General features: G+C 40.6%; 2 protein-coding genes across 5 annotated transcripts in view; one reads left to right on the forward strand and one right to left on the reverse strand.

Moving 5' to 3' along the window:
* The first annotated feature begins 28,222 nt into the window (after window positions 1-28,222).
* eif2s2 (eukaryotic translation initiation factor 2, subunit 2 beta) lies at window positions 28,223-59,315 on the forward strand. Its single transcript, XM_020521777.2, has 9 exons — window positions 28,223-28,407; window positions 35,577-35,760; window positions 38,034-38,128; window positions 40,127-40,253; window positions 43,768-43,868; window positions 47,192-47,340; window positions 52,866-52,922; window positions 57,160-57,245; window positions 58,368-59,315. The coding sequence occupies exons 1-9, from the start codon at window positions 28,393-28,395 to the stop codon at window positions 58,541-58,543; spliced, it is 990 nt and encodes a 329-aa protein (XP_020377366.1). The 5' UTR covers window positions 28,223-28,392; the 3' UTR covers window positions 58,544-59,315.
* A 5,253-nt stretch (window positions 59,316-64,568) lies between these two features.
* The window catches only part of raly (RALY heterogeneous nuclear ribonucleoprotein), a 116,286-nt gene continuing 113,903 nt past the window's right edge, over window positions 64,569-66,951 (reverse strand). For all 4 annotated transcript variants that reach the window (XM_048608237.1, XM_048608238.1, XM_048608239.1 and 1 more), the window contains one exon: window positions 64,569-66,065. In XM_048608237.1, coding sequence (XP_048464194.1) covers window positions 65,992-66,065 — 74 coding nt within the window. In that variant the 3' untranslated portion in view covers window positions 64,569-65,991. The remainder of the gene's footprint in view (window positions 66,066-66,951) is intronic.

The raw sequence follows: 66,951 nt of genomic DNA on the forward strand, positions 1-66,951 counted from the left end.
ATTGCTCATAGTAGATGAGATGAGATAGACCAGTTTGTAGGTGGAATTTTACCAAAAATTGGCTACGTATCAACTGTGGAGAAAGATGCACACTGGTCTATCTCATCTCATCTAGTATGACCAATACACCTTTTCTAAGTGCAATTGGTTTTTTCCCTCTGGATTAGAAGGTGTAGCATTCATATGGGTGGAGATAAGAAAGAATAAGGAGGAGGACGCACAGCTGGTGGTATTCTACAGACCCCTTAATATTAGCTAGACTGTAGACAAAGAATAAATTAGGAAATAAAGAGAGCATATCGAAAGCCAGTACATCAACCATGAGTAACTTTAATTTTAAAGTAGGTTAGGAAAATTAAATTGGCAAAGGTAACAACGAGGAACAATTCATACTGTACTTGGCACAATTTTCTAGCATAATATGTTGTAGATCCAACCAGTTTGGATTTGGGAATGTATAATGAGGCATGTTTAATAAATGAACTCAGAGTAAAAGATCACCTTGGAAACAGAATTCATACCGTGGTAGAATTAAGCATTCAGCTTTAGAGTGAGAAAATTGGATCATAAACAACTGTGTTAAATTTAAATAAGGTTAATTAATAAGGAATAAGGGCAGAGTTGGCTGGAGTGGACTGGAAAAGGGGTTTAGCAGAAAAGATGGTTGAAGGACAATGGCAGACATTTAAGAAAAGAGTTCATAACCCACAATAAAGATACATCCCATTGAGGAGGAAGAATTCTAGGAGGGGAATAAACAAGGGAAGTTAAGGATAGTATGGAATTGAAAGAAAAATATACAATGTGGAAAAGATTGGTCATAGACCAGAGGATTAGAAAAATGTTAAAAATGAACAAAAGCCAACCAAAAAAGGCACATAACTCACTCAGAGCTAGTAAGAACTGCCGATGCTGGAGTCAGAGATAACACTGTGTGGAGCTGAAGGAACGCAGCAGGCCAGGCAGCATCAGAGGAGCAGGAAAGTTGACATTTCAGTCATGTTCGTCAGGTGTTCCTCTGGCTCCATACTGTGTTATCTCAATAAAGGGACGTAATAACTTTGAAGTAAAGCAGTAAGTATTATAAAATCAAACAGCAAGAGCTTCTTTAAGTGTATCAGAAGGAAAGGACAGGCCAAAGTGAACAAAGGCCCTGTAGTGATTGTAATGAGGTCAGCCAGGTGGAAATTGCTCCCTGATTGTGGCTGTTAATCTGGTCCAATCAGGGAGAACTGGCTGATAGATATAAACAGGAGAGCCAGCAATTACTGCTCACTCTGAGACCTGGCTCTGAGGAAGCTGCACTAATGTTAGGGACTCCTCACATGTAAATAAGGGTGACTTGGTGATGGGATCTGACCTCTGGAGTTATTTCAGGCCCCTTTAGAGAATGAGGCTGCCAAAATAATAATGGGGAAGCAGGAAATGGTGTAAAGTCCTATCTCATTTGTTGCACTCAAATCTACAGCACTCTTACACATCTCTACCTCCCAGGGATAGTAGGAACTGCAGATGCTGGAGAATCCGAGACAACAAGGTGCAGAGCTGGATGAACACAGCAGGCCAAGCAGCATCATAGGAGCAGAAAGGCTGATGTTTTGGGCCTAGACCCTTCATAACCCTTCATCTGATGAAGGGTCTAGGCCCGAAACGTCAGCCTCTCTACCTCCCAGGGACCCATTTACACTCCAAGATTCCACAGTCTACACATGCTGCCGGAGTTGCTCACTTCACAGCCTGCTTGTAAAATGACCATGCTGTTCCCCTCTACACAATGCTGCCTTCCTTGGATAATGTGGAGAATGGGGGGATGAGCACAAAAATAGGAGTAGGAATAGGCCATTCAGCCCTCTAGCTTGGCTTGCCATAGTTTGAGACTGATCTGTCACAAGGTTTAGGGTAGGGGCAATAAGTTCTCATTATTGCTTCCAAATGATTGGCACAAATACTGTAGGAGATCCTAGGGCTTGAATCTGGGCAATGATATACGAGGTCCATGTAAAGGCAGAGGCCTTCATGTCTCAATATTCTGAGGATGTTGTCCATATGTTACTTGAGTAGCTGTGACTACTGAATGATCACATTGCTGAGGAGCTGCTTTTTCTCTGATATTGCCCCATTAGAACTGTCGCAGGCACAGAAGCTATGGTCGTCCCTGTGGCTGCTGCACTCAGGGCTGTTCATGAATGGATGAACACATGCATCAGGAAGCCCAGGACCTCCAGCAGATTTGGAGCTGCTCCCGACTGTAGAGTTCCCAGCCATACGTGCCCTCATGTGGAGATGCAGAAGATCCATCCTCTTCCAGCTTCCATGGAATGATGTGTAGATGAAGTGCATGGCTCTAATCTCTATCCGGATGGTGTGGTTGTCTTGCCATGACGTTATGTCCAATATATCCGTCATGCAACTTCTTCATCCACTGGAACCAGTGAAGGCTGTAAGATGCCTCCTCCACATCAGGACCTCATGCAGACCATGTCTCTAGGATTGTTGCTATACCGTTCAACCAGAGGACACCACAATCTTTAGAACATCCGGTCCAAACAACAGAAGGAGGCTTTGTGTTAGTTGATAAGGATCCCCGAGAGCTGCAACTTTGTACTGGTCAAGACAATGATGGTGTACTTCAGACGGAACAGTAGTTTCAGCGTCCTACAGCACAGCAGCATCAGCCAAAGCAACACAGAGTGATAGAGTCATAGAGTTATACATCATGGAAACAGACCCTTCGGTCCAACTCATCCATGCCAAACAGATATCCTATATTAATCTAGTCCCATTTGCCAGCATTTGGCCCATATTCCTCTAAACCCTTCCTATTTATATACCCATGCAGATGCCTTCTAAATGTTGTTATTGTACCAGCCTCGACCATCTCCTCTGGCAGTTCATTCTATACACGCTTCATTCTCTATGTAAAAAAGTTCCTGCTTAGGTCCCTTTTAAATCTTTCCCCTCTCACCTTAAATCTGTGCCCTGTAGTTTTGCATTCCCTTGCCCTTGGGAAAAGACCTTGGCTATTCACCCTATCCATGCCCTCATGATTTTATAAGCTTGTATAAGGTCACCCTTCAGCCTCCAATGCTCTGGGAAAATAGCCCCTGCCTATTCAGCCTTTCCCTATAGCTTAAACTCTCCAACCTTGGCAACATCCTTATAAATCTTTTCTGTATCCTTTCAGTTCGCAACATCTTTGCCATAGCAGGGAGACCAGAATTGAATGCAATGTTCCAAAAGTGGCCTAACCAATATCCTATACAGCCGCAACATGACCCTCCCAACTCCTATACTAAGTGCACTGACCAATAAAAGCAAGTGTACCAAATTTCTTCTTCACTATCCTGTCTACCTGCGACTCCACTGTCAAGAAACTATGAACCTGCACCCTAAGATCACTTTGTTTGGCAACTCTCCCCAGGACCTTACCATTATGTGTGTAAATCCTGCCCTGACTTGCCTTTCCAAAATGCAGCACCTCACATTTATCTGAATTAAACTCCATCTGCCACTCCTCGGCCCATTTCCCCATCTGTTTTGGGCAAGGTGCCTCTGTGATTTTCGTTCAATGGAAATGAGCTCTATGAAGCCATCTTTCACAGACTGTAATATTTTGCTGCTGCAAAGCCAGCAATCCCTGTATAATCCCAACTGCAATGCTGCCTAATGCTTTGATCTTTTTATGCTTTTCCTGCTGTTCATTAAATATTAAGGTTCCAAATGGATGGAAGCTTTCATAACATCTGTTGTTCCCTCATTTAACCATCACAAAGTTTCAAGTCAGCATTGATGCCATGGAAAAGGTTCAGACTGGGTTAATACATTGTGTGACAGTAACATTGGCTTTAACTCCAGTATTGTGCCAGACTTTCAACATCAATGGATTTTCTTCTGTTATCCAAAGCCACATTTATAGAGCTTAACTACTCAGTGGAATTATGAAGTGCTGCTGAAAGAGATAAACTGGTGAAAATCCAGATTACTTGTTTCCATTAGTGAAATCTGCAGCATGTTTGCAAAGGTGATAGTGTATATTGCAAAACAACTCTTGTTTCTTTCAAGTCACACTTTACAGAGCAGTCTTTTTAGTACTCTCTGGAGGCTTTAAGTCAGGCTTGTACAGTTTGAGGTTGGACCTCAGCTTTTAACAGAAACCAGAACCGTAATGTTCTCACGTCAGTTCTAAGATCGTAACACACAGTTTCTGAGAATAAGACTATATAAACAAACTGTAAATTACAGAATGAAAATAAGCAATTCTACTGCTCCTGATTAAAGAAGGAAACTTGCTCTTTTGCTCAACCAGCATCCCAAGAGAAAATATTCAATGGGCCCTCATTATTAAACAAAGAAAAACAGTCCCAGAAGAAAATGTGTTTTCTAATCTCAGTATTTAAAAATATGGATGTATCGTATCTCTGCAATGTAGATTATGTTGATTCTAAGGTTTTTTTTGTACAGAGATCATTTTAGAACAGTTTGTCTATCTCACTGTCTCCAAATCAGCCAAAGTAATAAACTAGACAGTCATCCTGTCATGTTCGGCAAGATCCAAAAGCACTGCCTGGGGAACAGGGAGAAGCCGGGGATGGCTTCGGAACTATAGTCAAAGTCGGCAGCCATCAATCAGTTCAGAATAAAGTTGGCAAAGTGTATGCCTTTTAAGTTCTAGCATTGGCACATTTCAGTGCAGGAACCCACAGTTGTAAATTATTGGACATAAAAAATCATTAAATAGTTCGAAGAACATAAACAAAAAAATGTGGAGGCTTTGACAGCATTTTGGTGGTTTGCAAAGGCTACTGATGTTTAAGTCAATTTTGAAGAAATGAACAGATCTGAAGCTATAGAATAGTTGTATCACACTCAGGCCAGATGATCGTGGATTCGGGTTCCACTCCAGAGCCTTGAGCTCCAGAATAGGGAGTGTCAACATAATCCAAGATTATCACAGATCTCAAGAATGTGCAGAGACAGGGGGGACCTGGTGTTTCACGTGCACAGATTTTTGAGGTAGCAGGGAATATTGAGAGAGTGATTAGCAAAATATGTGGGGTCTTGGGCTTCATAAGTAGAGATATTATTAAATCAAAAACAGGCAGATTAAGCAGAACTTTTACAAAGTTATGGTTCGGTCACAACTAGAGTTCTGGCCACAACATTTCAGCAAGGAATGTGAGGGTCCTTGAGAAGATGCACAGGAATTAAACAAAATTATTGCAGGAATGAGGAATTTTGGCTACAAGGTTACATTGGAAAATCTGGGATTGCTCTCAGAGTAAAGGAGATCTAGGGGAAATTTGACACAGTTATGACAGGTTTAAATAAGATATGCAAAGAAAATCTGATCTCTTTGCTGATACAAAGACTCTGGGACAAAGTATTAAGGTTTGTTGCAAGAGATACTGGATAATGTGAAGCGTTTTTTTCTATAGCCAGCAAACATGAAACCTGCTACCAATGAGGATGGTAGAACTAGAGATGAGTAATGATTTCAAAAAGAAATTGGGTGGGCATTTCAATGAAATAAATCTGCAGGGTTCCAATGTAGAGTGGAAGAATGCCACTAATTACATGGTTCTAAAAAGGCCTTAATGGGCCAAATGGCCTCTTTCTGTGCCATAATTATTCTAGAAATCTGTTACATTGCAATGTGGACCTGAAGGAGTACTGCACTATTGGAGGTGCTGTCTTTCTAAAAAGACTTTAAACAGATAACCTGTCTGCCCCCTCAGTAGATGTGAAATATGCCAAGACATTATTTCAAAGAAAAGCCATCATTTTGAAGAACAGCATGGGAGTTCTTCACAGTATCCTAGTCAATATTTATCCCTTGACTACTTTCTCTAATGAAGAGATTAGCAACTCTTTAATGAATTAGTTCTGCTTTTCCTTCGTTATAGCAGTGACAGCATTTTTTTCTGAAAAAAGCCAATTGCTTTTGTAGAAATTTTGCAATGCCCAAAGATTGTAAAAGGTACAAGTTCTTTCATTTTCGTTGTACAGACTTGATTTGTCTTCCTTTGAGTGCAAAAAATTAAGAAATTTAAAAGGTTATACAAATTCAACAGGGTAGATAGACCAAAGCTATCCTGTCAGATTGGACTTTGCAAATGAGGGATACAATCATAAAATGAGAGCTAGACTTGAGGGAATTTGGGCAACAGTTTTGTTTTGCAGAAAAGGATTAATGGAAACCTGGAGTTCCCTCCCCAAAAGGTTATGGATTTTAGAGTCAATTAGAGTTTTCAAGATGAGACTTTGTTAAACAAGTTTATTAAGAGATATGAAACAAAAACAAATTAAAGGGTGTTGAGATGCTGATTAGCTATGATTGAATGGCTGAACAACCTTCTCCCATTCCTGTGCTCGAATTCACTGAAAAACCAGCATTGTTGTAATTGTTTCAATCTAAAGGAACCCGGGGTTTCTGAAAAATTCATATGCCTGACATTTAATCTTTGCCCATTTACTGGTAATGGACACAATAAAAGATGTCACACAAAACCTGATTTGCTTGCCTGTGTATGTTGTCATGAAAAGGACACTCTGGCAATGAAGAAATGAGTCACCCAAATTGGAGACAAAGAAATTGAAAAGTTTAATACACATAAGAAATAGAAATTCTGAAAGATTCCAAAACTTTTGTTCAAAAATGCTTTACTAAAGATTTATGCAGGAGAACAATCTTTGAAGAAAAGTTTTCTTCTTGTTTTTAGGGGGTGTGGGCTGTCAAAAGTCATTCCTTGAGTTAAATAATAAAACTACCATTCGGATTTCAAATCTCTTGGGATGTACTTGGAGCCAGTTTTATCTAATTAATTCCTGAAGTTTGTTTTAAAGGTACTCACTTAAAACAAAAATGCTTTAATTCTCGGCTTTCTTACTATCCATTTGCACTTTGTGACCTTTGTAACTTATAGGACAATCCATAGGGACTAAACATTAATTCTACTCTCATGGAGACAAATGAATCAAATTTTATAACAGGCAAGTCGCGCAGAGGATTTTCTACAACTTTGACGGACCATTATAAACGAAAACAACTTTACTAAATAAATTGAGAGACAATTGGGTTGTTCAAATGATTGCAGATTTATATGACCTGAAATGTCGGATTGAGTGCATTAAAAGAAATAAAGTTTCTTAACAAAGATGGAAGGAAATATGTCATTCTGAGCTTTTCTTTTGCATTGGAATTGTCGATAACTTCAATCATTTGAATCTCTTACTTATGTGGCAAATTGTATACTTATTATAGCAGCCTACATAAAAAATGTGATATTATTAATGAAATATTTTCCTTCATCATTGAAATGCAAAGAAGAAAATTATGGAAGTTTAGCAAGCAAACGGTAAGACGGTAGTAAGTTTTAAACCAAAGGACTTCTAGAATTAAGACTCGGGGAAGTTTTGCAGTACAGCTGCCGTTTATGTTCGTAGAATATAACTTATGAACTTGTTTAAACTCATTACTTAGACAAATTAAGGAAGGGCATTTTCTGTGAAATTTCTGGTTTCTTAGTATGTCTATTTTCCGCTTGAAAAAAAACACCTAGCAAGAAAACAATTCAATTTAAGACCTCGTGTGATTCAAACAGACAAACAAATCCTTCTGGTATCCAGAGGCGAATCGCGTGATACGATCGGGAAATATGGAGGGCAGCAGTGAAGATTGGCAGAAAGCAGGGCTTAATTGAGTGCAGCTGAATTGTGAGATGGGTGTCACGAGCTGCTTCTTTTCATGTCAGATGGAACAGGAATCAAATTATACTTCCTCCGTGAATTGATCTGAAATTTTGCTTTAAGATATTTAAGTCCATGCTATGAAATTATTCGCACTAAAAACAGATGAAAATGATAATATTTGAAAATTTGATGTTCGAATTCCCTGCTGTGTACCAATTTCAAGTCCAGCATTATACATCCTTCAGAAATGGCTGACGGAGTCTGGATATTAAACATAAAAAGGTCTAGCTCAATCGGAAATCTGCAGTCATTTATTCTTAATGCTTAAAGCTCTAACTTGGCAAAGAGTTGTTCAAAGACTAGCTTAGTCTTATTTATTACAGTTGAGATAGTGGGTGGATTGAGCAAATTTTAACTGCAATAGATGAGTATATTTGTGGACAGGTAGATGGCTAAAAGTGCTGAAGATGCCAGCACATCTGGAACCTGGCAAAAACCCACTGAACTGTATCTTTAACCTGAGCATGATCCAGTACACATAGAAAGTTACTGTCCAGCAAGCGAGTCAGCAATTGTTATATATAAATTGTCGACTAACAGGCATGTGCTGTCACAGTTTTCTGGTTTTGTATTCACTCACTATACCTCAAACTCAACAATTCCAAGGACATATAGTTGGCACGTTGACTTTGATTGGCTGCGTTGTCACCAAGGAGAAAGCAACAATAGGCTCTCCATGCTTCCAGATAATTCAGAGATGGCTCAGGACCTGGGACATTTTCTTTTTGTTTGCAGCAAACAGATTCCTGGCAATGAATGTGTTGCTTCTAGCAAGCATAAATGAGCAATATTATGAGCTCCATTTAATATACTGTTACGAACCAAACCAAACCCCCTCAACATATATTAAGAAGATAGCCTAGACCCGAACTTTTTCTTATTTTAAAGGCAAGTGCCAGGCTGTGTGTTCCAGATACAATTCAATTGGTCAAACTACCAGGTTTGAAGCAAAACATACTTTATTCATACACTATAGTTAAAAGACAACAAAGGAAAGACGAAAAACTGGAAGAACTGCAGATGCTGTAAATCAGAAACAAAAACGGAAGTTGCTGAAAAAGCTCAGCAGTCCTAGCAGCACATGTGAAGAGAAATCAGAGTAAACGTTTCAGGTCCGGTGACCCTTCCTCAGAACTGATTGTAGCTGGGAAAATGTTGGTTTATATGCAACAGGGAGCAAGGGGGAGGGGGTAAGGAGCAAGTGGGGATAGAGCCCAAAGAGAGAGAAGAACAGTTGGACAGACAAAGGAGTGGATAACAATCTGAATAGGAGACTGAATAACTGTTAATGGAGATTGTTAGTGGCTAACAATATGAAATCATAGAATCCCTACAGTGTGGAAACAGACCATTTAGCCCAATAAGTCCACACCGCCCCTCCAAAGAGCATCCCACCCAGACCCATTTTCCCTAGCCCTGTATTTCCCATGTCTAACCCACCTAATCTAAACATCCCTGGGCACTATGGGCAATTTAACATGGCCAATCCACCTAACCTGCACATCTTTGGACTGTGGGAGGAAACCGGAGCACCTGGAGGAAACCCACGCAGAGTTGTGGAGAATGTGCAAACTTCACACAGGCAGTTACCCAAGGGTGGAGTTGAACCCGGGTCCTTGGCGCTGTGAGGCAGCAGGGCTAACCACTGAACCACTATGTGTAAGGAAGAAGAAATTGGAATAACATAACTCTATTGGAAAACTTAACAGAATAATAGATTATTTAACTACTAAACAGCAAATGTTCCAATATAGTAACGTTCCATAAACACCCTCTTGGCAAAGGCAAATTCATAAAAAGAAATTGATTCACTTGTAATTCTGGCAGGAGGAAGAGAACCCTCAGCTTTTAGCTGTAACAGGGACAGGAGAAACAGCTTCCATTCCCAGCTTCAATACCCCAGCAGCAATTGCTACTGAAAAACTAAGACGAAAGTTCCTGATTCTGTGGGAGCTTGAGCACACCCATTTGGGCTGCTTCTATTGTTCCAATTTAAAAAAAAGACCCAAGGCCTCACAAACAGTTTTTTTTATTGACTCTGAGAAGACTGCTTGGTAACTCTGTCTCAACCTTTCTTCATAAAAAACCCAGGACAAAATACACCTCTTAAAGCCATAGTATGGTCACGCCTCCCCCCTTAAAAGCAGGAACCATCAATATACAAAGATGACTTCATTTTGAAAAACCTTCAGTCTTATGCTATTAGTACACTATATTAATTCTAAGCATGAAAACTTTCAATAAGACAGCCCACTTCAGTCTGCTTTTTTTTCCCACCACTGAATGCCTCCATCTTCTTTCATCAAATTTGTGACAACATGTCGGCAATTATGTTCTCTCATCCTGCCACGTGTATAATTTTCACATTGAATGGCTGCAATAATAAGCTCCATTTAAACAGTCTGGAATTTTTATCCTCTATTTTTTCCAAAAACTTTAATCAGTTATAATCAGTCTACACAATTGTCTCAGACACACTACTGGTAATATAAATGTTGAAATGTTGTAATGGCAATACCAAACTCAAGGTGTCTCTCCTTCTCAATTGTGGAATATTTCTGTTGATGATTATTCAATTTTCTGGAAGAATACCCAATAGGTCTTTCTATCTTCTCGTCATCTTTTTGCAAGCGTGTAACACCGACATCCACATCACTCACATCGATAGCCACCTTGAATGAGTTTGCAACTAACACTGGGGTGGAGGTTAACACAGCTTTCAGGCTGTCAAATACCTTCTGACATTCTTCTGTCCATTGAAATTTTTTGCACTTCTTCAACAAGTCAGTCAGTGGAGCAACCACACTGCTAAAATTTGGTATAAACTTCTGATAAAAACCATTCAATCCCGGGGATCGTAGCACTTCCCTCTTCGTCGATGTTATGGGAAACTCCACAATAACCTTTTATTTCACATTCCATGGGGCTATTTGTCCATGTCCAATGTGATTCAGGCTTTTGTGAATCCGCTTTTAGTCTGGTTGATCACCAAGCCTGCCTCTCAAAGTTGATCGAACAATATGGATAGATGCTCGAAATGCTCCCGTATCTCTCTAAGTTTTAGTTTCTTTACCTGCTCATCCTGTCATACATGAGTAAACCTTACCCATGCAAGTAAATTCTTTAAAGAGATCTGGTACTTTCTTCTTAACTAACCCTTGGTTCTTTTGCAGCTTTTTAGCTTCCACTGTGCTTTCCTTTACCACTTCAACAAAACTCATGGCTTATCCAGTTCTGAGGAAGAGTCACCGGACCCGAAACATTAACTCTGATGTTTTCTTCACAGATGCTGCCAGACCTGCTGAGATTTTCCAGCAACTTCTGTTTTTGTTCCTGATTTACAGTATCCGCAGTTCTTTCGGTTTTCACTGGCTTAGCCTGTTTCTCTACATCCGTCTTCCCAGGTTTTTTATGTAACCACGAACACTGTGACTTCATGTGGCCTGTGAAAACACCTGGGTTTTTTTGAACCTCTTTTTCTCTCTCGTGGGTTTCCTTTATACTCTGTGGTAAACCATCTTTACTATTTTTAATGAGATCTTCTTTTCCCTTGCCACCTGAGGATTTCTCTTTTCACAAATTTCTATTCCTTACAGGGGAGGCAATGGCCAAGTGGTATTATCGCTGAACTGTTAAACCAGAGACCCAGATAACATTCTGGAGATAGTAGGATCTGCAGATGCTGGAAAATCTGAGACAACAAGGTGTAGAGCTGGATGAACACAGCAGGCCAAGCAGCATCATAGGAGCAGTAAGGCTGACGTTTCGGGCCTAGACCCTTCTTCAGAAATGGGGGAGGGGAAGGGTGTTCTGAAATAAATAGGGAGAGAGGGGGAGGTGGATAGAAGATGGATAGAGGAGAGGATAGGTGGAGAGGAAACAGACAGGTCAAAGAGGCGGGGATGGAGCCAGTAAAGGTGAGTGTAGGTGCAGAGGTAGGGAGGAGATAGGTCAGTCCAGGGAGGACGGACAGGTCAAGGGGGCGGGATGAGGTTAGTAGGTAGGAAATAGGGGTGCGGCTTGAGGTGGGAGGAGGGGATAGGTGGGAGGAAGAACAGGTTAGGGAGGCGGGGATGAGCTGGGCTGGTTTTGGGATGCAGTAGAGGGAGGGGAGATTTTGAAGCTTGTGGAATCCACATTGATACCATTGGGTTGCAGGGTTCCCAAGCAGAATATGAGTTGCTGTTCCTGCAACCTTCGGGTGGCATCATTGTGGCACTGCAGGAGGCCCAGGATGGACATGTCGTCTGCAGAATGGGAGGGGGGGTTGAAATGGTTTGCGACTGGGAGGTGCAGTTGTTTATTGCGAACCGAGCGTAGGTGTTCTGCAAAGCGGTCCCCAAGCTTCCGCTTGGTTTCCCCGATGTAGAGGAGGCCACAACGGGTACAGCGGATGCAGTATACCACATTTGCAGATGTGCAGGTGAACATCTGCTTGATGTGGAAAGTCTCCTTGGGGCCTGGGATGGGGTGTAGGGGCAGGTGTAGCACTTCCTGCGGTTGCAGGGAAAAGTGCCGGGTGTGGTGGGGCTGGAGGGGAGTGTGGAACGGACAAGGCAGTCACGGAGAGAGTGGTCCCTCCAGAAAGCAGATAAAGGTGGGGAGGGAAAAATGTCTTTGGTGGTGGGGTCGGATTGCAGATGGCGGAAGTGTCGGAGGATGATGCGTTGGATCCGGAGGTTGGTGGGGTGGTACGTGAGGACGAGGGGGATTCTTTTTTGGTTGTTATTGTGGGACGGGGTGTGAGGGATGAGTTGCGGGAAATGCGGGAGATACGGTCGAGGGCATTCTCGACCACTGAGGGGGGGAAGTTGCGGTCCTTGAAAAACTAAATTAGATTATGCAAATAAATTTGCCTTATATCAAAGCACATATGTACTCTTGTATTCAGAAGGGCAAATCTTTTACACAGAGGGTGGTTCGTGTGTGGAAAGAACTTCCTGAGAAAGTCGTGGATGTGGGTACAATTGCAACATTTAAAAGACATTTGGATAAGTACATGAATAGGAAGGTTTGGAGGTATATGGGCCAGGAGCAGGAGGTGGGACTAGTTTAATTTGGGATTATGTTTGGCATGGACTGGTTGGACCGAAGGGTCTGTTTCCGTGCTGTATGACTCCATGACTCTATAACCCATTGGGCACATTCAAAATACAGAACTTGAACTTTAACTGTGGGTGAATGATTTCCCAGGGTTCATGGGTTCTGCTAGGACAATCCAGGTAAGATAAAAACAGTGTTTTAGATGAAAGAACAGTTGCCAAATGGTAAATCCCTTAGATGCAGAGATCTAGGCCTGCTAGATTTTGACTCTATTCAATTGGACTTCTTTACTCTTCAATACTCCAATCCCTTTGTAAAAAAGGTTGGCAGACACCTTCTCTTTCCTAATTTCTTTGCTGTATTGTGAACATTTTGTGATTTGTGTACCCATATTCATTCAACACCAACGTTTCCCAATCTTGTATCATTAAATGTATTCTGTTTTCAATTGTGACTTCCAAAGTGGATAACTTTACACCTCCCTACGTTATAAACAATCTGCCATGTTCTAGCCCTTTCACATACCTCTATCCCTTTATTGCCACTTTTGTGTGCTCCTCATTGGTGGTGGGAGCTATCCCATTGATAAAGAGTCCCAACTTGCCCCACACATTAATGGAAAAACCGATAACCCTGGCCAATTTCATTGTGTGGTACCTTACCAAATGTTTTCACAACATCCACTGGACCCCCATTTCCCACCAGTTATAAACTCAAGACACTCTCCTAGATTTATCTACCATGATTTTCCTTTCAAAATTTCATTTTAACACTACCTAGTCATATTTTGATTTTCCAAGTGCTGTGTTTAGTGCCTTAGGAACATAAAAAAGGGAAACAGGAGTAGGCCGTCTGGCCCTTCAGGCCTGCTCTGAGATTCAATATGATCTTGGCTGCTCACCCAACTCAGTTCCTGTTCCTGCTTTCTCCCTTTTGATCCCTTTAACCCTAAGAACTGTATCCTAACTCCTTCTTGAAAACATTCAATATTTTGGCTTCAATCGCTTTCTGTGGCAGAGAATTCTACAGGCTCCCCACTCTCTGGGTGAAGAAATTTCTCCTCATCTGAGTCCTATTGGCCCACCCCGTGTCCTTAGATTGTGATCCCCTGGTTCTGGACTCCCTAGTCGTCCGGAACATCCTGCCTGCATTTACTCTGTCTGGTCCTGTTAGAATTTTATAGGTGTCTCTGAGATCTGCCCTCATTCTACTAAACTCCAGTGAGTATCGTCCTAACCGATATGGTCTCTTTTCATACATCAATCCTGCCATCAAAGTCTTTGAACCTCGCTAGCCAGCTGTCATCCTGTGGTCCAGAATGGAAGTTGCTCTTGGACCTGAAGAGCAGCTGGAGAGGTACCAGCAGGAACAACAGCAGTACTCTCCTCAAACACCTGCCACATCAGACACTAGCAGAGAGGAGGAGCACTGAGAAGCAGCTCACACATGCATTGGTCCAGGCGAGGATGCATTGACAGTTATTCCCAAAATCATCACATCCATTAACCTCTTTACCTCCTTCCAAAGACCTCAACTGATATCTGCAGAATCATACTATTTATTGCACATGAGAGTATCTCACAGGTAACTAATAGAACTAAAGAAGAGTCCTAACCCGAAACGTCAGCTTTCCTGCTCCTCTGATGCTGCCTGGCCTGCTGTGTTCCTCCAGCTCTACACTGTGTTATCTCTGACTCCAGCATCGGCAGTTCTTACTATCTCCAACTAATATTATGCTGTTTTTCAGAGCGAATGGGACCAGTTTGAATGTATGGGGAAGAGTGAAATGCTGTTTACGTGGGGAATCTGAACAGAAGCTGCTGGAAATACTCAGCAGCTCAGGAAGCATTTGTTGCGGGGAGGCGGGGGGGAGAGAGAGAGAGACAGAGTTAATGTGCAGAATTTTAATGCAAGCTATGAACCCCTATGTCAGGACCAAATGGAGTCCTGACCCTGAATTTACTGGCAGCAGCACTGGCTTGATTAAATTCCCATGGTGCAGTTCTAACTATTTACCTCGGCTCTTGCTGTCCTGTTAAGGATGGCAGGGGGTTCCCATTGCTGCTGCCTGGAGCAGAAAAGCTGACCGCTGTACTGCTTCAGCAGCCCTAACGGGAAAGGTGAACACTGCTGAGACAAGTCAGAGACCTCAAGGGCACTGAAACATCAGGGAATGAAATGAACTTCTGAAACCAGAGAGGGAAATGTGGCAGAGGTAACCACAGCGCAGAGGGGAAACTACTGTAGATGTTCTGAAGAAGAATCAAACCAGATGCAAAATATTAACTTTGTTTCTGTCTCCACAGATGCTGCCAGACCTGCTGTGTTTCTGTTTTTATTCTTGCAGATGTACAGTTGAGACAGCATGTCGACCTTTCACATCTGTGGCCGTCACTTTGACATGGTGGGTGGTAGGGGTACCTCCGCCGTCTGCAAAACACACCAGCCTTCTAAATTGTCCCTAATTGAGGTCTTAAAAGTTTAAATTGGCTTCCAGCTTCTATTTAGGAGGGCAGCTTATCCAGATCACTGCTCTCCTTTCCACTGCAAGCCCCATTCCCCCCACCTCCACTGGGCCTGGGAATTTCAACGAAATGTTTCATGTCAATGACCTTTCGCCAGAACTAGAAAAAGACAGAGATGTAATTGCAAGTAAAGAGTCGGTGCAGAGGAGGAAAGAGCAAAATGGAAGGCATAAGAGATTAAAAGACTTGAAAAGAAATATTTGATAAGTGCAGAGGAGATTAAACATTTCCTTCCATAAGGCCCTCAAATCACCTGTGGATATAGATTTTCATTAATATAATGAGACAGAAAAGCGAAGATGGTGTTTTGAATAAAGTTTATCGTTCTATATTCTTCTCTTTCTCCACCATCAGGAAAACACCCACATAGCCAATTGAATGTTTACAAGCAAAGCTTGTCAAAGGCAATGCTACCATGAGGTTGGGTAGGGAGAGACAGAGGGGACTAAGTCAAAATGGTACTGGAGGGGGATATAAAGTACTCAGTCCCCTGTGGTGCCCACCCTCTGCCTGAAGGCGTTGACTGCATTGGTTGACACCGCATGCTCCCTCTCCAATCGGCTCTCCCTCGGTTTGAATGTAACCATGGAGGAGGGGCAGAGATGACCCCCCTCCATGGCCCGTTACCTGGAACTGTTTATAGTCAGCCTGGCCAGGCCCAGGAACAGATTCATGAGGATCTCCCCACACTCCTCTGCATAAGATGCCCAAAGATCAGGAGCATGAGGCTGATGTACAACCAAAAACACAACAAAAGATTTCTCAAATAATTAAAGAGAGAGTGCAAATACTCACAACTAATATATACATGGTCCACAGACTCCACAGCACCACAAAAAGTGCCTGAACTGCTGCAATCTTTAGTTATAAGGGACTCCTGTATGCAACACCCTCCCCCTCCAGGTTCCTGAGGGAAGGAGGGAGGACTCCCGCATGGAGAGCCCTCCGCTAAGAATTCCCGCTACCTGGCAGCAAACAAGCGTGCCAAGGCATGTCTGAGCAGTGGAAGTACAAGTCAAGGTGGGTGGTGTGCAGCAGGAGCATGTACAGAAACCGCCTTTTTGCAAGGTGAAGGGACACTAAACATACTCAGGAGACAGCTCAGGTTGTGGGGTGCAGGCTCTTGATGGGGGTTCAGGACCTTAGGGCCATTGTGAAATTCTGTTTCAGTAGGATTCCACCATACATCTGAGCATCCTCCATCCTCTTTATAAATGACTTGGATGAGGAAGTAGAAGGGTGGGTTAGTAAGTTTGCCGATGACACAAAGGTTGGTGGAGTTGTGGATCGTGTGGAGGGCTGTTGTAGGTTGCAACGGGACATTAACAGGATACAGATCTGGGCAAAGAAGTGGCAGATGGAATTCAACCTGGAAAAGTGTGAAGTGATTCATTTTGGTAAGTCGAATTTGAATGCACAGTACAGAGTTAATGGCAGGATTCCTGGCAGTGTGGAAGAACAAAGGGATCTTGGGGTCCACGTCCATAGATCCCTCAAAGTTGCTACCCAAGTTGATAGGGTTGAAAGAAGTCGTATGGTGTGTTGGCTTTCATTGGCAGGGGAATTGAGTTTAAGAGCCGTGAGGTTATGCTGCAGCTCTATAAAACTGGTTAGACCACACTTGGAATATTGTGTTCAGCTCTGGTCACCTCATTACAGGAAAGACGTGGAAGCTTTAGAGATGATGCAGAGGAGATTTACCAGCATGCTGCCTGGTCTGGAGGGCAGGTCTTATGAGGAAAGGTTGAGGGAGCTAGGGCTTTTTTCATTGGAGTGAAGAAGGATGAGAGGTGACTTGATAGAGGTGTACAAGATGATGAGAGGCATAGATAGTCAGAGACTTTTTCTCAGGGTGGAAATGACTATTATGAGGAGGCATAATTTTAAGGTGATTGAAGGAAGGTATAGGGGAGATGTCAGAGGTAGGTTCTTTACACAGAGAGTGGTGGGTGTGTGGAATGCTCTGCCAGCAGTGGTAGTGGAGTGAGATGCTTTAGAGACTTTTAAGCGACTGTTGGATAGGCACATGGAGGATAGTAAAATGTAGGGTATGCAGGATAGATTGATCTTAGTAGGATAATAGGTCAGCATAACATTGTGGGCCGAAGGGCCTGTACTGTGCTATACTGTTCTATGTTCTATGGTGCACATAATTGGGTCTGACCACCGCCATTTTCAGGCCATGGATGGCATCAGTTGTGAGCTGGACATCCAGTGCCACCCTGCTTGCCAATTCCTGGGACAACATCCAGCCCAGGCCTCCACCACCCAGCACATCCCCGACAAGGCTGGGATTTTACTAGTACCAGCAATTAGGAGATCATTGCTGAGATCGCTGTCCAATTAAGGGTGGCAATTGCATCTCCAGAGTGCTGGTCCAATCAGATGCCAGGAGCTCAGCATTCTTGGCAGTCTCACCAAGAGCAGTTAATAACAAAAGTGGAACCCTATGTTTATAAACAGGGCATAGAATAAAAATCATGAAAGTTGTGATAAACTGGTTAAAAAAACATATTCCACTGGTAATAATATGCCCAATTCTGGGCATCACAATTTAGGAAGGATGTAAAGGCAATAGAGATGCAGAAAGATTTGTAAGAATGGTTCCAAGGATGATGAATTTCAGTAACACGGATAGATTACATGGATTAATGGATAGTCTGCACTGCTGCAGTCTGAACCCACGGAAAGTGACTGGCGAAGATGGAGTCCCCAGCCGTGCACTCAGATCCTGTGAGGACCAACTGGCAGGAGTATTCATGGACATCTTTAACCTCTCCTTACTATGATCTGAAGTCCCCCACCTGTTTTAAAAAGACCACCATCATTCCGGTCCCAAAAAAAAAATCATGTAGCATGCCTCGGTGACTATTGCCCAGTGGCTCTCATTTTCATAATTATGAAGTGCTTCAAGAGGTTAGCCATGGCTCGTATCAGCTCTAGCCTTCCAGCCTGTCTTGATCACTTGCAATTTGCCTACCATCACAACAGGCCTACGGCAGATGCTAAGCCTTGGCCCTACACTCAACTGTGGAATATCTAGATAACAAGGATACCTTCATCAGGCTCCTACTTATTGACTACAGCTCCACCTTCAACACCATAATTCCAACCAAACTAAACTCCAAACTCCAAGATCTCTGCTCCACCCTCTGCAACTGTATCCCTGACTTCCTGACCACAGACCGCAAACAGAATAGGCAACGAAACCTCCTCCGTGATAATCCTCAACACCAGTGTCCCACAAGACTGCGTACTCACCTCCTTACTATACTCCCTGCACACTCATGACTGTGTGGCCAAATTATTTCCTAACTCCATGTACATATTCGCTGATGACACCACCATTATAGGCCGGATCTCAAATAATGACAATACAGAATACAGGAAAGAGATGGAGTGCTTGGTGGCATTGTGTAAAGATAACAATCTCTCCCTCAACATCAGCAAAATGAAAGAGTTGGTCATTGACTTCAGGAAGCAAGGAAGAGAGCACGCCCCTATCAACATCAAAGGAACTGAGGTAGAGATGGTTGAGAGCGTCGAGTTCCTGGAGTGATGACCACCAGCAGTCTGTTTTGGCCCACTCAGGCTGATGCAACGGTCAAGGGAGCATAACAACACCTCTATTTCCTAAAGAGGCTAAGGAAATTTGGCATGTTCATAAAGACTCTTACCAATTTTTATGGATACACCGTTGAAAGCATTCTATCCAGACGCATCATGGTTTGGTATGGCAACTGCTCTGTCCAGGACCGTAAGAAACTACAGAGAGTTGTGAACACAACCCAGTCCATCATGCAAGCCAAGCTTCCATCCATTGATATTGAGACAGCTAACATAGTCAAAGACCCCTCCCACCCCAGTTACAATCTCTTCCAACCTCTTCCATCGGGTAGAAGACATCGGGTTAAACACTCGAACACTTCGGATTCAAGAAGAGCTTCTTCCCCACCGTTATTAGACTTTTGAATGGACCTCTCATATTTCAAATTTAATGTTGATCTCAGTTTGTGCATCTTCTCTGCAGCTAGAACACTGTATTCCTCACTTTGTTCTATTACCCTAATGCACTTTGTATGTTATGATCTGCCTTACTGCACGCAAAACAAAAGTTTTCACTGTACCTAGGTATATGTGACAATAATAAATCAAATCAAATCAAATTTATTTTTCTAATTTATTCCTATGACCTATAATGCTGGACTATTTATTTCTTTACTTATTTTTTGTTTCCTACGAATTTGATCTTCTGTATCTGTACCTAGGTGCCTTTGACCCTAAGATGGCGCTGTAATGTGGCGACTTTTCATTGTATTCATTTGCGTACATGTGACAATAAAGCTAATTCAATTCAATAATAATTTTCATCGTCACTTTTACTCTACAATGAACAACACGGCAAAATACAGCGAAAAGATTCAAATGTTGCCGCAATCCAGTGCCTTCAAGTACTTCATGAATAAAACGAATAAAAAGACAAAGCTGAACAGAAAGTCCGTCTTAGCTCTGCCACCTCCACCATGAGTCCTGAACCCTGAGGTGGCTGACCGACAATACCCATGCCGCCAGACCCACCAACATTGGAACCATCTATGTTCAGGCACCATCTTTTCTGATGCTCTGCTGCTGCCACCACCACCTCACTGATAACCAGGAGACCCCGGCTCCAGGCCCACCACAACCAGGAACTGCCGCCACTGCCATGCCAATAACCAGGAGTCTCTGCCTCGGGGCGTACCACAGCCAGGATTCCCTGGCTCCACCGCCAGCCCAGGTCATGACCTCACCAAGTCCCACTCCAGTTGCTCACCTCCACGATGTCATCCCCTCCACCGCTGCCAACAGGAAGAAAACAAAGAACAGGAAAAAGCAAGAAGATGAAAAGGGTAAGGAAAGAAGGGAGGAAGCAGCCACCTGGAGCGGGCCAAGGAGGCCAAATGCTGCCTAACTTGCTGGCACCACCTTTTGTCCTTATGTCTTTTAATATTCAAGAATATAAAGTGTTCAGAAAAAATTGTAAAGGAGAGGTGGGTGGCAGTACTGATGGGAGAAGGCATTATGGTGTTGGGAATAGAGGACATCATTGAGGAGGCAAGGACAGAATCTATTTGGTCAGAGTAAAGAAGCAAGAAATGAATGATCATGCTATTGGGAGTATTCTATAGACTTTCAAATACTGAGAAAAACTGAAGAGAAAATACAGAAATAAGCATGAACTAAGAGTGGTGATACAAGGGGCCTGCAATGTATGTCATCACGATAGATGTTGTTTTGCAAACATCACTGACTTTTTTGAGGAACTAATCATAAAAAGCTCCCCGCATTAACATCATTGTGTTGTGACATACAGCTTCTAATTCATGTCATATATCATGGATCCCCTAATCAAAGAATCAGTGTCTGGAGCCTCAGTGCCAAGAGATCAAAGTACGCTGGGTTACAAGGTGACGAGAAGAGTCAGACCATGGCATGTCAGAATCAGGTGATAGCACAGAGCTGCCAGGGTAGATCAGAACCATTGTAAGGCAGGCAGGCCAGAATCACAGGGGGTAGAATCAAGCAATGGAGGTCCAAATCACTGGGTGCCAGGGCAAAGTATGACCAGAAAGAGCAAGAAACTTGAGGTAGTGTTGAGTGGAAACATACAGAACTGTCAGAAGGCTGTGAAAGACTCCTGCTGAAACTACAACAGTGTGTTGAAATAATTCCTTTCTTCTACTGATGAGTGTGAGGAGAGAGGAATCCACTATGGCTGTACTTTTTTGTGTTTAAGTTTTTAATTTTGCAATTTAGATTGAAGGGGGTCAATGAATGGTTCGGCCCTACTTTGAAAGCCAGGCTTAGCACTTACTGACAAGTATCCTGGGATTGTGGTACGCAGTGAGAGTTGCACATTTGGATATGGAAAGGCAATATAGTACATTGTGGTTGTTAGGTATGAAACACAACATTTCCTTATCAATAGTCTCTAGCCCTACCTTATTCCATTGTTTCTTATGGGAGAGATTGCCCCTCTATGAGTTCAATGGGCAACTTTGACGCTTTTGCAGTCCTTTTCCCCATGTATTTTCATTATTCTTATCGGGAAAAATTCCTTTTATAAGTCGTTTTGATATAAATTGCACTTTTCTGGTACGTAATCCCAATTTATATTGAGGACCCCTGCCCTGGGGCACTTTCATTGCTAAGTTATTGAACAAGGTAATGTTAAAGTAAAGGGGGACATGGTGGTGGTAATTTCTCTGCTCTGGTTATCCAGGGGCCCCAGCTAATACTAGAGGAGCCATGGCTTCAAATCTCAATATTGATTGAATTAATATATCTGGAAATGAAAGCTAACCTCAGTAATAATGCATGAAACCATTGTTGATGGTTATAAAGACCCTGGGTTACTAATATTCTTTGAAGAATGACATCTGTCATCCTAACTCAATTATCCTGCATGTGACTCCAGACCTCACAGCAATGTGAACTGCACTCTGAAATGGCTGAGCAAGCCATTCACTTCAACGGCAATCAAGGATTGCAAAAATTGCTGACCTCATCAGTGATGCCACATTGGGTGAAAGAAATTTAAAAAAAAACACAAGGAATGGCAATGGGAGGAATTTCAAAAAGTACTTACATGGTGAAATTTGAAACCATATCCCCCAATATCAGCCTGGTCACCTGGATTATCAAACCAATAAAATTAACACTACTATCTTCCCTTTATTGTAATATTACTCTGTTTTAATCAAATTTTTTAACAAGTAGCAAAAAGTAGACAAGTTGTATTCCTAGTCTACAACTGTAAAACTTGAACTACACCCCTTTAAAAAAATCCCATTTACAGATACACAAAAACAGGGAGACATAATATTATAGGAAGACAAAGAAAAATTCAAGGAAACACAGTTCAATAGAAACAAGAGCAGGAGTAGGCCATTCAGCCCTTCGGGTCTATTCTGCCACTCAATAAGATCATGGCTGATCCTCTAACTCAGTGCCATATTCTTGCTTTCTCCCCATCACCTTTAATATCTTTGAAATTGAGAAATGTATCTGTCTCTTTCTTCAATTCACATTACAACTTCTGAAGCCTTCTGAGATATTGAATGCCAAGTTTACTACTTTCTGAGTGAATTTAATTTACTTTTCAATCAAATTCCCTCTCATTTTTCTGAACTCGAGTGAATATAGGCCCAGTCAAACCAATCTCTCCTCACACAACAGTCATACAATCCCCAATAGCACTGGCTCAGATTACAGACATTGATGAGTTCTTTTCCTTCAGTTCCTTTCAATTCATTTGGACCCTTTGCTGATGATGCAAGGCTGTGGGTACATTGATTCACAGCTTTTCATTCACTGATTGAAAATTTGCTCTTTCAACTCTCTCTAAAGATGTTTTCTCACCCTCTTCTCTTTCAACAGGGGTTGCCCAGAGGGCATAGATTTAAGGTAAGGAGGGAGTTGAGGAGAAATGTTTTCACCTAAGGGGTAGTAAGAGGAACTGAAAGGCTGGTTAAGTCAGAACTCCCATAATATTTAAGCTGGAAAAAGGGATTATTGTAGTCAGATTTTTGTTCACTGACATAGGCACCATGGGCCGAATGGCCTGTATCGGTGCTGTAAATGTCTATGAGTCTAAATATGAAAAATCATGATGGGACTGGACAGAGTGGAGTAGCGGAAAGAATGAGAAGATGTCACAGATTCAAGGTAATTGGCAAAAGAGATATGGTTTGTATAGCCCAGTTGTCCCTTATTTTACCAAAATGTCCTTTATTTTGTCAGAGATAGTAGGAACTGCAGATGCTGGTTTGTCTGTTTGTTCTGTAACACATATTATGTCTCCCTAGTATGTCTTTTGTCATACGAACATGGATATGAATTAGGATTGTTGGCCATTCGGTCCCTTGATGGTTTTTCTATTCTTGTATGGAATACGGGCGTTATTGGCAAAGCTGACACTTGTTGTCCATCCCTAGTTTTCCTGGAACTGAGCAGCTTACCAGGACCATTTTAAGGGTCAATTAGGAGTTGTAAGGGATCTTCACCTTATCCATGCCCCTCATGATATGATAAACCTCTGTAAGGTCACCCCTCAGCCTCCAATGCTCCTGGGTAAAGAGCCCCAGCATATTCAGCCTCTCCCTACAATTCAAACCCTCCAACCCTGGCAACATCCTTGTAAATCTTTTATGAAACCTTTCAAGTTTAACAACATCCTTCATGTAGCAGGGAGAACAGAATTGAAGGTAACTCACCTAGGATGCATTGTAGGGTAACGGATGTTGTCGAGAACAGCAAAAGTGAAGGCTCTGATTGAACTCCCTGTTTCTAAAACTAAACGGAAAATTAGATTTTTGGGAATGTGTGAGAAATTCATGCCTAACTTGAGCACAATAGCTGCACCAGTAAAGGTTGGTTATGAAAACAGGCAAAACTAGCCTCGTCAGCAGAGTATCAAGTGGTTTTTGAGAATCATAGAATCATTGAATCCCTACAGTGTGGAAACAGGCCCTTCGGCCCAACAAGTCCACCTCAGAGCATCCCACCCATACCATTTTCATAAATGAACCAGTATTGGCTACTCCTGACTTTACAAAACTTTTAAAATTGGTGATATTATGATAGTGACTTAGGGATAGCTGCAATCTTATTGCAAAATTATGAATCTTAAATAAAGATGCCAGAGGGGTTCTTTTCAAGAAAATTTAACCAATGTCAGAAGAAGTACTCTACAGTGAAAAAGGAGACTTTAGGATTGTTACTGGCTCTTGACATTTTGAATTCTATATCCATCACAGTTGTAAAGAAACACTAATATTGTTATTTTTAATCAACTTGTTCAGACATGTTATGATTAAGTAGACATTACCACCTCACTACAAGGACACCTGACACTAATGATTGCTAACCGTAATCTGCTAGCTTTTGTGGAGAAAATTCTCTTTTGCAGAGAAATTTATGACTTGTAAAATAAGATTACTCTAATTGAGCTTATTGAATGAACAACTTAATGTGAAAGTTGCTCACATTGCTGGAAAAGATAATGTAAATAGCAACACATTATCAAAAATGTGGTTGTGCTTGAATAATTTAAATGAATGAATTGTAATTTTCTTGTGTTATATTGTATATGTGTTGTGATGCTTTGTGGTGAAATACATTTAAATCAGTCCTTAATTTCTGGGACTACATATTTTCCTTTTTGGCCTATAAACTAATATGGAAGCTGGATTGCTTTGTAGCTTAAATAGCCAGAGTGAAAAAATCAAATGTGCAAATGTCTTGCTGTGCAAGACAACATTGTTTTCATTGATATTTGGACATGCACAGCAAGATCTCTCTGATTCTCTGTACTTCCTGGGGTCCTACCTTTCAACGTGTACTCCCTTGCCTTTCTAGTTCTCCCAAAATGCATCACCTCACAATTTCACAATTAAATCCCATTTGTCATTGTTCTGCCCATCTGACCAACCTGTCTATATCACCCCGTATTCGAATGTTTTCTTCCTCACTATTTAGCACAGCACCACTTTTGTGTTATCTGTGAAATTTCTGATCATGCCTCTTGTAATTCATGTCTAGATTATAGATATACACAACTATCAGCAAAGTGACCTAACACCAAACCATGTGATATGCCACTGGACACAGGCTTCCAGTAAATACCCTCTTCCAACCATCATCCTCTGCTTATTGCCACAAAGCCAATTTTGGATCGAATTTGACAAACTGCACTGGATTCCATGGACACTTTGCTTCTTAACCAGTCTGATGTGTGAGGCCTTATTGAAATCCATGTCAACAACATCAACCACATTTCCCTCACCCACACACCTAGACACCACCTTGAAAAATTCAAATTTGTCGCACGTGGTCTCCTCTAATAAAGCCATCCTGTCTATCATTGATTAATCCTTGTCTCTCAAAGTGGAGATTAATTCTTTCCCTTAAATTTTTTTTCCAATAGTTACCCTAACACAGATGTTATCCTCACTGGCCTGTAGTTTTCTGGTTAACCCCTACCAACATTCCTAAATATTGGTATCACATTGGCGATTCTCCAGTCCTCTGGCAAACATCCCTATGGCCAGAGAGGATTTGATAATTAATGTCAGAGTCCCTTCTCCCACGTCCTTCCTCGCCTCCCACAGCAGCCTGGGATCATCTTGGCCTGGGAATTTATCCACTTTCAAGCCTGCTAAAACCACTAATACCTTCTTTCTCTCAATGCCAATTTGTGCAAGTATTACACAGCTCCCCACTCCCTGATTTCCAGATCAGTATTGTTGTTCTCTATTGCTAATTCTGGGGAAATGTACTCAGTTAAGACCTTAGCTATTTCTTCTGGCCCCACACAGACTGCCACTTCGGGCCCTACTCTTTACCTGGTTATTTGCTTGCCCCTAATAGGCGTATAAAATGCCTTTGGATTTTCCATAATGTGGCCCACTAGTGTTTTTTCATGCCGGCTCCCCTCCCCCGCTACCTCCACCATCCCCCCCCACCCCGCCCCATCTCTGCATTTCCTATACTTTTCTAGGACATGTGCTGTTTTGATATTTACCATAAGATTCCTTTTTGTTCTTATTCACTTCTGTGCATCCCTTGACAATACAGAGTTCTCTGGATTGTTGGTCCCACCCTTCACCTTTATACTACCATGTTGGCCCTGCACTCGCATTATTACCCTTTTGAACACATTTGACTACGCTGACGTGGATTTTGCTGCAAGTAGCTGCTCCCAGTTCACTTTGGCTAGATCCGGTTTAAAATTGGCCTTCCCCAGTTCAGAACCTTTCCTTCCACTCCATCTTTGTCTGTATCTGTAATTACCATAAATGTAACTAAATGATGGTCACTATCATTGAAAGGCTCCCCCACTGCCACATCGATCACTTTTCTGACTTTGTTCCCAAAAATAGGTCGGGGACTTTTTTAGGACTTCCTTTGTGCTGGCTTAAAGTAGCTTACTTGGAAATCTTTCTAAGAATTGTGTCCCTCTAAGCCTTACACACTTTGTCTATTCCAGTTATTATTGGAGAAGTTGAAATTCCTTACTACTACCACCATATTATTTTTTACATGTCTATCCATTTAACTCCTTTCAGCCTTGCGGATGCACTACCATCCTTCAGGTGATAATCAAGCTCCAAAACGCTGCACTAAAGCTAATCAAACTGTTGGCAGTTCCAGGTAACTGTGGTCATCAAGGCTGCCAGGTCTGTATAAGATTTCCCCCATAGAGTTCTGAAGACTCAGGGCCCTCAGGGAGAAAATCTTTTCCTCCTCTCTGTGTCCAAATTCCTGGGTTTCTTGTGGAGTCAAATTCAATTCTGGCATTGGAAAAGGAATTAGATCATTATCTGAAAATCAAAAAAAAACAGCAATTGCTAGAAAAGCACAGCAGGTCTGGCAGCATCTCTGAAGACAAAACAAAGTCAATGTGAGTCCACTGTCTCTTCTTCGGACCTTTCTGCAGCATAGACTTTTAAAATGCCACAAACAGGCACAGAAAATAATCAAGAAGGCTAATGAAATGCTGGTCTTTATATCTAGAGGATTAGAGTTTAAGGATAAAGTTTTACAAAGCCCTGCTTGGAGTATCCATGCACCACACCTTAAGAAGGATAAATAGCCCTGGGTGGGGGTACAACATGGGTCTACAAGAATGATACATAGATTTCAGGGGTTATTATAGGGAGCAGTTGTACAAATTCGGTCTGTTTTCCCCAGAATTTAGAAGGTTAAGGGGTGATTTGATCAAAGTCTTCAAGATATCAACAGGAAAAGACTGCGTAGATAAACTATTTCCACTGGTTGGAGATTCTATATCCAGCGGCCATAGTCAAAAAATTAGGGTGAGACGATTCAGTAGAGATGTTAGGAAGCACTTTGGCAAGCAGTCCCCGAGTTGAGAATATGTTCCATTCTTGACTCAGTTCACAAGTCGGAATACAATGCAGGACAATAGAAGCATCTGTTTGTAATGTTCATATGTTGGGTCTTTAAAATTATGACCATGTATGGAATCATATTCATAAGTTAGATATTTGTAAATTGGTGAACCCACCTCCTTACACACAAAGAGTGGCAGAGGTTTGGATCTTCTTCCATAAATGGCAGGGAATGCAGGATTAGTTGTTAATTTTAATTCTCAAATAGATACATTTTTAAGCCAAGATATTTTGGGTGAAAAACTCAGCAGGTCTGGCAGCATCTGTAGAGAGAAAGCGGAGTTAATATTTTGGGTTCAGTGGCCCTTCTTCAGAACTGATTGTGGCTGGGAAAAGGTTGGTACAAATGCTAGAGAAAGGGTTGGGGGGGAGGGGAAAGAGTAAACTATAGCTGGAGATAGATTTAGAGAGAGAAAGAATGTTTCGGCAGACAAATGAATGCGTGAAGGTCAGCTTGGGATAATGAATAGCCAACAATGGGGAGCATTAGTGGCTGACAATGTTTGTGGTCGCCCCCCCATGTGGAGGTTAGGGTGAGGAGATGGGAGAAGATGCTCAGACCCTAAAATTATTGAACTCGATATTGAATCCAGAAGGTTTCAGCATTCCCAAGTGGACAATGAGGTGTTCTTCCAGCTTGTGCTGGTATAAGTGAATATGGGCCAAAAGCAGGTGTATGGAGTTAGGGGAGCGATCAGCCATGATCCTACTGAGCGGGCTGAATGGCCTTCTCCTGTTCCTATGATCCTGTTCCCTTGCCAAGGCCGCAATGCGCGTGCGTTGGCATATCTTTGGCGGCTCGCGTGTGTCGGAGGACCGCACATGCGCGGTATCGGTTAGCTGATGCAATGCCGACTCCGGGGCGGGAGGAATAAACGACGCAAATATCGACAGACAAGGAGTGTAGCCAATCAGAGGGAAGGCGTCTGTGCGGGACTGGCCAATAGTAACGGTTAGGGGGTGGGGTCTGTCCTGCTGGCGGTGACAGGGAGTCGGCGAGTGAGCGGCGCGTCTCTCATTCACAACGAAACAGAGAGAAAAAAACAAAAATAAATAATAATTAACCCAAATTTTCAGTTCGAAATCTTATATTCGGAGTTTACACAGCCCGGGAAGTCGCCATGTCTGGAGATGAGGTATGGTTGAAGTTTCACGCTGACTGAGCGGGTGCGCCTCGGGCTCGAGTTTGGGTGGCGCTGGCCCTGAGTGAGGTAGCGGCTGGTGTCTGACGGGCGGAGAGTCGGGGGGGGCCTGAGGCCTACTGGGCCCTGCCACTCTGCTGCAGTGAACAGCTTTGAATTTAGCTGTTTTACCACGTTTAGTGGATAAAGGGAAAAGTAAACAACGTCCGAGTGGAAGTTTAGTGTCTTTTACGTTGACCTGTTTTTTTCCTGAGGCTTTGGATTCACAGACTGCTTTCCCCACGTTTCGCCTTAATGTCACGGGCTGTCCCACTACAGTAGGCGTTATATTAGACCTGGTCCTGTCCTTGTCCTAATGTTCTGAAATGTAAGCGAGCGTAGAGTTCAGATTCCACTCTGTGCAAGTTCTTTATTTAAATTTGATTTAAATTCAGCCAATCTTGCAGTTAGTTTTAAAATAAAGCCTAAAATGTTAAATACTTTTAAACATTTCAAAGTGAAGGGAACTTTGTGTGATTTTCCATTTTGTCAATTTGCAATACTGTAAAGCATCCTACTGCTATCTTTTATTCTGCACGAACTTGAGGGATGCAAAAAGTCACACAGCTCGGAAACAGTCCCTTTGACCAGCTTGTCCATGCTGACGAGGTTTCCTAAACTGAACAGTCCCGTTTGCTTGCACTTGGCCCATATCTCTCTAAATCTTTCCTATCCATGTCCAAATGTCTTTTAAATGTTGTAATTGTATTTGCCTCTACCATTTTCCCTGACAGCTTGTTCCATGCATGCACCCCTCTGCGTGAAAAAGTTTCCTTTCAGGTTCCTTCTAAATCTTTCTTCTCGCACTTTAAACCTACACAGTCTAGTTTTGGGCTCTGTTATCTGGAAAAAGACCTTGCCTATTAACTAGAATACACTTAAGAATCCTGAAATATTGGATGCTGGGATTTTAAAAGCTTCCTGTTGGCCCCTTTAATCAGTTGTAGCATTTGAACTTGTTGAACCATGCAAGGCAGGACTTTTTTAAATAGATGCCATTTTAAAGTATAGCAGTTTACGTGAAGCAAAGATGTATCAGAAAGCAAATGAGTAGTTCAAATTAATGAGGTTGTTGACTTGCTTGCCAAACTGGCTTGTTTTCGTTCAGATGTTTCGTCACCATGCTAGGAACATCATCAGTGAGGCCTCCGATGAAACGATGTTGTTCTACTCAGCTTGGAATTTATGCTGTCCGGTCCGTTATGGTGAGTAGTGTCCTTTCCAGTTTTGTTCTGAATGGGTTTGTATATGGGGTCCAATTCTATATGTTTTTTGATTTATTACGGGTTGATAACCATGCCTCTACGAATTCCCATGCGTGTCTATGTTTGGCTTGGGCTACTATGGTTACGTTGTCTCAGTTAAACTGATGGCCTTCATGGTCCCACTGTACTGATGTTAGGAAAGTTTGTTGTGTCGTTTCGTTGCTAGCTGAAGTTCGCGTATTCTGATGGTTAGTTTCCTTTCTGTCAGTCTGATGTAGTGTTTGTGGCAGTTGTTACATGGTATTTTGTAAACTACGTTGGTTCTACATGTGGGAATGGGGTCTTTAATCCTTGTGAGTGTTTGTCGCAGAGTGGCTGTGGGCTTGTCTGCTACCATGATTCCTAGTGGTTGTAGGAGTCTCATTGCCAGTTCTGATATGTTTTTGACGTAGGGCAGTGTGGCCAATGTGTTAAGATGTACTGTGTCCTCTTGTTGTCTAGATGTCTACTAAATAGACAACCAAATACATGAAAATCAGCTAGCAGCGAAACAACATGACGAACTTTCCTTAATATCAGTAGGCTTGGACCATGAAGGCCATCAATTTAACTGGGACAACGTAACCATTGTAGCCCAAGCCAACGATAGACACGCACAGGAATTCCTAGAGGCATGGTTCTCAACCCGTAATGCAATCAACAAACGTGATGGAATTGGACCCCATATACAAACCCATGCAGAACAAAACCGGAAATGACACTACTGATAGTAAAATATAGGGTATGCAGGGTAGTTTGATCTTAAGAGTAGAATAATAGGTCGGCACAACATCGTGGGCCGAAGGGCCTGTACTGTGCTGTATTGTTCTATGTTCACCATAACGGACCGGGCAGTATAAATTCCAAGCGGAGTAGAACAACATCGCTTCATCGGAGGTCTCACTGATGTTAACCTAGCATGATGACAAAATGTTCAAACGAAAACAAGGCAGCTGGGCAAGCAAGTCAACAACCTCGCCCATAACTGGAACTACAAATCTTTGCTAAAACCTTAAAGCTCAAGTTAATGTTGGTCTTAGAGGATAAAAATGGGAATTAATAATGTGAATCTGTAAAATGACAGGGACTTTATGCTTTTCATGTTTTCCCAGTGGATTTGGAACACTTCAGGAGTAGTAGAAAATAGAGGGGGTGGTGGAAGTCTGGAACATATTAATTTTAATTAATAATTTTAATTTATTAATTAACTGGATGAGGGCGTCACCGGCTCGGCAGCATTTATTGCCTAGAGGGCAGTTCAGAGTCCATCACATTGCTGTGGGTCTTGAATCACATGTAGGCCAGACCAGGTAAGGATGGCAGTTTCCTTCCCTAAAGGACATTCGTGAACCAGATGGGTTTTTCTGACAATCGACAATAGATTTATGGTCATCGTTACATTTCTTAATTCCAGATATTTTTGAACCTGGATCCCCAGAATGTTGTCTGGGTCTCTGGAATAACAGTCCAGCGATAATACCACGAGGCCATCGCTTCCCCTATATAATTAATACAAGGAAACTAGTGAGACTAATAAGGGCTAAATTTTTGGACTGTTGATGGTCTGCATCTTCAGGTCTTTGAAGTAACTGTAGAACTAGTAGAAATATTGGTTGTAATCTTCTGAAATTTGCTAGATTCTGCAAAGGTCCCAGTAAAATGGCACCCAATGAATGAGGGAGACAGAAGAAAAAGTAACTCAGTCCCATTCTTCCAGCCTTTCCCCACAGTCCTGCAAATTCTATGTTTCCACATTTCATATCCAGCTCCCCTTTTGAAAGCCATGATTGTAACTGCCTCTATCAATTTCTGTGGTAATTCATTTAGATGTAACCACTTTGTGTGGAAGTAATTTTCCTCAAGTTGGCATTCACTGTTTTAAGGTCTCAATGAAAATTTGTAGCTCAGGTTGTGGATGTGGTTGATCGTTTGCCCGCTGAGTCAGTTATTCCATGGAGTGCAGATGTTTCATTACCATTCTAGGCAGCATCATCAGTGAGAACTCTAATCGAAGCATTGGTGTTCTACTGTTCCAAGTTCTGACGGTCCTCTGATGTGGTGGGTCTTGTCACTTCCATTTCTGTTTTTTTTAGCATTCTACATGCTTGTTAATGGAGTCCCGTGTTGAGAACCAGGCCTCCAAAAATTTGCTTGCATGCCTGCTGATCGCTTGTCATAGTGTAGTCACTTTGTCCCATCGTCTGTGTGTATTGAGACAAGTGAATATTGATCATGTCTTTTTACTGCCAGTTGGTGTTCATGTATCCTGATCGTCAGTTTCCTCCCTGTTTGTCCAGTCTGATGTCTGTTGCACTCACTGCATGGGCTTCTGTATGTCACGTTAGTCCTGTTTACTGTCAGTATGGGGTCTTCAGTCTTTGATATGCAATCCATCCAAACCTTTCCTATTCATGAACTTATGCAAATGTCTTAAGTGTTGTACCTGCGTCAACCATTTCCTCTGGCAATTCCTTCCACACGTGAGCCACTCTAAAAGAAAAGTTGCCCCTCATGTCCTTTTTTTTTTAAATCTTTCTCCTCTCGCCTTTAAAAATATGCCCCCTTGTTTTGAACTCTCCCCTACCTTAGGGAAAATACCTTTTTACTATTCACCTTATTTATGCCCCTCATGATTGTATAAACCTCTATAAGGTCACCCCTCAACATCCTAGGTTTCAGTGAAAAAAAAGTCAACATGCAAAATCTTAAAGGCTTTACTAAAGTCCAAATAAACAGCATCTACCACTCTGCCGTCACCAATCTTTCTGGTTACTTGCTCAACAAACTTGCATCAAGTTTGTGAGACACGATTTCCTCTAGCACGAAACTATACTGACTATATCGCTAACCATTCCTTGCCTCTCCAAATGCATGTAAATCTTATCTTTCCGAATCACCTCCAACAACCTACCCACCATTGATGTCAGACTGAGATAACAAGGTGTAGAGCTGGATGAACACAGCAGGCCAAGCAGCATCATCGGAGCAGGAAAGCTGACGTTTTGGGCCTAGACCGGATATTTTTCTAAATTATTGATATATCCGTTGGCGTCTAGATTCCAAATGGAAAATTCTGAACGCATGCAACATAAAAAGTTAAGCTGAAGAAATCCCCTTAATTTTACGCTTAATTTATATTTAGCATGGTGGACTTTTCCCTCCTGTGCCCCCCTAGAACTAAAACCCCCTCCCCTTGTTCTTCCAGATGCAGGACTGTTTAAGCCAAAAAATACTGATTCTCCAGACTTCGAGACATTTTTCTCAATCTTTCTCTGATTTTTCTCCTCACCCAATTTTAAAGCTGAGGTACATTCGAGATTGTATGCAAATTGAGCCAAATCCAAGTTTGCTTTGGAAGTTGTATTTGTGGAAGGGGATTAGGGCTTTTGACAAAGTGGAAATGGCACTAGTCGATAATCCACCGGGCTAATGGTGTGGGAGCGAGGGCTCAAATCCCACCACAGGAATAGGTGAAGTTTAAATTCATTTATTAATTAGTGACTTTGAATCTATTGCCGATTGTTGTAAATACCTGGTTGGATGAAGCATTTAGGGAAGGAAATCTGCTTAGTCTGGTCAGGGGTAGATAACTGTTGTTAAACAGTATTAGTCCACAATTTGCTGGCAAAACCACATGGTGGAATGCTGGATATTGGCAGCTTTGAGGTGGGAGGGTGTGTATTTGACAAGAGGACAATCCTTTTAGTCTGGCGTTATAGAGGCAGAGCAAGCTGGGCTTGACGTCGCCCCCTTTTGCCAATTTGACATGTATTTGAGACGCTATCTCTTTACCTGATGTTATTAAATGATAGTACAAGCATAATCTTCTGAGTCTTGGTGAGCAGTTAAAGATCTGCATGTGCTTTAAAATCATGCGCACGTTTGAATTAATGGCCTTGAGGTTTTTGTAGCACGGCGGTAGTGTCCATACCTCCTGGGCTATGAGGCCTAGGTTCAAGTCCCACCTGCTTCAGAGGTGTCAGCACAACTTGACAGATTGATTTCAAAAACATTTTGTTTTGATGGCCTTTGAAATAGCTTTTTTTTATTCACTCTTGATGTCGCTGTCTGGGCCAGTATTGAATGGGAACTCTTGAATTTATTTCTCTTCAGTTTAGTATTACTTCAAATATCTCATCTAAACTGCAGCACTCAAGTACCTCTCAAATTTTTCATTCCTTTTCTGTTTTATTTTGTTGCTGAAAATGACAAATCTCCAAACCCTCTTCAAATTTTAAGCTGATTCTAATCCTTTCATGATATAATTATTTATTTCTTTCTTGCAGGTCTGTTGTACTTACATTCATTGATATTAAACTTGATTCCTTGAATACCCAGTTGTATAAACTGATCTGCTGTTGCTTTCCCATCTTGCCAAGAGTCCCTGTTATCAGCTGTTAAGACAACTTGGTAAAAATGTGACCATGACTTCAAACCATAGCAAATCCAGGAAGTCAACTTTCAATTTCATTTCTGAGCTGTGTATACACTGGCAAGACTGACACTTCTTGCCCATGTCTATGGCCCTGTGAAGGTGGTTGTGGACCTGCTGCTTGATCCATTACAGCTTGTTCTGAAGGTATTTCCACATGGTAGAAGCTAGAGAGTTCTAGGGTTTTGACCATAACGAAGGAACACCAATGTATGTCTAAGCTGGGTTGGTGCGTGCCCTGAAAGGGAATTGCATATGGTTCCATTCTTGAGCACTCCTGAAAAAATCTTCTTGATTTGGTGTTCTGCATCTTATTAGGTAGTTCACGCCACCATTTGGCAATCAACAGAGTGTGGATGTTTAAGCGATAGGTTACCAATCTAGCAAGCTGCTTTGTCTTTGCAGATCTTCCACTTTCCAAGCAGCTGCATGATTTCCCCTCATTCATTTCCCATGTGAGACTGTTGTGTTTTGGCTTGCAGGATAGCTTTTGACAATCTGAGGGCTCAAACTTAGTGTACTACTGCCTAGTTCATATGTTTCATCCTCAGCAGGGCATTTTCTTTCTTAGTGCAGACTGTTTCATTACTGACAGCTAAGTTAATTAGATAAGTTATGAAGTGAGTGCTGTGCTACTTTTAAAAGATCTCTAATCAGGGTCTTTAAATATTATGGTGCACTTAACCCAAGAGTTCTGGTTCTCGAGTGATGATCTTTGTGGAAATGTCTGTGCTCTGCTGGGAGTATTAATTGGATAAGAATGGTGTCGTAAAACATTCAATTTATGCTTTCTTTTCAATTTAGCTCAAAAATATTAAAAGAACAGGATTTTTTTTTGAAGATATTTCTAATAAAGTCCCTAATACTCCCTTTTCTCCTTCCATTCAAAACTTGGTTTTAATGTTTTGACCACAAAGTACATAGTCATCCAATAGGATTTAAGTTTTTTTTGTATTAACTTGATTGGCACAGCTAATAGAAATCAAAAACATTTTGTGCCGGTCTCCCTGGCACTGCTCATTTCTCTGTTTGTAGCCCCTGAAACTGCCCTTAAAATATGAGAGCTGTTGACTGAAGCATTTTGGGAGTGGTACTAATTTTAGGCCAGAAACAGTGGTTGGAAAAAGTTTTTTTTTTTGAGACTTAACATCTATGAGAAAAACCTTAAATCCATAACGCAGTGCTTGAGTTTGAAGTAATCATTTGCTATACTGATGATCCAGTTGTAAATGAATCATTTTTACTTGAGTGGACTGTAAGTTTCAATTGCTGTTCAAGAAAATAATTGAGATTATGTGCAAAACCTGAAATATTTTGTTCTTGTTTTGCAGGAGCATATTTTGAGTTTAAATCTATTTCTTGAAGTGAGTGGTGTAGAGTTGAGAATATAACTTTTTTAAATGTGCGAACCATTATCTGATCCAATGTCTGTTATTTGCCTTGAAAAGATGATTTTCGATCCCACAATGACAAAGAAGAAGAAAAAGAAGAAGAAGCCCTTCATGCTGGAAGAAGATGGGATTGAACAACCAACAGAGGAGACGCCAGCGACCGAATCCAAGGAAACTGTAATATCGGAGAATGTGGAGGAGAAGGTTCCAGAGGCAGATGAAGATGACAATAAGAAAAAAGGTATATTGATTCTTTAACTGTGTATTCAATTTCTTTTGACTGGAATTCAGTTTGGGAATTGCAACTTGCATTGACTAGGAGATAAGCAAAGATGACTTGAATCTTGTCTCTTTTAAGTATGTTTCATTATTCCAAAGCTGTAGTAAGAAGCATGCGATTTCTGAAGGGAACAGCATCTTTGAACCATTACAAATTCTAAAGAGTCCTTTTTGAGTTCTTGGGCAACCCTCAACACTGTCACCAATCATTTATATGTAGTGAAGCCTGCTAGATGTCCTTCCAAATATTTTATTTTTAATTGTTTGGGATAGAGCTCCATGTGCTGAGTTCCCTTGCTGCCAGACAATTTGAGATGCAGCCAGTCAATGTAAAGAAAAGGCTACTCACTTGGAGTCTGTACTACAGCTACTGGGCTGAGATAGCTAAAAAGAGCACACGTGGAAAGGATAGCAAGTTAAATTCATATAAAATGCTTTTAAAGGGGTTTTGAATCTGCTCACTTTGAAGGATGGAAGTATGAGAAAGGAGCAATCTCTGGCAATATGCTGTATGATTTCTGCTCTCTTACTTGGGCAGAGAAACTCAGCACCTCTGCTGTTTTCCCCTGACGGATCTGCTGTGATGGCTGTCGTGCAGATGATCATGTTGTGAACAGATACTGAAAGGCACATTGATACACGGATCTCATTTGTTTCAAGCGATGGGTGGTTACAGCAGAAGAGGCTTATTCAAAAGAAGATCGACTTTTCTTTAGTCATAACTTCAGAGAATATTAAGATCAATTGTTTTCTGTTCAGATCAGTCAGGCTCTGTAACTGCTTATCAGTCTTACAATATGTCTTTAATTCTTTCAACCTCTAATGGGTCACAATTTTTAATGAAAAATAGTTGTTCAGCGCAGTTTCCTTGCGGTATAGTCTGCTACTCATTAGTTATCAGGTTAAAATCCCCTTTCATCTCTATAGAGCTTTTGTTCTGAGATGGTGAATTATGAGCAAAGCTAGTTTAGGGTTTGTTGGTGAAATACAATATTCCAATGTGCTTTGTAGCTGGGCTGATCATCCATACTGATCATTTAAAAGACCAGTACATTTGGGAGATTTTCAATGAAAGTCACATTTGTCATAAGCAATATTATTTTCTGCATTCACTTTTTTTGTGCAGTCATGTTGAAGCACAATATGAAATTGTGATGGAGTAACACACACTTGCAGTCTTTATTTAACCCCATTCACCTGGCATACATTCAGCGGCCCAACTCATTGTAAATCTACAGGAGTAGACCAATAACTTGTAATAATTGTCTCAGTTTCAACCGAGGAGGCCCGCGACTTTGCTGTATTTGACATCAGAAAAAATAAAACTGAGCTTTGATGGTTTGTATTGTATGCAATGGCTTTATAATGACAAACGTGCTAAAATGAATTGATATTGAAATTAAACAGATTTTGTGTTGTTCTAGAATGAAAGAAAATGTACAGTGAGTATTGTTCAGAATTTGTCTCATGAGATGAAGCAGATGCTGTGAATTTATCTTTTACACAGCAGGTTACAATTAAAGCACAATAACAGCACCAAGGCTACTTCAAGTATGATTTGCAAAGATCACACAAAAGCAGAAAGTTTAGCTGCGTATAATTTTTGGGATGTCCGTGTATCCTAGCAAAGTCACTGTTGACCATAGGTATGCTGAGAGCTGAGCTGTGAGCTTTGTCCACTGTTACTAGAGGTAGCTTTTGTTGGGCTTTTTGTTCCAGCAGGAGCACTGCTGGACCTTTTAGAACATGAGGTAAACCTTTTGTGCATTTGAACACATTGGTTTAGTTCTGATATAATGAGCACATGACGTTGTTCTCAAAGGTACTCATATCATTTCTGAAAATGGCACAAGTAAATGCACAAATCTTTTTCCACGTGGCCAAGCTCCTGTGATTGGGTTAAATCTTAAATCATCTTTTTATCGTTATCATTTTAAGAAATGTTATTCATAACTTCATGTTGAATAGGCTATTGTGTAAAAACCACATGGTCTTACCTAGCATCAGACATTTAAGAAACCACTATGCAACCAGCATAATAGTTCTGAGAAAAATACATTGCTTGTAAATTACTTTGGAAGAGTTGTTCTGTTATAACACATCCAGTTTCTTGTCTAAGTCCTAAGGGTTATCATCTTGTGACACATGGGAGCCTTGGAAAGTCTGCTTTAAATCTAGTCCCCTCAAAGATTTGATTACTATTTGTGTTACATATGTTTGAATTTTTCTTCTTAGATACGACAGATGACTTAGATGACTTGGACTTCTTCAATCAAAAGAAAAAAAAGAAAAAACCCAAGAAACCTATTGGAATTGACAATGGTGTAAAGGTTAGTGGTGAGAGTATGCAGGGACTCAGTGAGACCCTTTGGGACACGCAAAATCTTTGTCAAGCTTGTACTCTCTAAGACAATCACTGACTATTCATATAATTTTTCAACTGTTAGCCCAAAGGTGCAAATTGTCATAGGAACAGGAGAACGCCATTCAGTCCTTTGAGCCCATGCTACCATTTAATTTGTTCATGACACACAGATGCTGATGCCCAAATGTCAAAAGATTTTCTTGTCTATCTCTTCTAAGCAGCTAAAAGCTGCACGTTGTCCAATTGAAAAACTTTGAAAAAATAAAAATTAACGCAGGGAGTAATATGAATGTGAGAGATAAAGCATTTCTCCATCAAGTATTGGGTTTCGCTTCAATGTGGCAACTCCAATGAAAATAAAATCATAACACAAAGGCAAAAACTGTAAATGCTGGCAATCTGAAATAACAGCAAATCCTGGAAACACTCAGGATTAGGCAGCCCTCGGTCAATCTTCTATTGATAGGTCATTAACCTGTAATGTTAACTCTGTTTTCCTCAACACTGGTTACTGCCAGACTTGCTGAATATTTCCACCATTTTCTGTTCTTCAGGATTACAATGTGCCCTCCTTTCTTCCAATGACTTGATTCCAAACTTTTTTGGGTATAATCTCCCATTAAAATGTCAGTCTTTCAAGAACTGAATTGTTCTGTTTTACTATCAATTTTTGTGTGCCTAAAACCCTGAAGAGTGTTAAAAGGAAGAATGATGTTGATTGCTTGTGTAAGCTTTAATTTACACAACCCAATCATTTAAGCACAGAAAATTAGCAGTCTCCTTCACGAAAAAAAGTATCTGATAGCAATAGATTTGCTATCAAAATGATTTGTTAAAGCTGGGCCTTTCAGATAGGGGAAATAAATTGCTTAAAGGGGACTCTGTAGATTTATGTGAGGGATTAATAAATCCAGAACATTTCTTCAGATTTAATTCATAACAGTGCCTGTTAAGATTGACATATTTAAGAGTTGATGTATGCACTTCTTCAAAATATGATCAACAGCTGGATTGGATGCCTGGCTGGTGCAGTTAAGGTCAAAACAAATCATTTCAAAAACGGTTGAATGCAGTGTTTCCTCTAAAGATCTAGAGCCAAGCAGCAATCTGGAATATACTCTATTCAAACGTACAGGTCACTCTCTCAAACTCCGAGAGGTGGCATCTTTTAAAATGTGCATGGATTTTTTTTTAAAGAAACAAAGCATTCGGGTGTTTGTAGATATTCAATGCGAAGAAAGGTTTAGAAGACATGTTGCTTTGAAGACTTTTTTTAATTCTGTTGGATGTGAAATAGACTGACAACAAATGTGCCTTCTTCAACTACACCAAAATGTCCTTGTCAACATATGAAATGGGTTCATGGGGAATGCACATCTACAATGAAACTTGCCTATCTTGCAAAAGTGTGCTAGTGAGAAGAGGAAATTTCCCAATGTTAACATTCTTTTTGGCATTTAGGTTTGTGATAAAGTAGTGTGCTTCATTCTGCATCCGTCTTATTATGCTGTACCTGAGTTGATTCACACTCTCCTCTCTTGTCCATAGTACCAATTTCCTTCTGTTTCTTGCATCCCTTTCCCAGATCCAGAGAATGGGCAACAAGATTGTTCATGACTGTTCAAGTGTGCCAACTAACAGGATCTGTAGAGAGTCTACAGGGATGTTCTGCCCAGTGTCTGCCCCCTCCTCTTGAGTAACAACTGGCTACTTGCAGCACCCGGCAGTTTGAGCATGGCATCCTGTTCTGCTCACAATCAGGATGCTGTGTCTTTTGAGTATAGTGTTCTGGTTGCGTGCAGAGCCACTGTACGGCAGGCCCATATTGCTTACAGGTGTTTCCTGACTTTATCCTGGTATGCTTTTTTGAAAATGAGGTCTGCTTTAAAGAAAAGCATTTTAATCTTTTGGTTTTTCCTTACTATTATGAAAAGTCTCACTAACAAAAACACTGGTGTTGCAGATTGAGGCTGATGTCACTGAGCAGGGAGAGGTTGATGATGATGCCTTTGACATCAGCATGATGAAGAAAAAGAAGCCAAAACCTGTGACTTTCGTGGTTGAGGAGTTAAACGAAAGGACAGATGACAGTGAGTATTTCATATTCAGAAACCATCTTTGGTTTGCCCCATGCTGAGAGGTTATTGGATGAAGTTTGTGTTCTGTGTCATTGGCTAGGGAGCACAGTGGATGAATGTGGCTGAGATTTATTGGAGTGATGATTCTTTTTGGGGAAGAAACGGTGTTGGTAGGCACAGTACTTTGAATGGAAATGAAGTGATATTAACAGCTTAAACTGAGATTGCTGATTACATAATTGTAGATTATATGGAATATGGTCTGATCATTTCTCCATGACTGTTATAAAAATGCTGCAAAATTGTATGTCTAGTTTGCTTTTATGTTTAATGGCATTGTCAAACTATTTAATTATTGCTAAAATGTAATGTTGGTAGCATAACTAGTAGTGATGTCTGTTTTCCTGTACTTATGGAAACAGATTTTGGAAATCAGAGTCAATTAGTGCAGCTGTCATCTGTCTGCCTTTTTTTTTAAAAAGAATAAAAGTCCTCAATCATAGAATCATAGAATCCCTACAGTGTGGAAACAGGCCCTTCGGCCCAACAAGTCCACACCTAACCTCAGGGCACCCACCCAGACCCATCCCCCTATAACCCACCTAATCTACACCTCCCTGAACACTATGGGAAATTTAGCATGGCCAATCCACCTAACCTGCACATCTTTGGACTGTGGGAGGAAACCGGAGCACCCGGAGGAAACCCACGCAGACACGGGGAGAATGTGCAAACTCCACACAGACAGTCACCCGAGGGTGGAATCGAACCTGGGTCCCTGGCGCTGTGAGGCTGCAGTGCTAACCACTGTGCCACCGGGCTGCCCCAATGATACCTAATAAGACTTCTGTAAAGTGCCCTAGCTTGATCATACTTTGAAGTGGTGAAAGAAGAGAAATGAAACACAAAAGTATCTTGGGAATTCAATTAATGATGTTTAAATAATTGCTCACATTTATTTTTCTGGAGTTCTCTACAAACTTTTCATATAACTTAAGTAAGTTTTGTTTGTACCTGCAGCTGCACGTAGAGTTTGAATTACATGACTGCCCTGATATGCAAAGCCAAAAGCATATTTATTATTTTAAATATTGAAAATCTAGCAAACTAGAATGAATGTAGGAGGTATGGCAGCAAGTTCAAAGATGACTTAAAATTGGAATGGTAAATAATCTAAGGCTGTCCCCTTCAGTATGGGACAGTGTAGATGGGGTGAACAGGTGGAATAGATGGGATGGCAAATGGAATATAATCCTGAAATGTGTGAGGAGATGTTGTTTTGGGAGGGCTAATGAGAAAAGTGAGTACACAATGAATGGTAGGAGTCCTGAAAGTACAGAGGATCGGAGGGACCTTGGAGTACACGTCCATTGATCCTTGAACACAGTAGGGTAGTTAGGTAAGATGGTTTAAGGCGGCATATGGGATACTTTTAATCAAGGCATTGAATCCAAGAGCAAGGAGGTTATGATGAAGCTATATATAATGTTAGGCCACAGGAGTACTGTGCAGTTCTGGTTGCAGCACTATGGGTGGGATCTTATTACATCGGGGACCGTGCAGAGGCAATTCGCCAGAATGTTATCTGGGCTGGACCAATTCAACTATGAAGAGTATCTAGATAGGCTGGGATTGTTTTCCTTGGAGCAGAGAGCGCTGAGTGAGAGATCTGATTAAAACGTACATAGTTCTAAAGGGCACAGATGAAGAAACACTTCCCCATGGAAGATTCAATATTCAGGTGGCACAGTTTTGAGATGTAAAGATTTAGAGGGGATTTGCGGAAATTTTCTTTCACCCAGAAGGTGGTGGGTATCTGGAAATATTTCCTGAAAGGGTAGTAAGGACAGGAATCCTCAAGGCATTTAAACTATTTACTGGAGTACTTGAAATGTCATAGTATTCAAATCTATGGGCCAAGTGCTGGAAAAGGGAATCGGAATAGATGGATGTTTGACTGGCACAGGTATGATGGACTGAGAGCATTCTTTCCAAGCTGTAAAATCTCTGTGACACTCTTAACTGTTTCCTTCAATCTGGTTTCATCCCAATTGAGGAGGAAAGGCAGAACTTTTGTTACATACAAGTTTGTACACACTGTCTAATCTTCTCCCATAACTGTTGTTCGTTTGACACTGGCCATTAGCTGATTACGTTAACTGGATAGGAAATCCTGCATCCCCGCACAACTGCATTCCTGCTCAACATCCACCTGCATGTATGAATTAACTAGTGTGTAAGAATAAACTAACAAGACAATTAGCCCATTTGGTCTATGTCAGTATTTGTGTTCAATGAGTCTCCACCTTCCCTGCTTCATTTAAATTATCTATTATCATAGAACATAGAACATTACAGCGCAGTACAGGCCCTTCGGCCCTCGATGTTGCACCGACCTGTGAAACCAATCTGAAGCCCATTTAACCTAAACTATTCCATTATCATCCATATGTTTATCCAATGACCATTTAAATGCCCTTAAAGTTGGAGAGTTTACTACTATTGCAGGCAGGGCATTCCATGCCCTTACTATTCTCTGTGTAAAGAATCTGCCTCTGACATCTGTCCTATATCTATCACCCTTCAATTTAAAGCTATGTCCCCTCATGCTAGCCATCACCATCCGAGGAAAAAGGCTCTCGCTGTCCACCCTATCTAATCCTCTGGTCATCTTGTATGTCTCTATTAAGTCACCTCTTAACCTTCTCTCTAACGAAAACAGCCTCAAGTCCCTCAGCCTTTCCTCATAAGACCTTCCCTCCATACCAGGCAACATCCTGGTAAATCTCCTCTGCACCCTTTCCAATGCTTCCACATCCTTCCTATTAATGCAATCATTTAGCAGTCAGGAACAGGAAATGGCTATGATTTTCCTGTCCTTCTCCAGTCCAGAAATGCTGAGGCTAAATAAAGCTGCACTGCTGTTCTCAAAGCATAGCTTAGCATAGCTAGGATTTGAAACTGGTTAAAATTAAACTCAGTAGCTTTTACCGTGGCATCTACTGGAGTTGAAGCAGCAATATACCAGGTTTCATGACAAATTGTAAATGAAAAAACAGTTTCAAGCAGAATTCACCACTGGTTTAACAGATTTCTAAATATGATGCATTCATTCAAAATCAGCAGCCTTGGAACTGAGGCCCTGCTCAAGTTTGGATTTTCCTGGATTTCAATTCAGGCCAGTCTGGTCAAGGGTTGCTAGTCAAGAGTGGGAATGAATCACTGCTTGAGCAGTGTAACAGATAACAAGTCCAGCACCATGCAGCGCTGAGCGAAATGCAAGAAATGTCGAAATGCAACTGTAAGCTGAATTTTTTTTAAAAAACTATGCACGGCATTTTGTGAAAATGTCTGAGTTTCAGACCTATCATTCTACTTCTTGATGCTTTTATCCACAGGTGTGGGGAATGTGCAAACACTTGCATTGTGTTATAGGTTGTTCTTTCCTACAAACTTTAAGGGCGTGTGTACTTTGTATGTTCATATAGTTGCATCTCTTCCTCCCTGATTCTGTTTACTTCTGCAGGACTTGATGATGATGAAAGTAAAAGGGATGATGGCATCACTTTTTCCACTCAGAGTGGTCCAGCCTGGGCAGGATCAGAGCGAGACTACACTTACGATGAGGTACAAATACAAATTGCATTGTGTGCATTGACGTATGCCCATTCTCTCTTTGCTGTTTTCCTCTTTTATTTCTCCCTTTTTGTGTTTTCATCTCAATTCATGTATTAATGGAACGAAGAGAAGAAAGAAATATTTCCTCAGCAAATGCTTATTGCAAACATTATTGTGTAGATGTGTTTTGGTTTGTTAAATTTCTTGCTGCAGGCAGCAGGTTCCTACATCGTGCTTTCCAGGCCACCTCCCATTTGAGACCTAAATTGCACTTGCAGTTGTGCTTATGTTAAAATCTAAGTATCTTCCCTTGATGTGTATTTCATCAAAGTAATGGTTAAAAACCATGTCCCCTCACCCTTTTTTACTGTCGACATGGCAGACCTTTGCCATGTTTACTTTGTTGAAACCCCACAATTCAAAGTCTCCATTTGAATGCTTTTGTGGCTGAAACTGATTCTGATCCCTCTCCACCCCAGTGCTGACTGTCTACCAAGATGCTGTTTCTCTGTCTTTTTATTGTACTGAAACCTCTGTGCATCACACCAACTTATTTTTCCTCCTTGGTTCAGTGTCACCCCAAAACTGTTGAGTATAGGAGTTGGGACGTCATGTTGAGATTGTACAGGACATTGGTGAGGCCGTTTTTGGAGTACTGTGTGCAGTTCTGGTCGCTCTGTTATAGGAAGGGTATTATTATATTTGAAGAGGGTTCAGGAAAGATTCACCAAGATGTTGCCAGGACTGGAGGATTTGAGTTATAAGCAGAGATGGATGGACTGGGACTTTGAGTGTTAGCTGCATGGTGACAATTCTCTTTCTCAATGTTATCAGTTTAGGCAAATATTCTATGCTGTGCTCACGACTGTGTTGCATGACTGTTGCAAAATCCAGAGCATTTCTACATTCCTGACTGATTTTCTCTTTAAAGAAGACATTATTCATAAAATAATGATACAACACTTTGATTCAAATGTTGATGCAATTCTATAGTCACTTAACAGTAATTATTGCTATGTAAAGCTCGTTTGTTTGTTTACATGATGTATGAATATTAATGAATTTTTACTGAGAAGTATGCACTTAACCACCATTGTATCTCTCTTTGCAAGCAGTGAGCCAGCCCATCTGTTTATCATCTTCTCTTACTGCAGTGGATATGACTATTTTGATGTTACTACTTTACTTTGCTCCTCAGACTTTTAAAAATATATCCATTCTCTTCAACATTTCTTTCAGTATTTGTGTAATTAGTGGGTCAAATTACATGTTAGTAGCACAAAGTCTTATGACATGTTCAAAAGTTCTACACTTGTGTTAGATGGTTTTATGTCTAACTGGCATAAATGTATTCTACAAGGCAGTAACAAATCTCTTGTCCTAACCATTGGTTCTCCATTGACTTGCAAAAGGAGTACATTTACGTATTTGTACAAAAATATAATGTGTATTTTTGAAAAGTGATTTCTGATGTCAATATCAAGTTTGTTTTCCATGTTTAGTTGACTGCTGTATAAACAGCACTGGTAGTGCATCTGACCTAAACGTTTAGTGAAAAGGGAGAAAAAAACCTGGGTGTTATTTCGGGAATTAGCAATTTTAGGTGTGTCTAACCAATAATTCTGTCATTCTACCCTAGAATAGATAATATAACTCCAGACAGCTTGACTGTTTTATTGAAGAATTTGCCACACGTATGTCTTCATAGCAGGAGTGCACAGAGTTTACAGTGCATGATTGAATTAAAGTATTTCTTACATTTTTTCTTAACACTTCGGTTGGTAGTCTCTCAATTTACCATAATCTGATACAAATTTTTATATTACTACATGAAAAATAATCTGTTTGAGCACTTCTGCCACCTTATTTCAGTCTTAAATACTCATTTCCACATTAGTAATAAAAACTTTTGCATAATGTCTATAGTGCTTCCGTAGAGCACTACCTTGATATTAAAATACTCATCTTTCTTTTCAAATCATGCCATGGCTTTGCCCCTTAAATTTCTAATATATGACAATCAATAAATAAACACGAATTCCTCAGCCCTACACCTTTCATGTGTTTGCATAGTTTCAGTTCTGGCTTGTTAAGCATCTCAGTTTTAATCTTTAGTTTTGCACGCACATCATTATTACTTAATATGTAACAATATATTTCTGCAAGATGCTTATGACTCAGGTCGTAGAGTCAGAGATGTACAGCACGGAAACAGACCCTTCTGTCCAACTTGTCCATGCCAACCGCATATCCTAAATTAATCTAGTTCCATTTGCCAGCATTTGTCCCATATCCCTCTTAAACCGTTCCTAGTCATCCAGATGTCTTCTAAATGTTGTAAATGTTATGAGATCTCTATCTTAACTAGTTTGTACAGTTTTGAATTACTTATCTCTTAGGTATAAGAGTCGCATGGCGAGGGTCTAACCAATCATGTTATTCCAGTCATTAGTTTGTCTCCAGCACCACCTTATTTTTAATTATTTGTAATTATCTCTCTGCCTCATTTAATCGGATTATAGGTCATCCCTTCGCTGGTTATTCAGCTGTTGACACTTTACTCACCATCTAACACTCTTGGTCACCTGCAGAGACTTATCTGACACTCCACTCACACCAGTTGTATGATCTTTTGATGTCTCAGCCCCTGATCTCTCTCTCTATAAACTGTGTCTGTGTGCTTTTCCCTCTCTCTGCACCTGACAAAGAGACTGCACTCCGAAAGCTTGCGATTTCAAATTAAACCTGTTGGACTGTAACCTGGTGGTGTCGGACTTCTGACTTTTTCCACCACAGTCCAACACCAGCACCTCCACATCTTGGTTTTGTTTGGTCCAACCTTGTGTTGCCTGTTGTCCAGGATTAATCTTGGAGTCTCTGAGATTTAAAGATGAATCTCCAGGTTCTTTAAATCCCTTTATTGGGAACATTGATTTGTTGTAATTGTGGAGGGACGTGAGTGGTGCCTGCTTGATTGATGGTTGGAGGTGAAAACCTTCAAGTTTGTATTCAGAGTTGAGAATTGAACTTTCAGCAAAAAGTTCAACTCCTCTTGACTACCTGTTCTACATTGTCACAGATGTCACTACAAAAATAAAAAATAAATGATTCTCTGAGAAATGAACATTTACAGCTGTATCTATCCCTTGTATGAAAGAAACTTCCAGTTATGTGGATCCCAGAAAGTTTTTATTCCCATAAGTGTTCAGTGCACACTCCTTGTTATCTCCTATAGATTTTGATTTCAAGCTAATTATTTACCTATTTTTCATGTGTCTATAAATCAGGGTGTAATAATTTGTTAATATACATTGTCACCTCCTGTACTGCAGTTGCTGACTCGTGTATTCAACATCATGCGAGAAAAAAATCCTGATATGGTGGCTGGAGAGAAGCGAAAGTTTGTAATGAAACCACCTCAGGTGGTCAGAGTAGGAACCAAGAAGACGTCGTTTGTGAATTTCACAGATATCTGTAAACTGTAAGTTTTCAGTACCAATCACTTCTTCAGCTGTGTTTTATTGTAGGTTTCCAGAGATCAATCTCAATATTAATCCAAAAAAGCAAACTCCAGATCACTTAACAAACTTTTGTTTATCATATTTGGATCCACAGATCGTCAAGGTCTACACTCTTATCCATTGTCTCTTGCTCCAAGATGTTCTTTGCCTTCATTTAGATTTTAGATGCCTTGCGCTATGGGTGTGTTGTCTTCTGTGAAAATGGACACTGTCTTCATTTAACACCTCTGCCATTTGCCTTGTCCTTTTAAAAATAATATTCTGTCTGGCATTCACCCGTACTACTTTATTTATTAAAATTTCATATGTTTTGATATTCCTTCCTTCTCTTTAACGTACCCTTGCACTTCTTCTCCCTTTGTGTCCCTTGCTGCTTTTTGTAGCTCTCCCATTCTATTAGTCTGCCTTTATACCACAGATATTTTAGTTCGGTTTTACCTATGGTTTGTTTATCATTGTTGTTTAATGCGACATATGAAGCCTTTGCTTTTTTTAACGCTTGTGTGCTTTTTTTGCACCAAATGCTGTTTATAATGCACCCCACATTTTGGAAAATCTCTGGTATGTTTAGGGTATACAAGATGGAAACATCCTAAATATACTGAAATATTTGAGAATATGTTCTGAAAGCTTTTCGGATGCAATGTAATGATTAAAGTGATATCATTGCTACCCAGTAAATTTTAGTTAATACCATAGAGATATTCTGTCTGTAAAGTTTCAATGTGTAGCTTCCCCCACCACCCCCCGTGCATAGGGTTACCCTGGAATGGGTCAATGCAGTAATTTATAAGTTGCTGCATGATCTAGTGCACCTTAGCAGGAGCATTACAACACTAAGGCACATATAGCTTTCTCCAAAATGAAAAGATGCAAAGGATTTAAGCATTTTTCAGCATTACTGAAAGCAACAAAAGTGCTTGTCATTTAATGGGAGGTGGCACGCAAGTTGTTTCTGGTTTGAGCACCAAATGAGAGTCTAAGAACACTGGTTCTTATATGCTAAGGTAGAATGATGTAGCTCTGAGGAATGGGATTTTCTTTGAGCAGAAATTGCATCTAGTTTGAATCAAACATGTACAAGCAAACAAAAACAAAGTTGCTGGCAAAGCTCAGCAGGTCTGGCAGCATCTGTGAAGGAAAAAAGTTAATGTTTCGGGTCCGGTGACCCTTCCTCAGAACCGCAAAGCCCTGATGCATCTGAATTGTGTATTAGATAGAAATTTATTGTTACTTTTATTTATGAAAAATACAGTAAAATGTCTGCAATTCACTCCTAAAGCAGTGCTGTTTAATTACACAAACTGTACATTTAACAAAAGGCAATGTTAAGACAAATATTTTTGTTCATCCCACAGCCTCTGTTGTGGGAACACCATACTAAACTTATTAATAGTGCCTGTTGTCCATGAGGGCCAAATAGACATGACAACAAGCACCAGTCCTGAGGAAACACCGGTAACATTTTGTACTGTCAACTTGAAATCATAGTTGACCTTTTTACATTTTGGGAAATGGAGACTGGTGACTCAGTTGGCAAGGAGGAGGCGCAGGGTGGTTCTTTAAAGTGCAGAATTTAAGTAAAATGTATTTGCCTTTCTAATGGGTTTTTCAAGACTGGAATCGGGCCCTGGAGAATGGACTAGTCAGACCATGTCTACTGAAAAGTCAAAGACTTTAAGGAGCCACAGAGTAATTAGTTCTGTGTCGGAGCTGCACGGCAGGTTTGTTGCCTTGGAGCTCTTGACTTCATAACTTCAGCTTTGTGACCTCAGTTTGAATTAGTAGCTGGCTGATCTCGCCCTTTTTTGCATTCCACTCTATATTTTGCTATTTGGATTGTGCCATTTGCCCTGTTGCTGTCAGGAACCTTGCCTCACCTTTCTTAAATGATAGAGTCCTTTCTGTACCTGTTCCTTTTTGGTGCTTTGATCCTGTAATGGCTCCTGTATTCATCTGATACCCTTCTTTGATTTTGTAACTAATAAAAGATGATGGAAGGATAGAGTTGCACAAACATGTAATGGCTCCAGAATGTTCTGTATGCTGTCTATACATTAAGTGAACCCTTGTGCCAATTTATATGGTTGTGATTCAACCAAGTGTATCTCATAAACTTCTATGATACAGCTGGAACTTTTTCTTAACCTGAGCAGAGCCTCTGCTTGACATGCTGAATCATACTGCTAGGTGTTACAATACAGAACTTTATTTTCTTTAAACTGTGCAGTTATTCTTTGTTCCTAAGATTCCAGTTTGTTAACAAAAGTTAAATTTCAGGTGGTGTCACTAGATTTAATTGGTTCAGGGAAAACAAATCTATGTTAGTTTTTTAATTTGGCCGCAAAGAAATTGCATTTGCATTTAAACAGTACCTCTCAGAGGCACAGAGACTCCCCAGAAAAAGCTCAGCAGCCAGGAAAGCACTTTAATGTTTAATCAGAGATAGTAAGAACTGCCGATGCTGGAGTCAGACAACAGTGTGGAGCTGGAGGAACGCAGCAGGCCAGGCAGCATCAGAGGAGCAGGAGAGTTGCTGTTTAGGGTCGGGACCCTTCGGGGGGGAAAAAAGGTTAGGGTTAGGGTCAACTTTCCTTAATGTTTAATCAGTTTTGCCACAGGCGAGCATGTCAGCCAATTCACAAACTGAAGATATTTTCTAATCAACTTGATGAGATATGTTATCACACCTTTTGGAGCAGGTCAGACTTGAACCCAGGCTTCCTGGCTCAGAGGTAGGGATGCTACCACTACTCCAGAAGATCCCTTCTAATTAACATGCTGTATAAATCCAAAGTTGGATTAAAACCCCTGCGATTGACAATGAACAATTGGGTTACTCGAGTATTTGTGGGTCTTGTGGGACGTACTGACTACTTGTTTGGATGAGTGTAGCTACAAGATTGCTCAAACTACCTGCCTGGTTTGTTTTTTATCTGTTCATGGGCAGTGGGTGTCACTGGCTGGGTATTGTCCTTTCCTAACTACCTTTGAACTGAAGGTTCTAGTTAGGGGATATTTCTGTGGGTCTGGGGTCACATGTAGGCCAGACCAGGTGGGGCAGCAGATTTCCTTTCCTAAAGGGCATTCGTGACCCAGATGGGTTTTTAGGACAGTTGACATGATCGCTGTTAGACTAGCTTTTTAATTCCAACTTTTTATTGATTTCACATTTCAACACGTTTGCCACAGTGGGATTCAAACCATGTTCCCAAGACATTAACCTGGGAGTGTGGACTGCTAGTCATGTAACATTAGCACTGCACCAGCTTCCCCTGTGGCACCACTTTCACAAGCTTGCAGTCGCTCCACCACCTCACTGAGGTGCAACATTTTTTCCATCTGCACAATGCACCACAGAATTTCACCAAGGCTCTTTTGACGTCTGCTTCCAAATTAATGTTCACTAGTATCTAGAACAAATGAGTGGCAGGTACATGGGAACACCAGCAGTACCTGTAAGTTCTCCTCTAAGCCATTCAGCATCCTGATTTGGAAGTATAAGATCATGTGAAATAGGAACAAGAGTAGGCCGTTCAGCCCCTCGAGGCTACTCTACCCTTCTGTAGGATAATGGCCGATCTGATTCTCCCCATATTCACTTTCCTATCTTTTCCCTATAATCCTTGATTCCCTTCTTGATCAAGGATCTGTCAAAATATGCACAAGGACTGTGCCTCCACAGCTGTCTGTGGCAAGGAGTTCCAAAGGTACTCAACCACCCGTGTGCCCTTTATTCTGAGACTATGCTCTCTGATCTTAGACTCTCCCAAGGACTTAGCCTGACAAGCCCCTTGGGAACGTTTTGATGAGATCCCCTCTCATTCTTCTAATCTCAGTGAGCAGAGTCCCAGCCTATTTAGACTTTGCTTATAAGACAATCCCTCCATTGCTGGGATCATCCCAGTGAGCTTCTCTGAACTGCTTCCAATAAAATGATATCTCTCTTTAAGTAAGGGGACCGAACTCCTCTCACCACAGATGTGTCACCAGGACCTTGTACAGTTTCACTAACAATTCAGTTGCAGTAAGACTTTTCTACTCTTGTACTCCTTTGAAATAAAGGCCAACATTCCATTAGCCTTCCTTATTACCTGCTGTGCCTGTCGGCTAGCTTTGTGTTTCATGCACAAGTACCCCCAAGTCCCATTATGTTGCAGTATTCTTCAGTTTGTGTCCATTTAAATAATGCTGTTGTTTTCCCTTCCAAAATGAAAAACTTCTCATTTCCCCACATTATACTCTCATTTGCCAACTACTTGCCTACTTATTTAATCTATCAATATCTCGCTGGGAGCTGTTTGTAACCTCTCCACAACTTGCCTTTCCACCTATACATCTCTGTTCCTTCAGTGTCACTGGTTCAAAATCCTGGAATTTCCTCCCTAATGGCATTGTGATCTACCAACAGCACATGGACTGCGGCTCAACCGCCACCTTCTCCTGGATAAGGTTCTGGCAATAAATACTGGCCCAGCCAATGACGCCCATATCTATGAATAAAAAGACTATATTTTCTTTTTGGAAAGTGGCATAAAACATCTTTTGTTCTCTGTTCTGTCAGATTCTTTTAAAATTATTCTGCTTAAACAGATTTACTTGCAGGCATTATTTGAGGCCATTATTTGAGGAGCTGAAGATGGTCTGTTATTAAAGATACAGGTATTAGTCCCAGGGTTACTTGTTCAAATTCCTTGTGAGCCTACGTCTCTAAGATATCATCAGCTCCTCTTGTTTAAATCAGAGTTTTCAAACAATTTCTATGGAAAGAGAACAGAGAATATTAATAGTTTTTGTACAGAACCCAACAATACTAGGAATGTTCAGATTTGATGGCAGTGATGGAACAGAGTCAGTATTTCAAATTCCAATGACTTTTTGTCAGGACAAATGAAATAACCAGTTTCTGATGAATAGTTATTGAACAGAAGTATTGGACCCTATTCTATTGATGTTAGAATGAAGCATTTCTGAAAAATACCAGTATCTGTAAAGCCCACCCCCCATCTTCCATTTTTAAAAAAAAATGTCTTGAATCCGTTGTTCATTTTTGATGCTTGTCTGGATAATCACCACTTGTTTCTCTGGTTATTTTAGAAGTTCTGTGTCTAATAAAAACAATGGGTCTACACTGGTGTTGTGTATGACATTCTGTAATATCATGTTGTAATATTCAGTTTTAAACCTGTTTGGTATATGTTAGCCTTGTTTTTAAAAGTATATTTGGCATTAATTACTGATGCAAGGAATGGCTTTTTAAAATATTTTGTCAAAATAGCCTCATTCTGATTGAGATGGATGGTAATTATCTTTGCAACAGACCTTTCAACTCAACTGGGAAGGTCTGGAAGACTTCATTGACTCTTAAAGAATGCATCATTACCTCAATAACTAAAGCATACATGGCTGTAGAGCTGTAACTTGCAAGTTTGTATTTGACATCAAAACAATTCTTTGATTTTTTTTTAAAATTTCCTGATCTTAGGCTACATCGTCAACCAAAGCATCTTCTGGCATTTCTGTTGGCTGAGTTGGGTACAAGGTAAGAAGGTGTTTTTTTTTTAAAAGAATTCTATAACTAAACTGTGTATAATGTGAGTTGAAACACTTCAGTTCTTTATGAAGGGTGGAAGAGTGTTGGGAGGGTTTGTTAGGGGAACAAAGAGGGGAAAGATAGGAATCCAAGTGGTCCCTCTGTTTTGATGTGATTGTGACAATGTCTGCTGAGCTGTTAAATTCATCGACCATAGACAAAATTCTGAAGTGCTCCAGTGCAACAGATTTTTGAGAAGAGAAGCAACAGAGAAGGAAATTTACATTAACAAGATACTTCTGCTCAATGGCATATAGAATGCAGAGAGCTTGCCTTGTGATGTCCTGATCCTTGAGTATGCATCTGCTTAACAATGAGAGAGAAAAATCTGTTGAAACTATAACATCTCTCAGCTGGCACACAAAGATACTGCCAATTTACACGCAAGGATCAAAATTTCTTTTTACTCTTCTAAACTTTCTTTTTCCTTTCCTAAACTTGTTTTTTTCCCTCAAGTTTTAATTGCTTCATTCACCAAACTTGCATACCTGTGGTAACAGGAATATCCTTTCTAGAAAAGTGGGATTGAGTTTTCAATGAGCTGGCTTGTGGCAGGGTGGGTGCAGTGTTCCACGTGCATTGCCTGGCATGCTGTTTGTGTACAAGGCATCCTGTTTCTATCTAAATGACTCTGAGATGTCGAGACTTGAACTGCTCAAGCAACCGGGTTGTGTCTTAATTTATTTCATCAGACTTTTTCCATTCAGCAGTGTGTATGCCAGCTGCTGAATCACCCTATCTGCTTGCAATTGAGGTATCATTCTTAGCCCCGCCCTGAAAATCACAGTTGAGCTCAGATACTGAGGAAACGGACCCAAATCACCAATATTCTATTGTGATAACGCACATTAATAATTTCATTTTTGGACACCTCTAGAGCATTTGTCCAAAATTATATTTCCTTATCCTGTCTCCCCATGCACCTATCAATCCATTCTTTGCTCTTCTGGATTGGTTCCCCAGTGACATTAAGAACAGAATTTGTCTGAAATTTCCTTGTAGCTTTGCCGTATTTTATCTTGCCACCACCACCAGTCGTGTATCTTTGAGAAATTATTCCTCTGCCTCATGTGGAGCTTCGACTCATCGTTGTAGGTTGACTGACATAACTCCGTGGTGTGGAAAAGTCTGCTTAAACCACTCCTGCTCCTAAACCCCTCAAATCCATTTCTTCACCTTCTTTAAATATTTCGGCTTTCCGAAATATTTACTTTGTCCTGGTATGTAATGCTAATCAGCTGAGTAGTTATCAACATCTTGAACTGTTATTTGATCAGTGCTTATGACTTTCCATGTCATCTACCTAATACATGCTGTTTCCCTTTTACTTGCTGCATGTGGTGTTTAACGTGTTACTTAGTTAAATGTTCTGATCTATGATGTCACCACCACCACAACTTTCAGGCACTGGCGTTCAGCAAAAAACATTGGTGTGTCGGACAAGTTGTGGCTCTGTAGTAAAGATGCCAATAACGTGCTAATATTTGTGAAGAATTTGAGATTTTTTTGTTTCTTGTTCACATGCAAAAACTATTGAGTTGAAGCTACAAATCCATCCCTTGTAATGCACTTATTCAGTTTCCTGCCTGACTCGGCAATCCCTCCTAACCAGGTGAAAGACGTTGAAACCCCATCCTCCCCTCCCACCTGATCAAGTAGTCTTAAGCATGGAGAGCTAATATAAGGAAATAATAGTGCTTTGAAAAATTTTGACACTTCTAAAGCAGCTAAGGTATGATGGCAATTGAAGCATGTAGAATCATCAAATGATTTCATCACAGATGCCATTCATGCATGCACCAGGTCTTTGGAAATATCTAATCTGCCCCTTTCCTCTGCTGTTTGTCCTTCTTGGTGTGATACAAATTTCTGCTTCAAGAATTTGTTTCCCTTTGGAAACGTGCCACGGAACTTGCTTCCACCACCCTTGCAGAAGTTGTCCTTGACTAACAATTTCCTGCCTAAGAGAAAAGGAAATTTCACCTTGTTTTGCCTCTGGTTCTTTTGCAAAGACCTGAAATCTGTGTTCTCTGGTTACCATCCTTTTGCCACTGTAGGCTGTGAGATCCGGCAAGATTAAGCAAACTGGGAGGAGATGTGCACGTGGATCATTAATGCTGTCATGGGCCATTGGGGTAATTGGTTTATTTGGTTTAACTTCTGTGCAATTTTTTGGCCGATTGTATGCCAAGTTAGGCCTATTCCAACATCACTTTAGTATTTGCAAAGTTGGCATGGTGGTATTGAAACCTAAACTAGTATGCTATTTTCTTTCAAATCACTTTGGAAAACCTGTTTTCCGTTGACTGGCTATTCGCTTGGAAAAGGGCTCATTAGAGTTTTGTGCCTGAGCTCTTAGCAACCTGCTGGCTGCGTTAAAGGAGTTGATGCCTGAGTTAGTTTCTGGTAGCATTTGCTTTGAGACCATGTGCACACCATCCTTTGGTAAAATCATTGCATTTGTTTTCTTTGTGAAAACCAAAGTATTATAAACAAATCAAAAAATACTTGCCAATAAAGCCAAAAAGTGGCTTTTAAATTTAATCAGGGTGATCAAAGGATTGGGATGGAATTTCACTAAACCAGCCTCCGAGCATACAAAAGGAATTAATTTGATGAGAGCATCAACTGTCTAGATATTTATTGACCTGTAAGGGCTTTGATTTTTTTTAAGAATATTCTGTAAATGCGAACTGTTGACAACTGCTTTGAATGTGATCGATTTGTAAAATAAACTTTTAACTGAGAATAATAGTGTCAGTCATGTAGCCGCAGCAATGAGTACAGTTTCAAGTCAGGATTTTGGGGTAAGCTCGTGACACTGTTTACCTACTTGTCACCTAACAGCCTTAGTGGTCCACTGCCATTTCTTTGGGAAATTTGGGAAAGGTAATTGAATAGCTTTTACATGTACCCTGGCAGAATTCAACGCAAGGCACCATCGCTGTCAGTAATGCAGTCTCAGTAAATAATACAAAATTGTTAATCAAATCTTGTCCATTTTAGGTAATAGGAAAAAGAATCAGATGGACGGAATTGTTCCTCCACAGCAAGTTGTTATGCATGGTCTGGAACCAGATTCAAGTGTAACTTTCTGAACAGAATAGGGAAATATTTTTGCCATGATTGCAGGCTTTAGAGTAGGAGAATGGGACTAATTAGATAACTATTTCAAAACATCCACCACGAGCAGGAAGGACAGAACATATTGTTTGCTTCTGTTTTCTGCATCATTTTCTGAGAAATGTGTGAAGGCACTTCACCTGCAACATTTATAAGCTCACCTTTCTTTCAGCACTGAAATAAGAGTGATCTACTTTTACATGTTGGTTGAGAAAGACTGATCAGAAGTCTTCCCCATTCTGAAAGTGTGGTCAGTCTTTTATGTTCAGCTATCAGACTAGGAAGACGTCTCAGTTTAATATCTCGATGACCTCCACATTCTTTCAGTAGTGTCTACTTTACCCTTTATAATATTTTGAGGCAAATCCAAATATATGTCTTAGCCCAACCATTTGAGGAAGTAGCGTGGAAGATTGATGGCAATGCAGTTGATGTAGTCTAGTCAGGATTTTGCCAAGCCCCATGTAACAGCGATTGATTTTTCTTTTTAAAATGCCATGTGAAATGGGGAATCTAGCAAGCTAGTCCTAAAATTGGCTCATTATTAGAAGGGTTGACTGGTACTTTTGCAACTGGAGGACTTGCTATTAAGACCCCTTCTTTTTGAGGTGTATGTTAATGATTTAGATGTAGATGTTTTGGGCATGACAAGCTTGTAGATGAGACAAATTGGCTGCGTGGTTGATACTGAGGATGGAAAGGTTATACTGCAGGAAGATATTGATGGATTGATCAGGTGGGCAGAAGAGTGGCAAATGAACTTCAATTGAGAAGTAAGGGCTGAGGCATTTAGGGAGATCAAACAAGGCAAGATAATTCATCATTAATGGGAGAACAGAGGTATTGAGGGAATGAGCACCTTGAAGATAGCAGGACAGGTTGATAAGGTTACCAACAAAGCATGTTGAATCCTTTTAACTGAGGAATACAAGAGCTCTCCTCTTGCAAATACTGCTGTATTTGAGACTCTGTCGGCCTTGTGCATCAAGCATTTGAAATATTTGTGACAAATTTAAATGCTAATATTTTACTTGACACTGAGCTTTTGTTTTCTTTTTAATAGTGGATCCATTGACGGCAACAATCAGCTTGTAATTAAAGGGAGGTTCCAGCAAAAACAAATAGAAAATGTATTAAGGAGATACATCAGTGAGTATCATGGATGTTCTAATTTATTCATATGGAGGCACAGAAATTGTTAGGAAACTGGGTTTTTTAAGGATAAATTATTGACCATCAGGAATGTAGATAGGGCTCTAGGGGGACTTCACTGAACTCTGTAAAATAAAAATCAATTGGAAAAAATGATTTTTATTAATTATATTTCCCTTCTAATTTCTCTGTTTTATTCCTCTTAATTTTCTGGTCTGGGTTCACCTCTCCCTCTGTTGTGCAAAGTAGTGTTGCAGTATTAGAGATGGGGTGATTGGCACTCTGTTATAGATGTACAATTTGACTTTTTTGAACAGCTATTAAGTTTGTTTCAAAGGTGATCTTAAAATATCCTGGTTTCTTTGCATTGCGTAATAGATTGGGCATCTAAGTGGCTTTTGTTTCTTTGGCCTTGCTGTCCCATTATCCTACAATCAAATATTTAAACAAAAATTAAAACAATTACAGATGCTGGAAATCTGAAACAAAAACAGAAATTGCTGGAGGAACTCAACAGGTCTGGTAGCAGCTGTAAACAGAGAAGCAGAGTTAATGATTTTAGTCCAGTCACCAGATTCTGATGAAGGGTCAAGGGACTCGAAATGTTAGCTTTGCTTCTCTGCTGCCAGGCCTGCTGAGTTCTTCCAGCACTTTCATTTGTACTACAGTCAAATGTTTGTTAGTCTTATTTATTTTGCTGTGTTTCAGTGATTCGTGGCTAGGCAATGTTGACACTTGCAACAAAAGCAGAAATTGCTTAATAAATTCAGTAAGTCTGGCAGTATCTGTGGAGAAAGAGCAGGGTTAACCTTTCCGGTCCAGTGATCCCTTGAAACCATTTTGAAGAAGGTCACTGGACCTGAAACATTAACTCTGCTTTCTGTGCATAGAAGCTGCCAAACTTGCTGTGTTTTTCCAGAAATTTCAGTTTCTGCTTTTGATTTCCAGTGTCCGCAGCTCTCCGTTTTTTTTTAACTTTTAATCTTTGACATTTAGGTTTGTTTGTCATCTAAAAAAACATATTAGAATTTTACTGCATTTCCTGTGAAATATTTTCTAACTTGCATTTGTATTTTTATCCTGTTCCCCCTCTTCCCTGCCGTTGCCATCCCATTGCAGAGGAGTACGTAACCTGCCATACCTGTCGATCGCCAGACACCATCTTGCAAAAGGACACACGGCTGTATTTCTTGCAGTGTGAAACTTGTCATTCTCGCTGCTCTGTGGCCAGCATCAAAACCGGCTTCCAGGCTGTTACTAGCAAGCGTGCACAGCTCCGTGCCAAAGCACATTAACCTAAACCTTAACCACTGGAGGGAACAGGAACTGGGAGTTTAATGTAATAGGACTGTTTTACCAAACAAGGGGTGGGTTTTAAGCAGATTAAAATACAACAATAAAATGCTGCTGACTCGGGAGGGTGGGGAGGAGGAAAATAAACTAATAGTGAGCATTGTTCTATGAAGTCCTCCTGAACCTCAGTGTATTGTAACAGTACTGTTGCACTGCTCTCTGTTCATATCTTGTCCAGTCTGCAGTATAAATGCAGGAAGAAAATTGCCTTTTATACCTTGTAGGCTGCTGGAAGTACAGCTCAATTTCCTGGAGCTTGGAAGTGATTCACTGAATGTTGTTTAAGTGTGCATAATTTCTTTTTGATTATACCTCACCCTGGCTGGTTATTTTCTGTCTGGCTACTGTATTGTTTTTTTAAACAGGGAGGGTGGGGAGGAGGGGAGATGACCAAATTACGCTAAATAAGTTTAGAAATTTATTAAACAAATTCCCTGAAAATATTTAAAATTGTGGACTTTTTAAATTGATTCCATCTTTAAGTTGAAATCTTTCTGATGCCAGGGTGAGGCCTGAGTTGCAAAGCATAATCTACGCTGATTTTTGCAGTGGCGTGGAAGGTTTATCCATATTTAGCCGCAGATTGGTTTGGAGGGGGTTTTAAAAACGTGACACCTTGTTGAACTGATTACAGGCTCTGGATTGTACATCATCCGGTGACAAGCGTGCAAGAAAAATATGTAATAAAATAGTAAAACTAGTGGTTAACAGCCATTCTCCTCTGCTTCTGGTAATGTTTGACCCAAGCTGACTCTTGTTGAGCTGGTTGTGACCATCAGCCACTTCTAGCACGTTCAAAGTGTAGGCACCAACTTGGAGGCTAGCAGCAAAGGTAAGATCTCTCTTGCAGCTGTCTATTCTCCAAACTGCAAAACCAAAGGGAGCCACTTGCCTTTGTGCAGCATAGGCGATGTGTTTCACGTTGGCGAGGGGTGGTGGAAGTGTCTTTATGTTAATGCTTTGCAGAAGCCTGTGCAAAAACAGCCCTCCACTGGCTGTAACTGTGAATCAGCTGTATATTGGCTGAATTTTAACCAGGCCACTGCCCTGCAGTGAGGCTATACAGTTTCCCATTTCAAGGACATCGTAAAATCCAGTGGCAAGTTCAAAGTGAATGTTTGATTGCGGATAGGAAATGTGAAAGAAGTTGGACTCCTTAAGACTTGGGTCTCAATCAGAATTATTTTATCTTTGGTGCTTGGATTATTTAAGGAATTGCCTGCAGTGGCATATCAGTCTGTCCTCATTACACTCCTCTTGTAAAAATCCCTCATTCACACATTACTCCTGTTGAACACAGTTTGTTTAGTAGGGTTTGGCTTCAGGAGGGATAACTAAAAAATAACTACTATTCAGATCTGCTCACCTAGGGTGCACTTCAAGACCATGACTGAAGCATGAACAATACTTGACATGATCTCAAAGACAAAATCCCATCCTCTAACCTTTGGATACATGGTCAAGTCCAAACAGTTTTCAGATCTGAATGGAAAGCATGTGAATTTGCTTTAAATTTGTACAGGTGCTGGGTCTTAATATCAAATTTTTCTACCCGGTCAGCAGACAGTTGGATGTGAGGAATAGAAAAATGTTTCTCTAAAATGCATTCCTGCAATAATACATTGTAATTAGTGCAAGTTAAGTCAGGTCACCTTTCCTGATTACAGGGGAAAAAAAAGCATTGCTGGTGTAAAAACTGGAGAAAGAAACATTTGTGTCTTTTAACACCAAGTTAGTAAAAGCTGACAAAAATTGGGTTGCATTTCTGGTTGGAAAGGAGCAAAGAATAAAGTCAAAGTGTGGGATGGCAGAGGTAGCCTTTGCTACATTAGCAAAGTTGACCATTTTACAGAGTTTGCATGAGCAGACTAAACATGTTTACATTATTATCAGTTTTATTTGCTCTAAAGTAGAGACTGTACGCTTCATTTTTGAATTAGCTTACTGATTGTTACTCACACGGATCCTCTGAAGATCTAAAAGCAGTAATAAGCTTTTGAAGTAAACCACATACACACACATTCCCTGCTCAGTATTTTGAGGTCTTTTTGAGGCTGTTGAGACCTGAGAATGGATATAGTAGTTTTGTCTCCATCCATTTTAACATGAGTACATAAGGATGCTTTACTGACTTTGTCTTTGCCTTTTCTTCCTAAAATTGACACTAAGAAATGTTATAGGTGCTGAATAAAGTGGTTTTTGTAACTACAATGCAGCACACTGAAGTCAGTTATTTTGAAATAAGCTGCTACATTATTCCCAGATCGTGACGTACTTGGTAAAAATAATCTGCTTGCCCCAGTGTTTGAAAAATAAATCAAAAGATCTTTTGTAGACTAGTCTGTTACAATTCAAAACTTGAGCTACATCAGAGTCTTCAACTTGCATTGTGTTGGGTGGGATGAAAAGAGCACTCATGACTTTATTTTCCTTTTTGGCTGTGAATCAAAGTTGGATTGACATATCCCAAACCATTTTAAGTTGTGTACCTCAGTGAGAATAATACATCTGGAACACATCGCAGAGCATAACAACAGGAATGAGCAGGGTTGAATTAACTTGAATACATGTACCGAATTGCAATGGCTACAATGTAGAAGACAGCTATTCTTGTCTGTGCTGGGCCCTCTGAAGTAACCATTTGGCTACTATTGCAGTCCCCATTGTTTGTCAAACTCGCTCTGAATGTTCATGCTTTGCAGATATTTTTAAAGTCATAAGTGAGCTACTTTAATAATGGCCACATAGGTGTGTTTGGATATGTGTGTTGATCTAGTAATCAGGGGATGGAGAGTTCAGATCTCAGCAGTGCCTTGATTTATGTCTCAGTTAAGACCAGTTTAAAACACCTCAGGTGCAAAGTGCAACCTTGTCATGATTCTGTAGCAAAGAGGTTTTCACATTCACCTTGTGTGTGAAATGTTCCTGAAGAGAGGCATTATCGAAAAATATAAACAAGTGCAGGAAATTAGCACACCTTTAGTGATAGTTATGTCAGTGCAGACTTGATGGGCCAAAGGGCCTTTTCTGTGCTACATGAGTGTAACTCCTGTACCAGCTCTATCATCACCATGATATTCAAGGGGTCTCTCACCAGAATTCAGGCAACTCGTAAGAATGATGAGTGTCAGCTTTGTTAATGTTTGTTAGTACTTCATTATGAATTGTAAGAAAATAGCCTTGCACTTTGAGCTGCATCAACCCTGGGTTGGATCAACAGTGAGTGCAGTCGTTATGCCTCACAAGGGTCCTGCCTCAAAATGCACATGTGGCATTGTCAGGTAAAGGAATAGGAGTATTTACTGGCTGTTGGCTTGTTAAGATCATTTGGCCACAGTAGTAGTAGATCTATCAATTTGAAGCCCTCTTGCTAAGGCGGGAGAGCTTCCATGTCAACCTGTGTAGAGTTGTTGGTAGTTATGATTTTTGATTAAAAAATCTCATTAAGCACATACTTCTCCTATGTTTAGAAACTATACATCCTTGGGCTGCTTATTTGAAGTGTATGATACTGACTACAGACCTGAAGGTGTCTCACTTGAATGTGTTGAATTTACTAGCCGTATGTGACACAGGCCCATAATAATCTCTTGGCTAATGACTCAGCAAGGATATAGTGAGTGAGGAAGATGATTCAAGAAAGGGTATAAACTGGCTATGGTGCAGTGGTACTATCCTTATCTCTGAGCCAGGAGGCCCAGGTTCAAGTTCCACTTGCTCAAAGGGTGTATTATAAACTGACCACGGTTAGCAGGAAGTTAATGATAGTGTCAAATTGAAAGAAGAAAACATACATTGCGGCAAAAATTAGTAGTGAACTAGAGCATTAGGAAAGTTTCTTTGCTTGTCGTGTTGGCTTTGAAGAGGGTGGAAAATAAACATTGCAGGCAAAATAGCAAGTGATGTGAAAACAGACTTTTAAAAAAAAAAGGAAGAGAACCTAAAGGAGAATGCAGCTGGGGAGAGGATAACAGGAACAAGGAAATGGCAGGGAATGTTAATAAAATCTTTGCATCAATCTTCACAGAAGACAGTAATAGCATTTCAAAAATATTAAGTCGAGGGGATAATGAGGTAGTAAACACATATAAATAGTATATAGCACCTTTTCTTCCTGCCAAAGTGCCACCTCACATTTTGCTGCAATATATTCTATCTGTTAAGTTTTGCTCACTTGCTTAATCTGTCTATATCCTACTGTAGAGTCTGTCATCTTTACTACTTCCCACCTATTCACTAAGTCATTAATGTATATTGTATACAATTGGGGTCCCAGTGCTGATTGCTGTGGCACACCATTGGTTACAGATTGCCATCCTGAATTGCCACCTTTGCCTCGATTTATATCTTTTATTGGTTAGCCATTCTCTATGCTGTTACACTGCCTCAACAGCATGGCTTCTTATTAAGCAGCCTAATGTATGGTACCTTCTATCAAGCACTTACTGGAAGTCTAAATAATCAAGTAGTGAATCTGTGGGAGTCTTTATTGTAGAAGGCTGTCAGGCTAGGTTGTTAGATGTATTCAAGGATGAGATAAATCTTCAGTTAGTAAGAGAATCAGGAATTATGGGGATAAGACAGGAAAATGAAGTTGAGGATCATCAGCTGGGCTGAACAACCTACTTCTGCTCCTACATGTTTTGGTCGATGCCCACTGCGCTAAGCAGATATGCCATTAATTCAGGGGCAATTAGGAACAAGTAATAAATGCTGACCCATCTAGCAATATCAACATCCTTTTTTTTAATAAACACATTATCAGAATCCAAATATACCCTGCAGACAATGCTTCACTATCATAATGGAAAAGGTTTGTGGTTATAGAGATTTCTGGATCCAAATTCTGTTTTTCCAAACAAAAGGAAATCTACAGTGGTTCAAAACCAAACAGCAACTTGCATTTGTATAGCACCTTTAAAATAACAAAGCAGCTTGAAGTGCTTTCCAAGAATGTTATCAAAGAAAAGTTAAGACTGAATCACATGAGAAGGCTGCTGAGCCTGGTAGGCTGGATGAGCTCAAATTTATGGGGGTAGGAGGTGCTCTGGGGGAGAATTTGAACTGAAATCCAGAAGTAGCAAATATTGAGTTGATGTAATTGGTTAAAATTGCATTTTCTGGCGTTGCCCTCCTCTTTTGCTGCACAATTCTATGGACGTGCAAATAAAGAGAGTTTGAAGACTGTCAAATTGGCCAGCTTTCAATAAACTCCTGCCTGTTCTCATTAGTATCAGTATGCAGGAATCCCTAATTTCAAATGGTCACTATTAGTCAAAGTGGGGAGATGAGGCACTTTGTAAGATAAACTAGATGTCAATTATGAAAAACCAGATAAGGATATTAAATCAGCCCCTCACGTCATCTGGACTAATTAATAACCAGTGGTTACTTTGAGACTCTAATATTCAATTACAGTTGCCAAGTTTCCAAGTCATATCTTATCGTACCTGACTATTCCCATTTACCACTGGGAATAGATTATTTTCTAAATGTAATCACTGAGCCCCACACTCTGATCTACAATTATTGTCTCCTTTTAACATTCCCAGCTCAAACTCCAAAAACACTTTTTTCTGGGGACATGATTTTGGAAATTATACCACATTTGGATTTAATATTGACCATGGTAAGATAGTGAATTACTGTTATCAATTAAGTTTACAGTGCAGACACCAAATTTTTTGCTAAATCTATTATTCATAGGACTCAAGCAATGCAGGCAAGCCCAGCATTTATTGTTGTTCCCTTATTACTCCGAAGAAGATAGTATTGAGTCACTTTCTTGCACACTGTGGGGTACACTTAGGAAGGAGGTTCCAAGATTTTGACTCAGCAGAAATAAAGGAAATGGTGATGTACTTCCAAGTAAAAACTGATCTTGTTCTTCTGTAACTTCAGGAAGCTGAGGAACCTGTTCATTTGTCTGAAGTGCATACTGTCCTGTCAATCAATGCAATTCTCTGATTGTTGCCATAGCAATCACAGTTTAATTTTCTGTCTTTTTCTTTAAACACAAGAATATTTTAAAGAAAAGTAATACTGCCAGCTTAAAAAAATAAAGTAAGATACAATTCACAAATCACAATAGATTAATGATAAACTTATTCAGAACAATGGCAGGAATTGAAAGGTTGAAGAGTTGATTGAGGCAGGGACAGAAACAGTTTGGTAAAACAGATCTGCAGATTATGGTGCAGTTTGCAACTTGCCAATCATTTTTAATGTCACAGAGGATGAAATTTCATTTTCGAATCTCTGAAAGGCCTACTCCTACTCCTACTTTGTGTATGCTTATACAACTTACCACGGAGTGTATTTGCAGAAAGGAAATATCAGATAAGGACCTCTTGGCTGCAGCAGGACCATCAGTTTTACTCTAGTTCATGGGGATAATGTGCGTTACCAACTCTCCAACATTGCTCTGGAATCTCCGGGAGCAACAACATTCCAGAGAGAAAATAATTCAAACATATTCGTCATTTTCTTTTGGTCACTTCTGCTTATTGGTTGCAGAAGGATTTGGGACAGGAAGACAGAAGGGCTGTGAGTTTTGTTACCAGTTGGATATTACTTCCACTTGTCTTTTTTGCTTTCCATTTGGCCGTGGGGATGATGGGGACTGCGAGAGCGGAGATGTTGAACAGCCAATGACCAAAGTGAGAGGCCCAGGATGTCTGGAGGAAGTCGTGTGATGAAACCTCCAGGAATATATCTGAGCAGAGTTGGCCACCCCTAGTGGGATGTGGGTGGGCAGTTAGATCGTAGACCTATCCCACTGGGTGTAAGAATGTAACTCCTGGGAGTCAGGGTTGTGGGTTTGTGGGGTGGAGGTGTGAGGGAACCGTGGAATGATTCTGCCTTAAACTAGCAACAATGGTCTCAATATCATCGAGGGTTTGGGTGGCGAGTTCAGTTCCTGAACACGCCTGGCAGTGAACATTTGAGCCAGGACAAGGTAAAGTTCTTAAGTGGCTCTGACACTAGTTCACGGGTAAAATGGTTGGCTGAGTGTCCTGGAAATGTTTAGGGGAGAAGGACAAAAAGAAAAAAATTTTGGAGAGGGGAATTCTTTTCATGAAATATGTGACAGAGATTCTCGTGTGATGAAAGTTGACGACAACATTTGTACTTATCAAGAAGGTGGGAGCAGTGAGTTTTCAATCTGATACTTGTCACAAATCCTAGAGAGTCTTGCTGTGATAGTGAGCCTACAGTCTTGCCCACAGTGTGTGGTGTTTCTTGCAGCAACTTCTATGGCACACCAGCAGATTTTGAACCTTTCTTCAATGATGCAGGATCAAATGCCTAAATGTTTTACAGATGTCCCCTCATCCACTTGGTGTAGTTGAGCAGAAGGTAGCATACTCTGTATTTGTTTTTCTCTAAATTATGTGTCGAGCTCCTCGGTTGCATGTGGTCTCCCCATTACTCGGAACCTGCTGGGAACCACCACTTTGCAGTCTGTAAAATAAAAAGACAAATGACAGACACTAACACAAGAGGCAATACATCTAATCTGTCAAAGGTTCACAACATAATTGGGAATCACCAGGAATAGCATTAAACGCATTGATGATTTTTAATCTCAGAAACCCTGATTGAATGGCAATTCAGGGATGACTCAACTTTTCGTTCTCCTGGTTTTTCTTGGTTTAGTTTTGCAATCTAATAAAATTAATATTCCAGATTTTTTTTTCTTTTCAGTCCCCTAACTCTATGCATCTCAATAAGATCACCTCATATTCCTCCATTCAGTGTAAAATAACCCAAATCTCTCTATTCTCCGTAAAACTCACAGCCTGATTAATCTCACTTTCCTAAACTGCCTTAGCACTTGAATATCCCTCTGTCTTTTGACAGGATACTCGAGGTGGAGTTCAAATTCAGCTCCTCTCACTTGTAACTGCAGTTTTGACCACAGGCACAACATTGGATAAGTTTGCTGATTGGTACTCTGCCTTTTTCTCCAAAACGTTGCCAGTGAGTGGAGAATGGTTACAGAATAATGAGCATAAATTCAGTCCCAGGCACTTGCATTGATGAGTAATACAATTATCCTATTGTTTTCAATCTGTCTGAGTATAGTCATGTCAAGATATGCTGCTACAACATTGTACGGATGAGCAAGTGAAATACAATGCAGTCAAAAGTGGAACACAATACAAACGAAGAAAAGATATTCGGTCTACAGAATTCAAGATAGGTGTTACAATAAGGGTAGATAAAAAGAGTAATAGGTAAGGACGCTATAGTCCTACCAGACCATAGGGCTGCTCTCTCATTAGAGAGAGATGATGGATGGTAGTTTAGCCTGAGGGTCACCAGACCTCAGCCAAGGGGAGAGTCA

The sequence above is a fragment of the Rhincodon typus genome, chromosome 19, assembly GCF_021869965.1.
Source record: "Rhincodon typus isolate 14 chromosome 19, sRhiTyp1.1, whole genome shotgun sequence".
In the NCBI taxonomy this organism is placed as follows: domain Eukaryota; kingdom Metazoa; phylum Chordata; class Chondrichthyes; order Orectolobiformes; family Rhincodontidae; genus Rhincodon; species Rhincodon typus.

What these genes read in the sequence shown, in the direction of transcription:
- eif2s2 (XM_020521777.2), top strand. An exon ending in AGATGACAATAAGAAAAAAG is followed by an intron (nt 35,761 to 38,033) that starts GTATATTGATTC and finishes TTTTCTTCTTAG; the next exon opens with ATACGACAGATGACTTAGAT. An exon ending in GAATTGACAATGGTGTAAAG is followed by an intron (nt 38,129 to 40,126) that starts GTTAGTGGTGAG and finishes CTGGTGTTGCAG; the next exon opens with ATTGAGGCTGATGTCACTGA.